This window comes from Coenobita brevimanus, chromosome 113 (assembly GCF_032717465.1).
Source record: "Coenobita brevimanus isolate Jiangsu-jjx chromosome 113, ASM3271746v2, whole genome shotgun sequence".
Lineage (NCBI taxonomy): Eukaryota > Metazoa > Arthropoda > Malacostraca > Decapoda > Coenobitidae > Coenobita > Coenobita brevimanus.
The window spans coordinates 692,551-764,639 of record NC_137066.1 but is presented as its reverse complement, the minus strand read 5'-3'; positions in this window follow the sequence as shown (position 1 = coordinate 764,639).

Sequence of the window (72,089 nt, the reverse complement as noted above, 5' to 3'; positions counted from 1 at the left end):
AAGAAAAAACAAGTTAATTATTGACTAAAGGTGCAACTAATAAATAATATCCAAAGCCTACGCTATTAAACATAGACTTTGCTGGATCCTCTTGAAATATGGTTATTAAAGTACAGTATTGATGAATGAATAATAAGTATATTTATTATATACGTTATATTTTGTTTGTGGCCACCCCAAACGGGATTGAGGCGTCTGGCAATAGATAGATAGAAGATATTTATAGAATGACGGGGAATCGTCCAGGGTGCGAATTGTCCTAATGGGGAATCGTCCATGTTTTGACGGTGAAATGTCAGATGGCGAATTGTCTCGGAACCAGTGGTGCTTGGTTGGCGGAAGCACGGGAAACTGTGTTGGCAGGGTGGGTATGCCACACAACTCGCAGGTGATCTGCCTGTGAGTGTGGGATTTCTCCACATTGCCAATTGTAAATGCGGGGGAGCTCAGTCAGAAAACAAATGATTGATACTAAAGAAGATCGATCATAAATGCAAAATATCGTAAAACGAAACATTGTAAAACGAGAGAGACCTGTACCATATTAGATGTTCACTACAATAATCCAGTGGTATAATATATATAACAATACTGTATTATACATTCACTACAATAATCCAATGGTATAATATATATAGTAATATTATACTGTATTATACATTCACTACAACAATCTAAATGATATACAGTATACAATAATACTGTACTGTACACTGATAAACATGTCTTTTATTTACCTTATTGTGGTGAACATACCTGAAGTGGTCAGGCAGTCCGCACTGCTTCTGGCTTTATCGCACTTTTTCCCATATATGAGAATTTAGTCCGGTGGCTCCTCCATTCCGATAAAAGCAAATTCCAGTTTATTGGAGTCCGTTATATTGAGGTTTTGCTGTACTGTTACACTGATATAAATGTACACTTTAAGCAGCAGAAAGACCTTACCAATTCAGTTCATAGTCGTCCAACTTGTTTCTGTATTTTTCTAACTACTTTCAGTTTGGTTAATTGCTTTTTATCGCTAACAAATTTCCTCCCTGTTATTGTCGTCACGTTCCATAACCCATACCGCATGAGCAACTGGTCAGCTCTGAAACTGTTTCCCTCTGTCTGTATTTCTTACTGCCTATGATCTCCAGCCTTTCAAACGCAGTGTGTCCAGACATCTCGAAATGAACACATCTTGAATTTGGCTCTCTTTTGTATTTTTGCTTTTTTCTTGGAAGGAACAATTTGCTGGCTTCTGGCCTTTGGTTCCTTCTTCCTTGCTTTAAAGAAAAAAAATCTTGCAACATTGAGAAGTTATTGCAAGCAGCTGAAGTAAAATGGAAGGTTAATAACGTATCTCACTAATTTTAGATATTTCGCTACTACGCCTACAACACTGATTTAGGAGCACTGGAGGTAGATGCCAGGGTTCACAAGCTTAGCCACTTTGCTCTGTCAGTAACCTTCTGGATTTCAGAGGTAGAGTGGCACCAACCTGACTCGATTCAACCAACTTTCAGGCTTTAGTGATTACTTTTGTGTGTGCCAGGGATTGTTGTATTAAGCCTATTTCATCATCATCATCAGCCATTAAAAGTCCACTGCTGAACAAAGGCCTCCCCCAAACCCTCTCCATGAATTCCTTAACTGAGCCAATCTTTGCCATGTTTTCCCTGCAAATTTCTCTACCTCATCTCTTCACTTCCTGTCTGGCCTTCTGCTACGCTTACAATCTCTTGGTGTTCAGTCTGTCAGCCTCTTGCCCAGTTACCCCCCACCCCCCAAAAAAATCCAAAATTAGCTGGTGTAGAGGGGTATCAGATCCCCCCCCCCCAGCGTTGAGGGTTTAGACGTACCTTCGATTATTTGGGCTAAACCGTACTTACGATTGTTTGGGTTAAGCTGTACCTGTGATTGTTTGGATTAAGCCGTACCTACGATTGCTTGGGTTAAGCCGTACCTATGATTGTTTGGGTTAAGCCGTACCTACGATTGCTTGGGTTAAGCCGTACCTATGATTGTTTGGGTTAAGCCGTACCTATGATTGTTTCCAGTGCAGTGGAGGAAACTCAGTGTAATCAAAGGTGGATTTCGTTTCCCAATTTCCCAACTGGAGCCTAGGGTAAATTAGGTTAAATTGTTAGGTACAGTTAAGGTAGGTTAGGTTAGGAGTAGTTAACCCCTTAACTGCGGGGCGTCACTTTCGTGACGCTTGGGAGCAAGGGATCATACCGCGGGGCGTCACTTTTGCGATTCTGTGTTATTTTGAATTCGCCCAGGCTTCCAAGTGGTAGCTTGTATCATCTATCAGTACTGCCAATGTCCAACACTAGTCAGCACTCCTAATCTCATCTGTACTCCCATTCATTGTTAACAATTTAGCTATTTCTCCCCGTTCTTGACTTCCCTCCCTACCTCCCCTCCATTACCCTATCCTCTCTCCTGCCCAGCCGTACTACGCTAAGTAAATCTTCACTGGAATTTTTCACTGATTTCATCCATTGAAATAAGCCCTATGCCCTATTCTTACACCAAATAATATATACAGTACAAAAAAGAAATAAGGTAAGTGAGAGTGCCATACACCCAGAATTAGCTAATTATCACCTGACAACACCTCACGTGCACTCGTTCACTAATTTTCGCTGTTTATTTCCCCTTGATATATGCCGTATAATCTATTCTCGTAATAAAAATATATATAAGAAAGGAAGGGAGAAGCCTAAGTGATATTTACATTCACCTGGAACTACCTAATTTATTATGTATTGTCTTGGTTTCCTGCCAATCATTTTATTGCTATATATTAGCAGGTCTAACAAGGCTGAAGTTGGCAGTCTTGCACTCACCCTAGCCAGGCGGCAGGAGGCCACCACTATCAGTATACTGTCGTCTTTCAAGGTGAAAGTATGTCGGATTCGCGCCTGTCAAAATCCGTTGCTTTTTAGCCCCATGCAAAGGGCCCTGTGACCTCTACCCCCTACTAAACCTCGTGTGGAAAGAGGTAAAGGGCTGATAAATGATAGAGAGTGACTACGATCTTTCTTGTGAGTAAAACAGTGCAAGTGGAATTGTAAATAATGTGTAAACAGCAAGTGAAAGCAATGAATGTAAATATAAGTGAACAGTGGAAAATAGTTTTATAAGTTACTTCAAGTGACAGTGCATAACACAGTGTAAATAAAATAGAAATGTAAATAATGCAAATAAAATAGAAAACGTAAATAGAAATGTAAATGAGTAGTATTATAAGAATACGAGTATATATTCAAGGAGTAATGAAAGTGAAAGTTTCACTCTAGCATGTATGAATAATATGAGTTATGAGAGTGAAGGTGAAAGTGACATTCACTCTCAATGCTAGTATACAGGACGAGAAAGTGAATGCTACGTATTTTACTGAAAGAAATTGAATGGCTACAGTGACAATAAACTACTGTTACTGAAGGAAACTTATGGATAAAGACTGTAGATATATATAAGTGTTATACAGTAATAGAAATATAAACTGTGAGTGTTTTTATGAATAATAAATGACACCACCAGCGGCGAACGATCAGAAGTGGGATGGTCATACGCCCTCGTAATTTTCATTGTTTTCAGTGGGTTTTTTTTTTTTTGGAATATGGATTCCAAACTACTTGAGAATCATAGAATAGTGTTTCTAGTGATAATATCGGGCTGTGGTAATCATATCACGAGTTGTCAGGAAGTGTAAAGTGGAGACTTAGTTACCCAACTTCAGAGGTCTCCACAAGTCCTACGGTACTCGACGAAGGCTTAACAAACACCCCAGGAGAAAGCTGAAGGTATGTGCCATAAGCATATCTAATTTTAATATTCTAGGACAAATAACTGATTTTTGGCAAATATTTTTAGAGAGTCTGTCAGAGCGCGAATATGCCTGCGAGAGCCGCAAGTCAAAGCAAAACAAGCCCGCGGTTTAAGGGTTAAACACTTAGGTTCTTACAGTCCCTAGTTAATGAATCAAACAAGAGTTGTCGCAGCAGAACAGCTAAAAACAACAGGGAAACAGATTTAACAAGAAATGTTTATTTACCAACCCAGAAGTAATCAGAAAAATGTAACAGACTACAGGTATACCCTAGTTTAATGATGCTATTGGTTAAGTAAAAACCCATGTCTAGGCGGGGTGTGGTATATCTGGGTAGATATAACATGTAAGGTAATGGGATGTATATTGAGCCTTGGGTTTTCCCCCCAGCCAAGTCCTAAACCCACCCAAATGAATCCAAAAACAAGTTTAAAGCCAATCTAAATGATGGCCTTACAGCTGTAAAAGAAGCTAACCTAAGCCTAACACCTGTAAATAATTCACTGAAACCAACAAATAAATCTGAAAATCGTCAAATATAAGTCTGGAAAAATCAAACTTAGTAAACTGTACCCCAAATTGACAATGTTCACACCTATGGCTAAAACATATTAAGTCTTAAAACCATTTATAATAACCTAAATACACAATTTTGGTCTAAAATATCATCAAAATTTAAAAAAATATTAGAACCTATCGTTAAACCTGGGTTTGGCCATCGTTAGGCAGGGTATTGTGGTACAGTAGAGTCTTCATACAACACAAGGTAGGTTATGCAGCACTTTGTGCAAAATCGATTTCACACTAAAACGTGACATATATTTACATGTAAAATTGGGGGTTAGGTTCTAGGAGCCTCATATTTTTCAGTAAAAATATATTTAAAAATAGGTTATTACAAATATGTCTGCCTTAAGACACCGAAGACAGTGTGTTTATGTACGACCTCACTGACTGGACACATCAGTGCATAGCTACTGCATTCTAACCTGACCTAACCGATTAGTTTTGGCCCCTAATACTCCCCATAAAAATTTTAATCCGTGGATCAGTGGGTTAGAGCGCTCCGCTCTGACCGTAGGGTTGGAGGATCAGATCCAACCAAGGGTCATTGGTAGACATCAGGAAGGGCATCCGGTCATAAAATAATACACACTCCAGTCCAAAAGCCCTCTACCCAGGGGCAACGCCTTTGCCCTTTGGGGATACCTGGTGTAAAACCAAATTATTATTATTTTTTTTTTTTTTGTAAGGATTGCCACTAAGCCTCTTGAAAGTCCTCATTACCAATCAAGCAAAAACTTGACCTGAACAACACGTGAATAATGGCCAGCCAGCATCACGCATATTTCGTCACGAATCATTTCTGCACTCGTAAAAAAAAAAAAAATGCAGTGTGAAACTTTTTGAAGCCATTAGTCATCAACAATAAAGGGAAAAAAACTATAAAGAAGTCATCAGCATGGAGTGATTGCGTATCTCACACATCATATCAGATACACACGCATGCAGTAATCGTGAAAAATAAACAAGTCAGCCAAGCAGTATAATTTGTATGACTATAATTCACAAGAACTGAACTCACATAATTAACTTATCTAACAACATGTAGTGTCTCCACGTAGTGTAAGAGTCGCATTTACTTGACCAATGACCGTCAGTTCATAACAAAGATCGAGCACAAAACCTTTTTTTTCTTCTTCTTCTTTTCACACTCGTTGAGGTAAAGGCGAATACATGAATTTTACTGCTCTCTCATCGTTAACTTTTTTTTTTCCAACAAAGAAAACTATCCACATCATAAACATCCCAACTCATTTTATCTGTCTGAGTGTTTGCAGTTAAGCTCCAACACCACATGCTACCTCGTCCAACAATTTTACATTTTCCTTTGGAATAAATGCTTTCCTTGTGTTCATAGCACTTTCAGGGTGCTTAGGCATGACTAAAGTTAGTTTGGAACCAAGTGCTCAGAGTTCTGAGAGGAAATGAGGAGCAAGGAAATAAGCAAATAAACGCTTCGCATCACAGCAACGGTTCACACAACACTGAGGCACGCAGCAGGGCTGAGCAGGCTGTGGCAGGTGGTATGGGAGTCACATGGGTTGGGTTGAAACCAATCAGTGACCAACAAATGCATAACACGCGAGTTGTATCTAGAAATCCAATACGAAATACCCATCTCCCACAGTTTCTCTTGCGCGATTGAGTGGTATTACTGTGTTGTTATGTAATTATGGGAGAAATTAAATGCTATTGTTATTGTAAGATCGTTGTTTCGTTTGGTCTTAAATCGCGACTCTACTGTATTTCCGCCCCATTGCTATGCCGAGGTATCGCATCTAGGGGTATCGTACATCGAGGTTTACCTATATCAGGAAGAACTGATTTGGTAAGGTGCCCCTACTGATTAAGATAAAGTGTATGTTTACCCCCGTCAATGGATGTGGGTTTAGAAATTTGGGTGCTCCCATGGCTGGTCTCAGGACTACTTTTTCAGAGTTCTTAAATCAATTTCTTTTTCTTAAAGATGTGAAAAGAATTGTGTGGCGCACATTCCCCATCCCCCACCACTTTAAACCCATTCTGTGATTTCTTATAATTTGTGAAAGAATAGAATTAGGGCACATGTCATGTTTCGTTTCGTTTCGTTTCGTTTCGTTTTTAAAGGCTCCAACATGCTTGCATGTGTCGGCCTTGGTCACCTAATGGCGGCTCTCCACGCTGCACGATCCATTGCAGCCTCCCTGTTCAGTCCCTTAACCCTAAGGTCACACTTAATGACCTCGTCCCATGTCTTTCTCGGTCTACCCCTCATAACCCCACCCCCAATATTAACACTTCTCACCTTCCTCACCCAATTATCATCCCCCATCCTCTCCACATGTCCAAAGCACCTGGTAGTGTGTAAACATATGGACGAAAACATCTGGGATGAAGTGAATGCCTGACTGCTTAGGATGGTAGAGTAGGGTCGTGTAAACATACCAGTGACCTTTGTTCCCTTACCATAATTGTTCGTAGCTTTTTACAGCTCTCCCTAACTCAGTATCACTAACACCGGTACAGTAAAGAGTTGTTCAAGGCCGGCAGGTATGAAGGAGTTAATGGAATACATTATTGTTTGTTTCAATACAGTACTCTCTTTTCACAGATACACAGAAGAATGAACAGAAGAATAAGCAGTAATTGTACACTTAAAATTAAGGAACAGAAATATAGGCAAACCCCGTTTTAACGATGCAATTGGTTTAGTAAAAACCCATTGCTAGGCAGGCAGGGTATGGTATCTCTGGGTAGATTTAACATGTAGAGTACAGTAATAGGATGTGTTTTTGAGCCTTGGGTTTCCCCCAACCAAGTCCTAAACCCACCCAAATAAGTCCAAAAACAAGTGTCCAGCCCACCTAACCCCCCAAAAAGCTTTAAAACAAGCTAAACTACACCTAAAAGCAGTTTATATCCCACCCAAACCCAAAAATAAAATCTGAAAATCATCAAATATATCTGGAAAAAATCAACTTAGTAAACTGTACCCCAAAATGACAGGGTTCACCCCACCTGTGGCTAAAACACATTAATATAAAAACAGTTTTAAATCAACTTAAACATTAAATTCAAGTCTACAGTAGCATCGAAACTGGTTTTAAAAAGTCTTACCCCATCATTAAACCAGAGTTTTCCCATCGTTAGGTGGGGTATGGTGGTATTTCTACCCCCATCGTTAAGCCGGGGTATTGTAAATCGGGGTATACCTATAGCTATGCTCAGTAGGTCCAAAATGTGTTGGGAAGAACGATATCGAGCATAGAATGTGGAACTGAACGCTGTATTACGACAACACAGATTAACTCGTGGATTGTGCAATTACCTTTTTTTATCCTATCCCATGGTGTGCAAAAAAAAAAAAAAAAAAAGGATTTTTTTTCTTTTGTTTTATTATAATCTTGAAGATAAATGTCCAAGACATCATCTGTTAAAAAAAAAAAAAAAGTGTGTAGTGCCGTGTGTAAGTTTACATACAGGAGTAGTGAAAGAAATTAAAAACAAAATCAATTTTTTGTTTGTTTGTTTTTATTATAATCTTGAAGATAAGCATCCAGGGCATCATTTGGAGAAAAGAAAAAAATCTCGATCTCCGTCTTTGTGTAGCGCCATGCGTTAGTTTGTGTAGGGGTGGAGTTGTTTACGGTGATGCATGGCCAGCACAGCCTAAGTTGTGGTTTGCAAACTGATGCTGCACAGCCTGAGCTGTGGCTCACAGTCCACGGGTTAAAGAATACTTTTTTCATGATTAGCAAACATTTTTGTTCCATGTCGTGACACATCCCATAAAATTGTGAAACCCATAAATTTTCATGTCAGCATACAGCCTAAAGACCTTACCAATTCATTTCATATTCCTCTGGTTTGTTTTATGTATTTTCCTGACTTTTGATTTTTTTTTTTTTTTTAAATGCAAGGAAGAAGGAACCAAAGGCCAGGAGCCCACAAACCATTCCCTCCAAGAGAAAAACAAAAATAATATAAAAGAGAGCCAAATTCAAGATCCATTCATTTTGAGATGCCTGGACACACTGCATTTGAAAGACTGGGGATCATAGGAAGTAGGAAATACAGACAGAGGGAGACAGTTCCAGAATTGACCTGATGCATAAGTGAAGGACTGGAAGTAACAGTTAACTCTTGCATTAGAGAGTTGGACAGAAAATGGATGAGAGTTTGTCGCTAGACGGGTGCTATGTACCTGTTGTAGAGGTGGAGGGATGCAGGTGGAGAGTTCAGAAGGTGGTAATATTTCCTCCCTAATTATCATCACGTTCCTGAGGGCGTACATATGATTGTTTCCGGCATGATGGAAGAAACTCATCGTACTCAAAGGTGGATTTCATTTCCCAGTTTCCCAACTGGAGCCGAGGTTAGGTCAGGTTAGGTTGTCAGTCACCTCACCAAACTCCACCCCATCTCCCTCATGATAGAGTTGTGAGCAGGAGGTGTGGGTGGGGGTAGACACGCATGTTTACCCATGGCTCATTCGCTAGCAACTGGATGCTTGCTGTTGAAACTGGAGCTATCGTACGGGTAATTTTATGTATTGCCATGCCACTGATTTGGCCACGTGGAGAGGATGGGGGATGATAATTGGGTGCAGAAAGTGAGAAACGTTAATATTAGGAGTGGGGTTGCGAGGGGTAGATCGAAAAAGACATGGGACGAGGTCATTAAGTATGACCTCAGGGTTAAGGGACTGAACATGCTGGCTGCCAGAGATCAAGCAGCATGGGGAGCCGCCATTAGGTGACCAAGGCTGACACATGCCTGTTGGAGCCTTAAAAAATGAAACGAAACGAACTGAACCAGCAATGATACACGAATGGGCAAGTTGATCTATATTTGGTGATGCCAGCAGGGGTGCTTAACCCCTAATGCGTGGCCAATGGACAGCCGAACCCCCCCCCGGGTGGCGGGGTTCGATCGCGGTCTGAATACCTGTAGGAAAATATTAGCCAAAAATCAGAGATTAACCCTAGAACATTATACTTGGTATGGCAGATAGTACTTACATTCAGCTTTCTCCAGAGACAGGTGTTGAGCCTTCGTGGACTACCCAAGGACTTGTGGAGACTTGCAAAGTTGGGTAACCAAATCTTCACTTTCACACCTCCAGCAACCCGGTTTCCCCTCTACCACAGCCTCATTCTGTCACAGTAAACTTTATACTACAACATACAGGTAGTTTGGAATCCGTATTTGTACAATAAGCACTGAAAATAAGGCTAAAATCAACGAAGCGTACGACCGACATGCAGCATGGCGGCAGTCTTCCGGTCACTCAACAAACATTTCCATTTTCACAGCTAAAAACATGTATACTACATTATTTTCAATCATATTACTTCCCAAAAGATCACCGCAGTGCGCTTTTTATTCTGCCTTACGCCCGTCACTTTATTCTCGTTCCTGTTGGCCGCTCGCACTGACTCGGAAGAGCTAGAACTCGCCATAATGTCACTTTGAAAGCCTGCGGTAAACTGACGCTAAACAGGGGCAAACCATGCGAAAAAAAAGCTAGTGTTACAACTGGGGAAACAAGCGTTTCCTATTAGCATACACTGCTTGTGAGAGGAGAGCGCAGATTTACAGTTCTGAGCAGTCAGAGCACTGCCATGTATCACAGCCAGGCTGGCCTGGCCGTGGTGGGGGGGGGGACGGGGGGAAAACGCGATACTTGGCAACAACGGAGGTCAGTAGTACAAAGGTAAAGTATGCTAATTGTAGCTAAAGGGTGATGGTACTGATAGACAGTACCAGCTGGAATATTCTTGCCCGCGTTTATTCAAAATTAACTCGAATTGCAAATGCAACGCTCCGCCGTTATGTCCTTTTTGGCGAGCGTCGCAAATGCTACGCCCCGCGTTTTAGGGGTTAATCAACACTAGTTTTACCATAAGATGCATTGCTATCACACAAGCAACATTGTGTGTGTGTGTGTTAAGGTTGGGCCGATAAGCAAGTTAGCCAATTACCAATTAATTTGTAGTCAGTAATCAGTCGATACCAGTTAAGCTGCTGATTTTTAAGAAATATTAATGTGCTTAACATTGATGAAATTATTGGTAGCACAAAGGTAAAGACATCACCCTAATGTTATTCTCAACTTTGTTTACTGCCCAACTGCCGTGTCCTGTATGGAGAGCAAATAGTTTGAGTCATTTTTCCACTCTTCTTTAGTCTAGTTTTGCTTTGTTGCAACATGTCGTTCTGTGTATGCTGGTTGTAATTTGTTAAGAGTTTGCCAATATTTCTTGTTCTTGTGGTCATCCTAGGTATGGTAGTGTACAAAAACTGTGTCAATCTCTCTGTCACACATGCAACAGTAAAAGTTCTGAAATGAAGAGTTTATTTTTTTTTCTAATTTTGTTAATCTTTATGAAGAACCATAACAAGATGAAAAACTTGTGTATTTTCATTATCTGTCTGTCTGTTCTGTAACACGATAAATGGTAAAAATAAACAAGAAGCACATAAAACTAATACAGATAATGTACAATAACTATTATACATTTGTATAGGAACTTTCTTGAACTGAATGCTTTGGAGAAGGTATCAGAGTTTTGGTAACATCACCATACTCACATACTGACATTAATACCTTATGCAGGTTTTGTATAACAGACAGACACTGAGGTGGTTTGGCCATGTGGAGATATTGGAGGGTGAGAGACTGACGAGGAGGGTGTATGTGAGTGAGGTGGAGGGGGGGAGAGGGAGGGGGAGGCTGAGGATGAGATGGAGAGATGGAGTGGAGAGGTTTATGAGAGGGGGGTGTGAGTTGGGAGCAGGGCAGTAAAATGGCAGGGGACAGGGTGACATGGAGGCGATTTGTTTGTGGCCACCCCGTTCGGGATTAAGGCGTCTGGCAATAGAATAGATAGATAGAACTAATTGGCCCTGATTAATCAGTCAAAAGCCCAATTACCAATCACCTACCGATTAATTAGCCCAACCCTAGTGTTTGTGTGTGTGTGTGTGTGTGTGTGTGTGTGTGTGTGTTTGTGTGCACGTGCTTGATAGTACTATCACAAAATTAGTACATGTAACACCTTCCCGTACCCCAGGCCAGCAGAGTAGCACCTCACCAGGGACCTTCCACAGCACTTCTTCATGACTAGCAGGGGGACAGGAGGTGGTTTGGTGTAGGTGTGGCTTCTGGGTGGACGACACAGATGCATTTCTCCACCAGGGCACCCAGCATCTCCCCATGAAGGATTTATTATAACCCTGCTGTGTTGGTAATTATGAAAATTTTGAGAGAGAGAGAATTTTGAGTATATAGAGGGCCTGTTTATCTATCTGTATTTATTATCTTTTTTTATCTTTTTGGATGTTATCTTTATTTTTTTAATGTATCATCTTAATAGATGTGAAAACAGAGAGAGAGAGACTTGAGTAGATATAGAACCTGTTAATATATCTTTTTTAGAGGTGGTTTGGCCATGTGGAGAGGATGGAGGGTGAAAGACTGATGAAGAGAGTGTACGTGAGTGAGGTGGAGGGGGGAAGAGGGAGGGGGGGGGGCCGAGGATGAGATGGAGGGATGGGGTGGAGAGGTATATGAGAGAGGGGGGTGTGAGTTGGGAGCAGGGCAGTGAAATGGCGGGGGACAGGGCGACTTGGAGGCGGTTTGTTTGTGGCCACCCCAAACGGGATTGAGGCGTCTGGCAATAGATAGATAGAGATCTTTTTATCCATTATCTTTATTTTTTTAATCTGTTATCTTTACTAAATATATGAAGTGTGAGTAGATGAGAGCCTGTTTATCTTTATTAGTTTGTTGTTGTTATCTATTTTTATCAATTATCTGTTGTCTTTTATATATAAATCTTTATTAAATATGAACATTTTGAAAGAATTTTGAGTAGATATCTATCTATCTATATACCTAGGCAGGGAGGTAGCTGAGACAGGACGACACAGTCCCAATTTACTCATCCGTTTAACATTCATTCGCATCTTAGCCCCAAAGAGGAGAAGGGACAGGTCCTCACCGCACCACACCGCATGAGGGTCAACTGCGCAGTGAAATCAGTTTCATCCACAGCAGAGCTGGTTTACCCCTGCCACATCATAATGGACCCATCCCCTTACCTGCATCTGACCTGATCAGCTGATCAGACCAAATGTGGGAGAATATCCCCTCAGGGCTGCGTCATCATTGATTCATTTGCAATTTCTCTCCATTTATTTTTGTCACGCACAGCCACTCTTCCTTGCTCAACAGACATCCCTCTCGCATCCAATGCTTTCTTCACACTGTCCATCCATCCTATTCATGGTCTTCCTCTCAGCCTTACACCTCTCACATCAGGCCTAGTAATCCTTTTCACCAGTTGCTTATTATTCATTCTCTCCATATGCCCAAACCAATGCAACACCCTCTGCTCAACTCAGTCAGCCATCTCCTGAACAACTCCAGTTCTCCTTCGCACTTCATCATTTCTCACTCAATCCATATGCCTCCACACATACTCCTCAGACACCTCATCTCCATTACATTCAGACTTTTCCTCACTGCTACACCCATATTCCAAGTTTCAGCCCATATAATGCAGTCAGTACCACAACACCCTCATACAGCCTTTTCTTTACACCCGTTCTAAGTGAACGACATTAAACACTTTTTTCATTCTTCCCAGCACCTTTCCTACTTCATTCATTCTGAACTTCACTTCTGCATCTATTCTTCCAACCACAGCAACAAGTGACCCTAAATACTTAAAACACTCTACCTCCTCAAGCAACTCATCATTCAAAACTATGTTCATCCTCCTACCATCTACCGACCTTGTACACTTCATCACTTTACTCTTATTCTCATTTACTTTCAATTTCCTCTTTTCACACACCCTCCCAAACTCCTCTACCAACTGTCTCAATCTCTCCTCTGAATCAGCCACCAGTGCAGTATCATCTGCAAACAGCAGCTACTTCGGATTCCACTCTCTTCCATCAACATTCACCAGACTCAGACCTCCACCTAACATTCTTGCATTCACCTCCCTTACAACACCATCCATATAAATATTAACCCGCCCCGTCCCGGCCACTTTTCGACCACTGGTACCTCCCAATCCCGGGCAATTTTCGACCTTTTTTTTTTTTGCTAAAACTTTCGCTTTTGGTGAGAAACATCGAAAATTCATAGAGAAATCGCTCACCTGAGGTTTAAAATACTCATTACAGGTAGGAGAGCCTCCTTACTTTACTGGGTTTTCTATCAGGCTGGCACCAAAGAAAACGAGTTCTATGGGAGGATAACTATTTCACACCACTCATAAATGGTATTTATTTATTTACTGTTACGAATTTATATGTAGTACAAAAGTATATTGGTTTTCAAGCAGTAATATAGGCATTATAAGCATTGTTTCACTCACTAATACCTGACCTTTTTTGCCACATTACCTGATCATCATTTCTAACTGTTTCTTCCTCTAATGCTATGTAAAGTTTGTCCTCCACATTGTCATTGATTGGGGAATCACTCTGGCCCTGAATTTCGTACCGTGGCATGACATGGCTATACTGGCCAGGTCACTGATAACAGGTGAATTGCTGAGAAAAGGGCATGCAGGGGGGGGGAGGAGGTCATGCTGGGTAAGGCATTGTCTCTGCCTGGCATCTTGTTGAGGCAGGTGTCCCGTGTATACGTACCAAAAATGACTCGCGAAAATTGAAAATTGTGGAAATTATGAACCTTGCAATTGCAGGACGTTGAAGTACGTCCTCGGGATTAGCTGTGACAAAACGTGAGGACGTGGAAGTACGTCCTCGGGACGGCGCGGGTTAAACAACCAAGGCGACATCACACATCCCTGCTGCAGCCCCAGTTTCATGGGAAACCAGTCACTCACAGTATTTCGCACTCTTGCACATGCTCTGCTATTTGCATAAAAACTTTTCACTCCTTTTAGTAACCTACCATCAAGTCCATACAAGCTTGACACAGTCCACAAAGCCTCCCTATCAGTTCTATCATACTATCTATCTATCTATCTATCTATTGCCAGACGCCTCAATCCCGTTTGGGGTGGCCACAAACAAATCGCCTCCAAGTCGCCCTGTCCCCCGCCATTTCACTGCCCTGCTCCCAACTCACACCCCCCTCTCTCATATACCTCTCCACCCCATCCCTCCATCTCATCCTCGGCCTCCCCCTCCCTCTTCTCCCCTCCACCTCACTCACATACACTCTCTTCGTCAGTCTTTCACCCTCCATCCTCTCCACATGGCCAAACCACCTCAGTGTGTTCCTCATAACGCTTCCTATCACATCATACGCTTTCTCTAAATTCTTGAACGCCCAGAACACATCCTTACCTTTCGCTAAATACTTTTCACACACTTGTCTCACAGCAAACACCTGATCCACGCATCCCCTCCATCTCCTAAAGCCACACAGCTCATCACCAATCACTTCCTCTGTACCCTCTCTAACTGTCTTAACCCTTTAACCGCGGGTATTGTTTTGGTCTGACTGTCCTCTCCCGCGGGGGTTTCAGCCAAATGTAAACAAACGTTTAAACCTTAATAACTCTGCACAGAATAAAGCTAGAGAAAAAAATAAGGTACCATTAGAAAGTACTAACCTTCAGCTTTCCATTGATGTAGGTTTCATGACTTTGTTGACTTTCACAGGACGGGCAGAGCCGTTAGAAGTGAGGGGTGTAAAATCACTATTTTACGCCCCACACACCAGTACCAAATGCCAACCACTCTCTGATAATAGTAATATAAACATATATGAACACTGCACATACGATAAACACCCACTCTGTGTTCACTGAGGTAGGTAAAAGGCACTTCACTGCGGCGTCACCCGCTCACTGACGTTTCAGGCGATCTTTTCATTATTTCTAACTTCTAATATTATTTTACATATAATCTGGGCAATATACATTATATTTACACTGCACTTATTACTATATTGCGTCACTGTCGCATCACAGAATTACAAAAGTGCCGCAGATTCTCTTATTACAATATCACTTATTATACTGGCCAATATTTACATTTTTTTCTAGGCAAAATATCCCTTATTACTACATTATCCTTTATACAGTTATTGGTAAAGCACGTCCCTGTCGCATCACTGTATATCACTGTCACTTTCAGTAACTCTGCACAGAATAAATCTAGAGCGAAAAATAAGGTACCATTAGAAAGTACTAACCTTCGGCTTTGCAACGATGTAGGTTTCATGATTTCGTTGACTATCACTGGATGGGCAGTGCCATTAGAAGTGAGCGATCTAAAATCACTATTTTTCGCACACACACCATTACCTTCGCTCATACACCATTACCAAATGCCAACCTCATTCTGATGATAATACTATAAACATATATGAACACTGCACATACGATAAACACCCACTCTGTGTTCACTGAGGCAGGTAAAAGGCACTGTAATTGCCCGCACTTCACTGCCATATCAGCGGTGTTGTAATCACTATTTTTCGCTCACACACCATTACCAAATGCCAACCTCATTCTGATAATAATACTGTAAACATATATGAACACTGCACATACGATAAACACCCACTCTGTGTTCACTGAGGCAGGTAAAAGGCACTGTAATTGCCTGCACTTCACTTCCACATCAGCAGTGTTGTCACTCACACAGCTGGACAGATACTGATGCGTGTTTGGTCCAGGGTGGGGTGTGGGGGCCCAGGGGGTGGGAGGTGGGGCCCCAGGGGGGGGAGGAGGGAGGTGGGGGTCGGCTGGAGTGAAAGAACTTGATAGCTACTCTCCCTTGAAACAATTGGCACACGGAAAAAACGCGGGGTATTCAAAATATCCACAAACATTCGAGAATGACACCCGCGGTTTGGTCCAGTTTTTGTAATGTCATTCTGGAATGACACCCGCGGTTAAAGGGTTAACACTCTACCATACACCTTACCTACAGCACTGAACAGACTTATACCCCTAAAGCTAGTACATTCATACTTAGTACCCTTACCTTTGTACAACGGGACCACACAAGCACTTGCCAAGTCAGTTGGCACCATACTTTTCTCAAAACACACATTCAACAATCTTACTAACCAGTCAACAATAGTCACTCCACCATCTTTCAGACATTCCACAGCACATCGATCTATACCTGCAGCTTTCCCTGTTTTCATCTCCTTTACTGCCTCTTGCACTTCCTTTGTCATGACCAAAGAATCATTCAACTGTCCCAACACATTTATTCCTTGCACCCTTCCTTTTGCCACAGTCTCAGCCTCCCTTTTCTCCTCTGCATATAACAATCTTTCAGAATACTCCGCCCATTTATTCCTTACTGCATCCATCTCAGTTAACATCTTTCCATCCTCTGCTTTTACTCGTTCTTCCATCCCAGACTCTCCCTTTCGGACCCTTTTCACCTCCTTCCAAAACATTTTCTTATATTCTTTTGAAAATTCTCAGTCAACTGCCTACCCCACCTCTCATCTGTTGCCACTTTAGCATCACGCACAGCCCTTCTCGCCCTATTCCTATTTTCCTTATACCTCCCATGTCACCTCATCCTTCCTCAGCAGCCACACTTCATATGCACCTCTTCTCAGTCACAGCCATATTTCCTCGCACCACCATTCACTTCCTTTACTTACCCCACCACCCACTCGTCTCACACCACACACCTCTCCTGCATGCCCCACCACAGCACTCTTAAACAACTACCATTCCTCCTCCACACTTCCATTCTCCTGATCTTTCACTGCGTTCCACTCATCTTTCAGTTTCTCCTGATACTCAATCATTTTCTCTCCTTTATCGAACTCACTTTTCCAAACCTCCCTGCCACACCTAGCTCTCATCAATCTCTTATCTACTCTTAACTTTCCCTCCATCAAGTAGTGATCAGACATACCTCCATCCTCCCCTGTCAAACCTCTCACATCCAACAATCTTCCTGTTACATTCCTGGACACAACCACATAATCCATCAATGCTCCGTCAACAACCCTTCCAACCTCCTCTCTCACCCATGTATACATATATCTTTCTTGTCAAAGTATTTCCAGTCACCATCTCTTGCTCAATGCATATCCCTATCATTCATTCCCCATTTTCATTTCTTCCAGGCACACCATGGATACCAACCACACCTTCAGCTGCTACATTTCCCACTCTAGCATGCTGATCTCCCATCATTACCACATTCACATTCGCTCCAAATCTCTGCAGACACTCATCAACATCATTCCAGAAATACTCCATCTCTTCTTCATCCCTTTCACTACCAGGCTCACATGCATTCACAAATACCCACAACTCACGTTCAGTTTTGCTTTCACCCACATCTATCTTGATGACACTTCCTTCCATTCAGTCATACGCTGCTGTACTTCCGGGCTCACTAACAAGGCCACACCCTCTCTTGCCCTTCCTCTGTCAACCCCTGAGAATCTTCCATTCACACTTCCAAACTTATACTCACCTTTCCATTTCATCTTTGTTTCGCTCAAAGCTAACACATCCAACTTTCTTCTCACAAACATTCTCCCAATCTCCTCCCTTTTAGCCTCAATTGTACTACATCCATGCACAGTTATAGACCCTATCTTCAGGGTACGGGGATAACTCAATCCCCCATCCCTTTCTCTGGCCTGTCTCTATTTTTGAACTAAAAAACAGAGGAGGGGGTCCCTAGTCCCCTCACCCTGCCCCTTTTAGTTCCCTTGTACAACACTCAGGGAATACAGAGGCAGAATTCTTCCTAACACATCCTGGCCGCAGAGTAGTGGTACCACCCCATAGTGCGGATAGAGCCTTTTTATCTACAGTAAACCCTCTATAATTCAGATTAATTGAGGGGAACCCGATGTTGAATTATCCAAAAATCCGAATTACTGGAGCTTATGCTTGCCTCTATCCCCAGATCACACCCACGCTTACTAAAACATGGCTTTTTCACCAAAAACATTGAACAGTACAGTATATTATTACTTTATACTCAAAGAGTGCACAATACAATAAATAAAATAATGTCAAACCTTTGATAATGAAGTCTTGCAACACAGTAGTAGAGTATACTGTAGTACACGTAAATGTACTGAAGGTACTGTACAGTTCTTAAAAATTACATTTATTAATACACTTATCACTACAAAAACCATTCATATCCACTCATCACTGGAACCCTTTTCGGATTTGTCTTGCTTAATTTAAATTTCTGTCCGAATTAAAATTAGTTGTCTGGGATCAAAAAAGATCCGAATTAACTGATTTCTGAATTATTCGGGTTCGAATTGGAGAGGGTTTACTGTATTATCATTATTTTTTTATCTATTATCTTTATTAAATATGAAAATTTTGAGAGAGAGAATTTTGAGTAGACATAGAGCCTGTTTGTCTATGTTTTGTTAGTTTTATTTATTTATTTTTTTTTTTTTTTATTAAACATGAAAATTTTGAGAGAGAGAATTTTGAGTAAACAAGAGAGCCTTTCTATATATTTATCAATTGTTTATTTTTTATTTTTATTTATTTATTTATTTATTTATTTTATTTTTTGCTGCTGTAATGTAGATATGAAAATTTTAAGTACAGTAAAACCTCGATACCTGGACCTTGCAGAAGAATTTCCGTTAAGTTGAACTCTGACCAAGGGGATATCTCAAAAAGAAATGGAGACCGATGAAGAGGCAACCAATCAGCAGGGCAGAGCTCAAGAGACCGGCAGCTTGGCCGGTCTGTCTGGTGGTGCGCGGTTTGAATTGTTGAAATGGCGGGGATAACCATGTCGAATAGCGAGATTTATAAATGTCAAAACAATGAATTGTCGAATAACGATCGGTCGAAAAACGAGGGTTTGGTGTATGAGAATTTAGTCCAGTCAGCTCCTCAGTTCTGATAGAAGTGAATTCCGGTCAAGTGAAGTCTGTTATATCAAGGCTTGACTGTACTTCTTTTTCAATGCTTTATTTTCTTACTCAGCACCCTGCATCATATATGGATTGTGCCTTCAGTATACACATAAGGGATTTAATATGCTTTGAAGAATGGTAATTGTTTTGAAATTTTACAGTTTGAATAGCGCCCAGCCAAGTATGAACCTCAGTGTGTCTTTGGATGTCAGAGGGGGAAGATGTGCTGCTCTCGTCCTCCACTTCTGGCCATCATTCAGAGAGAGAGAATATATATTCTGGATCATCCCCCCTTTACATCAGTCAGTGTGTCTTCGGACTTCAGAGGGGGAGGATGTGCTGCTCTCATCCACTCCTGACCAGTCTCCTTAGAGAGAAAGAGAGGATGAGGCTAAATTGTCCTGTTGTTTAATCATTGTGTCGTCAATCTCATCTCGTTCCAAGTAAGCATCGTTTCTTTCGTTCTTTCTTTCTTTGTTATTTTGACGATGGAGATGGGACTGCTGAGGAATGTATATGTAGTACAGAGAGTGGATATGAAATAATGTGATTCATGAAAGATGTGGAGTGAGGAAGTCTGTGGACACCAGAAGCAAGAGTATACTGAGATGGTACGGTCATGTGGAGAGAATGGGTAACAATAGAGTGGTGAAAAGGTATATCTGAGTGAATTCGAAGGAGGGAGGAGGCAAGGTAGGTCAAGGACAAGGTGGAGGGATATGGTGGATGAGTTTGTGAGGAAGAGAGGTTTGGAAGTCGGTGAGGCTAGAGAACTGACAGGAGATCGAGCTGGCTGGATGAATGTTGTGTAGGGAAGTATGTGATCAGGGATTGGCACCCCTTTTTAATGTGACAGTGTCTGGATTGACTCTATTTGATACGTTTGTGAAGCTGCAGAGCTTGGTACATGTTTTTGGCATATCACATGGAGCCAGGATTCCGGAAACTGGAATGGTGAGTGAATGGAAGCGTGGCCCATTGGATTGGGCAAATTTGGGCTGTCAGAACATTGCTACTCCTCACCCTGCCCTAGGGTGGGAAAGGAGGTCTGAATGATGATGATTATCATCATTATTATTATTTTATTCACATGTTTTAATTGTTTTGCTTTTTAGTTAATAAGGGATTGAACAGGGAGACTGCCAGAGATCAAGCAGCATGGAGAGTCACCATTAGGTGACCAAGGCTGACACATGCATGTTGGAGCCTCTGTAAATGATCAGATTAGTAACTGCTGCTCCTACTACTATTATTGCTACAATTACTACTGCCACTTACTACTACTACTAATATTATTATTATTATTGTTATTATTATTATTACTACTGTAATCCCTCATTCATCCAGACATAATAGAGCCAAAGGCATGTCCGGTCAGTGGGAACATCCGGATAATGAACACTATTCCCCAACCATACCCAGACTCTACCTATACCCACCTCCAACCTATACCTAACTTATATGTACAGTACCTATGCATAATTAAACAGTGTTTTCTGGTCATTCAGGCATATTTAGACATCAAAACACACATAGGAATATCCAAAGTAATGCTAAACACTAAGAAAATCATGCAGAAAAAACACTGAAAATCAAAAAAACACCCTACTGTAAACTGGGGTGAATTCGGACCCTTTTTTTTTTTTTTTTTTTTTTTTTTTTTGGTAATCTAGTTTTTACTTAAATCCAAGGTCTTAAGTATTGTATGTGGGGCTGGTCCACTAGGGTATTGCCTCACAGCAGTAAAAAATTTAAACTGTTTCATATATGATTATAGCAAATATAGTAATGTGTGTCTGTTTTTGTACTCAAACTTGGGTGAATTCGGACACACTATAAATTTGTACATAAATAGAAGATGAATGCAGTTGACTATCCTGGGTTCTCAGTTTAGTTTTGGTCGTATGTGGGGCCATTTCAAATGTTTTGGGGCTTTTCAAAAAATGTTCTTCCAGTACAAAAGTAATGTCACTCCCTGACAAATTAAACTAATGACTATAATGAGATATGTCACTCCCTGACAAATTAAACTAATGACTATAATGAGATATGTCACTCCCTGACAAATTAAACTAATGACTATAATGAGATATGAACACAATGCAATTTAATTTTTTCTTTGGTGTAAATAAAACATATTAGAACACATAGAGATAATATAAATCTAGCTACAAACCTTAGTACTGTATATATCATTTCTGACTAATAATTTCTCCTTTTGGAAGACTAATGAAAAATTAGTTAAAGATGATACAGTACAATCCCAGTTAACCAGGAGGCTTTGGGAATTAACCTTCCCAGTTACAGATTTTTCCCGTATTTCTGATATCCAAATCAAGTCTATACGAAGGCTGTAATTCTCACATCAGTAAATACAATTCAGGTACTCACCACTCACATCAAGGGCCACACTAAGAGATTCCACCTGAAAAATTGCCTTGTAAACACACACCATGATCATTAAAGCACGTGCATGCAATACCTAGCAGTACTGCAAATGCACAACTCTTCTGTTAACTACCAAATTATTCGGTGTATGTACTGTACTCATAGAAATGAAAAAATAAAGAAAACCTTGAACATTTATTGAACTGATGTTATGTTACGACTGCACTGTAGAATTATCACAACACCTGTGCCCCCACATGAGCATTGTTTACGGTCCCGGCCCCGACTGAACGCCACCATTCCACCCCTCACCCACCAGTCAGCTGTATTGCACCATTTTGTTAACTACTGAAGTATTTGTTGTATGTTCTGTAACCATAAAAATGGAAAAATAAAGAAAAAAAACCTTGAACATTTATTGGTGAACTGATGTTAAGACTGCAGTGTAGAATTATCACAACACCTGTGTCCCCACATGAGCATTGTTTATGGTCCCGTCCCCGACTGTTCTTCCCCACCTGACCGCCACCATTCCACCCCTCACCTGCCTATCAGCTGTTTTGCACAAAATAAAATAAATTATGTACAAAGTGCAAGCATATTATTATTATTTTTTTTTCTTCCAACAAAGTAAACATTCATTCCTATTTACCCCCCCCCCCAACTCTGCCAGTGCATATGCATTGTAAGATGAATTAATGTGGTGCAAGTTAGAGTCGGTTGGTTAGGAAAAAAAACGCACTGGCATTTGCTGTTTGCTGATTTGCTCTCCTGAGGCGTCTGGTTTACGAATTCCATGCTTGTCTTTGAGACGGTTTAACCATTCAGTACTGAAATCACGCTCGACTTCTATATTCATTTTACTGTGAAACTCTCTTGCTTTTTCTTGTATAAGAGGACCAGAAATAACGTGCTGCCATAGATCTTGCTAAGCAAATCCACTCGTACGATGAAGAGTATGCCACTTCTTCAGTGGACTTACTTGTTTCGCTTTTCATTAAAAATTCATTGAGCTTGGATGCTTGGGTCTCAGTATCATAAATCATTGAACATACAGTCACTACTCAGTATACGATAATTCGCTACAACGATAACAGCAAAGTTCCAACCCAAAATCCGATTTGCAATGAATTTTCCGCTATAATGATATTGCCCTCGGAAAATTTTGCATGAAGCGCCAGGCACACGCAAGGCGACAGTCGCTTGTCTCTGGCAGGATGGCAGCCCCAGCGTGCAGAGCATTGTTTTGGTTCAGTTGTGGTCCCGCCATCCCTTCACAGCCCTGTCTTTTCCACTCGTTCATGTGTGTCCCTCTGCTTTCATCACCTCTCAGCCAAGCATCGTGCTACAGTATACATCGTGTAGCACCAGGCCAACGTTGCGCAAGTGTGATTGTTGTGTTGTTGCAACGATTTACTGTACGTGAGTAACACCGCCTGTATTGGTGTGATAGTGTTTGTTTTGGTCTTGGAGACAACTTGGACCGACACAGGAAGTGATTAAGATGGGTTGTCATTTTTGCTTCAGTCTTGGGTAGGTGACTTTGGGAAGTTGAGTTGATGTAACTCCCCTTTTATAATGTGTTTCAATCTCCCATCCCATCCATCCATCGCCAGACGCCATGTATCCCAATCTCCCAATTTATGATAAAATCGTTATACGTTAAGGTATGACCTGACGTTACCCCATCGTATGCTGAGTAGTGAGTGTATCCGGATTTATTTGTCCATAACTGGACATCAAAGTTCTGGCTTCAGCGGCTGGCCTATAAAGTAAAAAATGTCTGTTGGGTGTCATGCTGGCCTCTTAGTATGTGTGTGGGTGGTAGATCATAACCCACAGGCAGAGCAAACTAGGCTGTCCAGCTCTCTACTGTTTGGTCAAAATTCCACTGCCACTTGGATTAGTCAGAAACTCCTGGCCACACATGGCCATCTGCCCCCTTATAGAATGGTCAGTTGCATCACCGTCCAGGTTACTCGGCCACTCCATTAGGCCATGGCGTATGGGGCCCCATGTTGCGACATTTGTGTGGGCAAGTGAAAAGGACCCCATTGCTGGTAGGTCAATGTGCTGCTTTTTACTTGCATGTTCATATCCATGGGTAGGTAGAGACTTGGCAATTCTGTACACTCTCCAGCAGTACCACACCTCAGTTCCCACCCTTGTCTCTCTGTGTGTGGACGTCCTTGGCTGAGGTTAACCAATGGCAGCTTCCGTTGTTGTGTTTGTGGTGGTGCTGTACCTTCTGCCAGCCTTAATTCTCCTCTGTGGTGTTCTCGTGTGTGTGATGACAGCCCCACCACCGCCCGTGTACCAGACACCACAAATCAGGCCTGGCACATTCGTAGGAGTTGGGTAACTGCAATGTCCATAAGGTGTCCTCTCTGTGTTTGGGGTAGCTGGCTTGGCGATGAATCAATCTTTGTCACTTGCTGATATTTTCCCTCTCCCCTCATTTACTAATAGCACACTGATGTATTAGAATATCTTCAGCACTTAAGTAAAGCCTTGTTTAGCAAAGTAAACATTTCACTGTTTAAACAAAATGATACAGTTACGTACAAGTGTTTACACAACACAGTTCTGAGTGCTAGAGAAGTACATATTTTCATCCCCTCTCGCTGGCTGTAACTGATGGCTCAAAGCTCACAGTGGGGCGTGGGAATGAAGCTGGTGATGCAGTGGAAGGTTCTGTCCTTCTATGCTAATGCCATAAGAGGCAAGCTGTGTGGTGCTATGTTGCTATGTGAATCTTTAGATATTCCACAAGTAAGTCTAATGTAAGGTATATATACACTGCAGGTAGATAAGATAATGAGATAATTAATGTTGGTAATATTTATATGAAAAGCAAAAATATGGATACTACTGGTATAACCGAGAAATGCAAGAGGAGGGTTTTGAGTCTGGAGAAGAAGCATGAGATGCTGGGCAAGGATGATGTGGGCCAGTTTGACACATTATGTGTGAATGTGACTTGCTTCATTCAACCTTGTTTGATATAAAAAATCACAGGACAAACCGACTCAGTACGACCAGTACTACGGCGATACCACCAGGAAAGGCAACCGAAAGGTGATGTCCCAGCCCCACCACGCCAGCATCAACCAGTTGACATTGTTGTGGTTCCGTCAGCAATGGGTGCTGGCGTGCTTGTATGTGGGACCGAGGTGAAGGCTGCAGCTGAAAAGTTTGCACGCTTACACAACGTGCATAACTTCAAGGCATCCAAGGGTTGGCTCTTCCGGTTCAAACTTCGACATGGACTTACTTTCCATTAGGCACATGGTGAGGCTTTGGAGGCGGCAGTGGTGAATATTGAACTGTGTTGCCAGAAAGTGCAGCGCCTGATCAAGGAGGGCCTTGCTCTGGGTCAGGTGTAAAGTTCTAAATAAACTGGCCAGTTCTTCCGCTGTGCCCACCAATACCCTGGCAGAAGAGATGAAGACTGTGCTTGGTTGGAAGTTGTCTAAACAACATGTCTTGGTGTTGTGCCATGTTGATGCTAACAGGATGCACCACCTCAAACCTGTTACTGTTGGGTGTTCAAAACAGCCATATTGTTTCTGTGGGTTGATGGATAGTGGGCCTGTTGTGTGGTAACCATCAAACCCTTGGAAAGTGGTTGGTCTTGTCTCCTTCTGGGATGCGAGGCCATGTACGACTTTGAAGGATTCGACGTGGACAATTTCCACCTTTGGTTACAAAACACAGGCGAGGATGTGGACGTTGATGATGTGAGGGATTGGTTGGACGGCGGCGGTGGAGACCCACGTTATTAGATGTTGTCTGATGTGGAGGTCGCTGCTGCTGTCTCTGCGTGGTCGGCAGAGGAAAGCGATGAGGACAAGGACCCTGACTCTGGCCACCCCACCACTCCCTCACTCCCCCATCTTGGTGCGCAGCCGTTCAGCATTAAGCAGGTGCTGGAGTATGCTCAGCACCCTCATTGCAACAGGGAGTTGGTGCCACTCCAGCTGGCCATGGATCTGCTGCAGTCAGGGATGCTGTCATCTGCTGACAAAATCTTTGCACCTATCATAAGATGAAGATTGACTCCATCTTCAAGCCAGCTGCCAACCCCTTCTCCCTACACAGTACTTCACTCTTGGATCCACAACCGAGCACATTGACAGCCGTTGAGTGAGCCTGCAGCTGTCTTCAGAGAGTCCTGGGGTGGGTAGGGCTCCATCACCTGGCTGCATGTCCCTGCACATTGGCTGGCTTCAGCAGGTGGGAGAGGAGGAGGAGGAGATGTTCTTTGACCTGTGTTAGGTGTCAGTGTTAGCCAGTAGACCACCTGGCATACCTGTACACCTGCTGCAGCCTGCCCAGTCACCACACCTGTCTGCTGTTCACTGGGTAGAAAGTACTGTGTGTTTTTTTATCATTGTTATTGTTTATGCAGTGCTTTCCTAGTGTCTAGGATTATATTGCATATTGCAGTGTGCATTGTGATGTTTAAAAACAGCTGAAAGATGGCAGAACACTGCCCAAATTAGATGGGGTACTGTACATATAGGGTGGGTATGGATAGTAGGTAGGGTATGGGTACAGTAGAGGATATTGATCTATATCCAGACATTGCCCATATCCGGTCATGCCTTTGGCTCTTGTATGTTGGATAATCAAGGGCTTACTGTACCATTATTACTACTACTACTACTAGTACTACCAATTATTATTAGTATTTTTTATTACTATTAGTTTTATTATTACTGCTAATACTACCACTACTACCACCACAACAACTGAATGTTGCTGCTCCTCACCCCTCCCTAGTGTGGGAAAGGAGGCACAGATGATGATGGTTACTACTACTACTACTAGTGCTACCACCACCACTGGTACTACTACTACTGCTACTACTAATACCATCACTACCACTACTGCCACTATTACTACTACTACCACCACCACTAGTACCACTATTACTACTACTACTACTACTACTACCGCCACCACCACCACTACTACTACTACCACCACCCTTTTACTGACCAGTAATTTATTACTGGTATTTTTCATTCCATTTCCAGGTAATGACTCTACATCCTTGCCATAGCACTTCTTCATGACTATTTTTTTATGTTTATTTGGGCATGTGTTGGGGAAGGAGGATGACAGCTGGGTGTGGAGTGTGAGAGGCTGCCAGAGATCAGGCAGCGTGGAGTATAACAGCGGGGTGTGGAGTGTGAGAGGCTGCCAGAGATCAAGCAGCATGGAGAGCCACCAAGAGGTGACCACTTAAATTCATGACTACATTTTTTCTGTTTCTGAGAGACAACGTACACACTCCTAGTCAGTCTCTCATCCTCCATCCTCTCCACATGGCCAAACCATCTCAATGCAATATTCTAGTGCTAATCTAATGTTACAGCTTGATGGATAAATAGGCAAGTAGAAGGCATCAAGATATAGAAACAAGCAAACGAAGCCGATCTTTAACAAGGGACTGACCTCCTGAGCCTCTACTGACCACCCCACTGCCATCTTGCATCTGAAAGGGTGTGGTCTTGAGGTAATGTGATAAGTGGTTTATTATTATTATTATTATTATTTATTTATTTTGCTGTTTTATTAGTATTGTCATTATCATTATTTATTTATATTTTTGAGTGTAGTGTTAGTGTTAGTATTATTAGTATAAGATGTTATTATTGTTATTAGTGTTAGTGTATTTATTAGTGTTATTAGTACAATGTTGTTGTTATTATTATTTTTATTATTATTTTTATTTTGTATCATCATCATCATCATTATTATTACCTGTGCATCAAATAATAATATACTTTACATTATTATTGCTATTATTATTACATATTATTGTCATCATCATCATCCAGACCTTTCCCACCCTAGGGCAGGGTGATGAGTAACAATGTTCAGACAGCCCAGATTTTCCCAATCAAGTGGGTCACGCTCCCATTCACTCATCATTCATGCCCCCGGAATCCTGGCGCTATCGGATATGCCAAAAACATTCACCACGTTCTGTAGCTTCATATAAACATCGTCAGCCTCTCGCTTTCCATCCTCTCCACGTGGCCAAACCACCTCAGTGTGTTTCTCCTAACACTTCCTCTCACATCAGTATCCACACCACAATGCTCCTTCACTTCCTCATTTGTCAGTCTGTCTCTCCATGTAACTCCACATCCACACCACAATGCTCCTTCACTTCCTCATTTGTCAGTCTGTCTCTCCTTGTAACTCCACACCACAACGCTCCTTCACTTCCTTATTTGTCAGTCTGTTTCTCCACGTAACCCCATGTGCTCCTTTCAAATAACTCATTTCCACAGCTCTCACTCTTGACCTGTGTCCCTCCAACAAGGTCCAAGCTTCACTTCCATACGTTAGAGTCAGTATCACAATACTGTCATGTAGTAACTTTTTCACTTCCATGCTCACTTCCCTGTTTCTTACCATTGCTTTCAAAGAACCAGCAACCTGTCTTCCTTTCAAGCACTTCACCCTCTAAATTTCCATCCTTTTTCATCACACTACCCAAGTACTTAAACGCACTGAAATTTTCCACGTCATCCTCTTCCAGCCTCACTGTACATTCACTGACTTCACTTCTCTCAAAGACCATAACTTTACTCTTCCCTACATTCAACTTTAGATTCCGTTTCTTACACAGTCTCCCAAACTCATTCACCAAACCTTGCAGTTCCCCTTCCTCTTCACTTAACAACACAGTATCATCTGCAAACAACAGCTCAGGGAGTTTCCAAACACTGCCCTCTCTCGTTAGGACTGCACCATCATCCACTGCCCTTTTTCACAATCGTTAAATCAAAATTGTGTATAATTTTTATTGATTATATAAGCAGTTTTTCTGTCTGTTTGCATACCAGAATTTTTGGGTAGTTTATCTTTGTCTGTCCATCTGTCTGTGTCTATCTGTCTATTTTGTGACCCTACCTAACCTTATTCTTCGGTAGGAAAAGAGGTCTGGATGATGATGGTAATGGAGATGATAGTATAGTTGTGGCATATGAGTCAAAAGTTGTCATTATTGTACTCAGGCAACCTACTTGTTGACAGTTCGTCCAGTTTCATGCTGTATTATACGCAAATCATATTATCATCATCAACATCTGGATCTCCTTTCCCAGGTGGGAAAGGAGATCCAATCCAACGGGCCAAGCTTCCATTCACTCATCATTCAAGTCCCCGGAATCCTGGCTTTATCTGATACGCCAAAAACATTCACCAATTTCTGTAGCTTCACATAAATGAATCCAATAGAGTCAATCTGGATGCTGTCACATTAAAAGGGATGCCAAATCCCTGATCATGCACCTCCATTCACTGAGTAACACGTGTTTGTTGTAATACGGTCAGCATACTGCAACAGGTCACATCAACAACCGGCAAAACTCGAGCTCACTCAGAAAGTCAGCTGGTCTGGCGATGAAATTTGAAAGTTGCTTGCGGTCACGTCACCCGCCGAATTCACCACGATTGTGTGGCTTACATCCGGGTATCGTCCTGGGCACACTCAAGGCCGTAGGGTTCAGTGAAAATTTATTGGTTTCGCAATTTTATCGTAGGTACGGCTTAAGGAATGTGATGGTAATGAGGGTTCTGAGGGAGGAAATCTTAACGTCAAATAATCAGGAAAATACAGAAAACAAACTAGATCTTAAAACCATGAGAACAGTCAGCAAAATACAGAGGACAAACTAGATCCTAAAACCATCAGAATAGTCAGGAAAAAACAGAAGACAAATTACTGTAGATCTTAAAACCATCAGAATAGTCAGGAAAAAACAGAAGACAAATTACTGTAGATCTTAAAACCATCAGAATAGTCAGGAAAATACAGAAGACAAATTACTGTAGATCTTAAAACCATCAGAATAGCCAGGAAAATACAGAAAACCATCAAAATAGGCAGCAAAATACAGAAGACAAACTAGATCGTAAAACCATCAAAACAGTCAGGAAAATACAGAAGACAAACTAGAGGACTATGAATTGGTTTGGTCTGGTCCTTAGGCTGTATGCTGATGTGAAAATTCATGGGTTTCACAATTTAAGGGGACAAAGTGGAATGAAAATGTTTGCTAATCAGAAAAAATTACTCTTTCATCTGTGTACTTGTAAGTTAGCATTCAGTTCCACATTCTTCATTCGAGATCGCTCTTCCCAACACATTTCCTACCGATTGAGCATGCCGTTATTGGTTCTTTCTCGTGCCTCACCGACCTCTACCTTACACTCATATGGGTTTTGCAGTTTTAGGGAACAGAATGAAACAAAAATGTTTACTAATCAGAGAGGAAAAAAATGCTTTCATACGTGCGTTCTCATAAGCGTCCCTGATCGTTTTGTCCGTAAGTCAATTTGGCCGTATTGTCCAAACTGACAAACAGCCGAATCACTTAACGTCCTAAATAACATACAGCCTAAATTGAATACAGATGACTTTGCTGAAGTTAGGTAAGATTAGGTTAGGTTGGTACAGTTTTATGTAATTTTCTCACTCGTAAGCCCAAGCATCTCATGACCTAGAGCTTCTGGGGGCGTACATGTCTTGTGGCCGAAACTCCAAACGACCTAAAGTTGTAACAACCTAATGGAATCACTGCTGAATATAATACGGCCTCATTCTCCCTGATTCCTCCAGAGTTAGTGTTCATTTCCAAATTTTTCATTCGATTTCGCTATCAGTCTTTCTCACGTCTTGCCAACTTTACCCCACACTCATATGGGCTTTGCAGTTTTAAGGAATGAAATGGAACAAAAATGTTTGCTAATCAGAAAAAAATTACCTTTCATCCATATGTTCTTGTAAGTTAGCATGCAGTTCCACATTCTTCATTCAGTTTTGCACTATCAGTCCTTTCTTGGGTCACTCCAAGTTCTACCCACTCTGTGCAGCAAGATTGCGTGTGTGTAAGAGAGAGAGAGAGAGATAGTAAAGGAGTTAGAGGATGGAAAGAGGCAGGTGGAAATTATACCCAAATTTGAGATAGTAAAGGAGGTAGAGGAGGGAAAGAGGCAGGTAGAATTGGCAAAAAGGCATGGAAGGACAAGGAGCAGATAAAGAAGATCGTACTGTTTGTGGAAACCCTAGTGATACGAACGTGGTGGCAGTGAATGTTCGTAATGTTCTCGTGAGGCTGACTGAGAAGCGTATCGGGCATTATGTGGAGCGTCAGAGAAAGAACAACCATATGGTGTCTGTCGGAAATATGCTGGGAAGCGCAAAATCAAACAAAGAGTGTAAAACTGAATGCTAACTTACGAAACCACGTTGACAAAGAAGTAATTTTTTTATGGCTGGCAAACATTTTTATTCCATTTTTTCCCCCCAAACTGCGAAACCCATAAATTTTCGCCTAAGAGTACGGCTTTATGTCCCATCCGAAGGCCACATGATGCAAGAGAAGGCGAATCTTTTAAGACAACAACAACATTGGGGTTGGGGAGCGGGGAGAGAGTGCTGGAGAGCTGCGCATCAACAACACAAGGGTGCCCAGTCCAAATTTTGTTTTTATTAATGCTATTATTATTACCAGTAATGTTTATAATTATAATAGTTACAATAGAGGTTTGGAAGTTTGTGAGGCTAGGGAACTGACAAGAAATCGAGCTGGCTGGATGAATGTTGTGAGAATTGCATGATCAGGGATTTGGCACCCCTTTTTAACGTGACAGCCTCCGGATTGACTCTCAGATGTGTTCATGTGAAGCTACAGAATGTGGTGAATGATTCTGGCGTATCGGATAAAGCCAGGATTCCGGGGACTTCAATAGTGAGTGAATGGAAGCATGGCTCATTGGATTGGGCAAATTTGGGCTGTCTGGACATTGCAACTCCTCACCATGCCCTAGGGTGGGAAAGGAGGGCTGGATGATGATGATGATGATATCTCTCAGTGTTTTACCTGATAGTGGGTATAAGCAGGGGGTAATTTATGTGGGTTAGGGTGGTAAGGGGGGGTAAGAGTGTTTTGGAAAGTCGCCAATGCAAACTGTACCGTCATACATGTAAACATATTGAGCAACGCAGGTTTGAGTAGCACGATCTTTGTCCAGGCCCTATTGTCCACGGTACTCGACAGTTCATTGTACACGAATATTATTATACACGGAGATTATTTTACGCGAATGTTATTATACACGTTTATTATTATACACAAATATTATTATACATGAACATTATTATACAAGAACATTATTATACTCGAATATTATTATACATGAATATTATTACAGTATACACGAATATTATTATAAATGAATATTGTTATACACGAATATTATCATACATGAATATTATTATACACGAATATTATTGTACACAAATATTATTATACACAAAGATTATTACAGTATACATGAATATTATACATGAACATTATTATACACTAGTGTTATTAATCACACGCATACATACGTGAAATGAAACGCGCTGTTGACGGATAGGTTGCCAGGGCTCAGTAGCAACACCATCAGACTCAGGTGCCAATGCGATGATGATGATGATGATTTTTCACTGGTAATGCCATATTATGTGCATTTTTCAATATTTATTTATTATTATTATTATTATTATTATTATTATTATTGTCTTATTATTATTGTAGTATGCAGAGTATGTACAGTATATTATAATGTATGTAGAATGTATGTTTGTATTGCAGTATGTAGGATGATGTATATATTTTTATTAGTTTATCGTATGTATTTATTTTTATGTAGTGCCATTTTATTATTTTGTGTAGTATAAAGTAGGATTTTTATTTCTAGTATGCAGAATAGATAGAGTTTTTATTGCAGTATATTGTTTGCTGTATTTGTTATTATTATTATTATTATAGTATAGAGTATGATTTTTATTTCTAGTATGCAGAATAGATAGACTTTATTGCTGTATGTAGTAGTCTTTATTTAATATTAATAAAGTATTGTGTTGTGTTTTATTTCTAGTATAAACAGCAGTTATTATTATTATTTATAGTATAGGATTTTTATTTTTTTAGTATGCATTGTGTATAGCCATGCCTTGGATATTGGATTTGTGGATTGATTTGACTAATAATCAAGGAGACTCATTTTAACAAAGATCCCTAACTCCTTTTTGCACACTTCTTAGCCAGAATGGAGGGTTGATATGACTAGTAACCAAGGAGACTCATTCCTAAACAAAGATCCATATCCCCTTTTTTACTCACTTCCTAACCAAAATGGAGGGTTAGTTTGACTAGAAACCAAGGAGACTCATTCATACTCCTTGCAGCTCAATTGATGGCCAGGTGTAGAGAGATTGGATATATTTGACTAGTAACCAAGGAGACTCATTCCTAAACAAAGATCTATAATTCCTTTTTGCTCACTTCTTAGCCAAAATGGAGGGTTGATTTGACTAGTAACCAAGGAGATTGATTCTTACTCCACACCACACCATTCAGTTTAGAACAAGGGCTGGCTCTATGCATTTTTTTTTATTTTCTAGTATATAGATATATTTTTATTGCAGTATGAAGTATGATTATTTTTGTTAATGTAGTGTGTATTGTATGTTATTTTTTGTAGTATGAAGTGTTAGTTACTATTACTATTATTTTATTATTATTATCATTATTATTACTATTACTCTTATTATACATACATTATTTGCAGTACTAGTATGATCATTATTATTATTATTATTATTATTATTAGAGATGTACCGATGTATTGGAATTGGTGGTATCGGCCCATTTTTAGCGTATTGGAATCGGTATCACTGATTTTCAGCCGATACTAGCAATACTTAAAAGGAATTTAGTGCGTAGCATATCACTCACTGGAAGTTATTTTATTGAATAGAATTTGGATGTTTATTGGGATGAAAAATAAATTAATGGTAATACCCAGTAATTTAGTATCATTATTTCGAGGGAGGGGGAGGCCGAAGATGAGATGAAGGGATGGGGTGGAGAGGTATATGAGAGAGAGGGGTGTGAATTGGGAGCAGGGCAGTGAAATGGCGGGGGACAGGGTGACGTGGAGGCGATTGTTTGTGGCCACCCCATATAGGATTGAGGCGTCTGGCGATAGATAGATAGATATTATTTTGAGTACATGGGTGCGAAGTGGTTTAATGACAAACTTGAAAAGAAGAATGTCTCACTAGTATGGGCAACGGCCTAACAGATTGGTCTCCAGTACACTGGTATTGGTAGTAATATCAATATCAGTCCAGTTTTGTGGTATCGGTATCGGTCAGAATTTTGGTATCAGTACATCTCTAATTATTATTATTATTATTATTATTGTCATCATTATTACTATTATTATGCAGTATTTTTTGTAGGATGTAGTTGTATATTATCATTATTATTGCTATTTTTATTATCATTATTATTATGCATGTATTTTTTGCAGGATGTATGATTATTATTATTATCATTCTCATGCATATATTATTTGTAGTATATATTATTATTATTACTGTATTGTGCATATTTTAAATATAGTATGAACAGCAATATTTCCGAATTTGGGGAAAGATTTTTAGTTAATATATGGACCTTAGTGAGAGAGGCCAGCGACATGAAAGTTATAATGATCGTCAAGAAGAGGTGACTAGTTCGGGAAAAGTTTGACGACGTACCTGATACCAATCGACACCTAACAACCTAATTAGAGAGGCTAACAATGTATGAGAATTACATTGATTGTTAAGAGGTGACTAATTAAGGAAAAGGCTAATGACGTACCTGATAACGCCGCGCAGTGAACTACTTGACCTAATTAGAGAGGCTAACGACATGCCAGATAATTAATGTATTGACCCTAATTAGAGGGGTTAATGATGTATGGGAATTATAATGATCATTAAGAGGAAACTAATTAGGGGAAGCTTTAATGACGTACCTGATGAGGGGTTAATGATGTATGGGAATTATAATGATCATTAAGAGGAAACTAATTAGGGGAAGCTTTAATGACGTACCTGATACTTAACATTGCCCAATGATCTACTTGAACTTGACCTAATTATACCTAATGGTTATTAAGAGAAATGTAATGACCTTGAGTTAATGATGATTCGTGTAGTAATTAGGGGACAGGCTAATGACCTCCCTGATATTTATTGCCGCCTAACAACCTACTCGGCTGGTTCATTGGATATCTTGTGGAACTTCGTGTGTGTGTGTGTATGTATTTACCTATTTGTAGTATACAGGAATTGAGGTAAGCTTGTGTTGTCCTGTCTCCATATCTTGTATTGATTATCTCATTGCTCATTTTATATGTCCAGTGCGGTCTTTTTCACTCATTCCCATTTCTAATACATGACACTTCTTGGCATTAACTTATGGATTGTGCAGTTACCTTCCCCTCCCATCCCACCCTGTGGTGTGCAAAAAATGAAGGGACCTTTTTTTTTTTTTTTTTTTTTATATATATATATATATAAATCAATCAATTAGTCATTTCCTGTGGCACCCCACGGGATGCATAGGGCCTCGATGACCTTTCTCCACCAATATTTGTCTCTTGCCATCTCCCTCAGGGCCCACCAACATTCCTCTACCGCTTCTCTTTTCATTGTCCTCAACCAGGTTTCCCTCGGGCTACCTCTGCCTCTTTTATTATGAACTTGAAGATAAACATCCAGGGCATCATCTGGTGAAAAATAAAAAATAATAATAAATCTCTCTGTCTTTGCGTAGGGCCCTCTTTTTCTTTCCATCTTTGCGTAGCGCCATGCATAAGTGGAGTAGGGCTGGAGTAGTTAGTGGTGAGGCACGGCCAGCACAGCCTGAGCTGTGGCTTGCAATGTGACACTACCCAGCCTGAGCCATGGCTCGCACTCTGCGGGTTAAAATCAATTTTCCCAGTCTGGCTCCAGCTGTGGAGTTTGTCCAAGTCCTCTTGCAGTTTTTTACAACTATCAGTACCTTTAATATGTTTCTTGACTTTAGCATCATCTGCGAACTTACTCATATAACTATTTAAACCCCTCTGGCAAACAATTTACATATATCTGAAACATTATTGGGGCTAAGACAGAGCCCTGGGGTACTCCACTAGTCACGTTTCTCCATTGTGACACTTTGTCTCTTATAACGTCTCATCTGCCTTCCTATCAAATAATCTCCCATCCACCTTAATAGTTTCCCATGCACCCCTCCAAAGGTCTTCAACTTCCTCAGCAGTCTCCTATAGGGCACCCTGTCAAATGCTTTCTTGAGATCAAGATAGACACAATCTGCCCATCCCTCTCTCTCTCTAGTATGACGTCTGTTGCCCTGCTGTAGAAACTTAATAGGTTGGTAATGCAAGATCTTCCTTCCCTAAAACCAAATTGTCTTGGTGTTATCACTTCATTTTCTTCTAAATACTTTATCCATCTTTTTCTAATAATTTTCTCACAGATTTTACAAACAATATTAGTAGGTGATACAGGTCTGTAATTGAGTGGATCTTCCCCGTCTCCTCCCTTGAAGATTGGCACAATACTTGCCCTTTTCCAATCTTTAGGTAACGGCCCATTTTCCAGTGAGGTCTGGACGATGACATAGAGAGGCCACACTAACTGGTCTGCACATTCATTCAGGATCCATCCAGCCTCACCATCTGATCCCATTGCTTTCCTTACATCCAAATCCCTCATCAGTTGTAGCACCTCATTCACGTCAACTGTAATTTCTGCCATTCCCGTCATCCTGGGTTCCATTTCAGGTTCCCTTAATTCGTCTTCCAACACTTAGACTGACAGCAGCTTGTTGTTCAATATTTCGCACAATTCTTCGTCTATTTCGTAAGTTTCATCACCATCCCTTAGTCATATTATACTGTCCTTAACTTTCATTTTACCATTTACCAACCTATAAAATAGTTTCTGCTCTTTTTTACATTTAGTTACAATATCTTTTTCATATTTCCTTTCTTCCTCTCTCTGCACCCTTACATGTTCATTTCTTACTTTCTTATACTCCTCCCAAGCCCTTTCACTATACCTTCTTGTCACTTTATTCCATGTTTTTTTTCCTTGCCACGCGTGCCATTCTACATCTGTTGTTAAACCATTCTTTCTTCCTTTCCACTGCTGTGGAGAATTTTGGGACATATATTCTAACTCCTGTTTTATATGCTTCTATCAAAAATTCACATTTCTCATCAACATATGAGGTTGTATTCATTTTACTCCAGTCTGCATTTTAGAAAAAAGTTTTTCAGGGAAGCAAAGTCTGCCTTCCTATAATTGTATCTATTTTCTTTGTGTTTTTTCATCCCTTTCTCCTTCCCTTACTCCCGCCACTTCCATCTCAATAACCAGATGATCACTTTTACCAGAGGGACATTGGTAGGTAGTCGAGCCTTCATGGTTCATTGTCATCTCTAATTCTTGTATTTTCATTAATTGGGTTAACATGTTTTCCATCACCAAATCCATTAATTTATTTCCCCATGATTCCTCATTGTTCCCGGCATCCATACTTTCCCAATCAGCTTCACCATTAAAATCTCCCATTATTATTATTATTCTATTTCTTCATTCAGTTAACATCTTTTCTTTACTAATGGATTCTCGTATTAACGGCTCATAATCTTTTGTCCATGCCCTAGTTTTGGGGGGCATATAAAATACTATTACATCTATTTTTTCTCCATAACAGTCCTCCACTTCAGTTCCCCAAAGTTCAGCCATTGTATTTTCAATTTCTGTATTTTTTGCTCTTAGGTCATTACAGGTTAAAATCATTATGCCTCCCCCAAACTTGCTTTCTCTATCCTCCCTCCAGATACTATAATTTTTCCATCCAAATAATTTTGTATCAACATCTCAGGCTATATTTGTCTCCACCAAGCAAACAGTTTCAGATTCTTTTCATTTATATAGTCTCCAGTTTCCCCTTTCTTAGATATTAACCCATCCACATTACTATACATGATACTTACATTTACTGCCCCTGATTTATCTTTACTCATTCTTCACTTTTTCGTATTCATATCCAGCCATCTTGTTTCCTTCACTTCTAGTTCCTCACATACCACTTCCTTACTTTCATATCCATCACTCTCCAAAAAAAAATTTTACATTCTTCGTCTGTCCTGTCATTGTTTTCCTTGTTCCTTCAAAGATTTTAAAACTTCTCTTTCTTCTTCATTCAGATCTTTTCTTACTATAATATTTTCCATCCCTGCCTCTCTACTTAGTTTCCAGGTCACTTTAAGTATATTGTTTACACACTTTCTGACAACAACTAAACTCTCATTGGTCTTGCTTCTCCTTTCTTATATGGCCCTATCATCCTTACTTCCTCAATTTCTTTTTCTCACTTGTTTCCTTCAGGGTTGATCTTGCCCAGTATTTTTCTCCTTTGATTCGAGTCTCTCTCAAGTCTCACAGATCTGACCTTTTCTTCCTCCTCCCATTCCAAATATTACCACACATCTATTCCTTTCCACTGTTTCTCTCACTGTTTTCTCGTCTTCATCATCATCCAGACCTTCTTTCTCACCCAAGGGCAGGATGAGGAGTAACAGTGTCCAGACAGCCCAATTTTGCCCAGTCCGGTGGGCCACGCTTCCATTCACTCATCATTCAAGCCCCCAGAATCCTGGCTGTATCAGATACGCCAACAACATGCACCACGTTCTGTAGCTTCACATAAACGTATCCAAGAGTCAATCCGGACGTGCCACGTTAAAAAGGGGTGCCAAATCCTTGATCGTGCGCTTCTCCTCTCAACATTCATGCAGCCATCTTGATCTTCTGTCAGTTCCCTAGCCTCACCGACTTCCAAACCTCTCTTCGTCACACACTCATCCACCATATCTCTCCACCTTCTTGGCCTACCTCGCCTCCTCCCTCCTTCAAATTCACTCAGATATACCTTCTTCACCACTCTGTTGTTATCCATTCTTTCCACATGACCATACCATCTTGGTACACACGCTTCGTTTCTGCTGTCCACCGACTTCTTCACTCCACACCTTTCACGAATCACATTATTTTGTATCCTATCCACCCTCTGTACTCCACATACATTCCTCAGCAGTCCCATCTCCACTGCTCTTACTCTTGACTTTTCATTTTCATGCCACACCATAGTCTCGTATCCATATGTTAAAGTTGGCACTAACTCTCCTTCATGTAAGCCTCATGCAGCTGCAACACTCAAGCCTCTGTTTCTTATCAAGGCCTTCATTGCACCAGCTACTTTACATCCTTGTGTCACTCTACTTTCAACTTCTGTTGCACATTTTCCTCTCTTTTCTATCACTGTACCCAGGTATTTGAACTCTCACACCAATTCCAGTCTCTCTGCATTCACTGTAACATCACACTGGGAGTCACCTTCTCTCTCAATAACCATCACTTTACTATTTTCTACATTTACTCTTGAGGCACGACGCTCACAGACATCAGCAAAACTCAGCACTAGCCTACCAAGTTCCTGTCCGATACTTGCAAGCAGTACTGCATAGTCAGCATACAACAGATTTGAGATATTCCATCCGTCACCATTCATTACCAACGCCATCCCTCTCTCCATTACTTATGTTTTTATTTCTCTCATCACCTCATCCATATATATATGTTGAACAACCACGGGGACATCACACAACCTTGTCACACACCCACACTAATCGTGAACCATTCACTTAGATGCCCATTAAGCCTTACACATGCTTCACTACCATCATAAAAACTCTTGACAGCACCTAGCAGCTTACCATCTACACTGTACATGTGCAGAACTTTCCACAATCCCTCTCTGTCTACTTTGTCGTATGCTTTTTCCAGATCCATGAATGCCATAAACACCTTATAGTCCTTCTCACAAGCCTTCTCTGCTATCTGTCTCACTGCAGATATTTGATCCACACATCCTTTGCTACTCCTAAAGCCACCTTGTTCATCACTCACTAGGGCATCTGATATCTACCTTACTTTATGATAATTCTTCCATATGCCTTCCCTACCACACTCAGTAAACTTATGTCACGATAATTTTTGCACTCACTCCGCTCACCTTTATTTTTGTACAGGGGTGCAATCTTTCTCTTTCTTCATCATTTTTTTCACTACATTTTCTTCCATTTTTTCTTGTTCATTTCCCTTTCTTCCTGAATGATTTCCCTTAAGCAGACCAATTCTTTCTGTTCTTCCACGTGTGCCCACTTAGCCTTTTGCTCTTCTGACACACTGCTCACCTTCTTCATTTTGTTACTGCTTTCTTCTAATTTTCTTCTTAATTCGATATTTTCTCATTTCAAATTCTAAATCTCCTGGTTCGTCTCATTGGTCTGTATCAGACTCTGTAGTGCTTTTGGTATTTTCAGGCATGTTTCTTGATATTAGATCCTCCACTTTCTTTTCTGGTTCACTAAATCTCATAATCACTGTTTTAACTAAATCCATCACACTCATTTCACTGTCAAATCTTGGAAATTCAGGTCCCTCGATGTTTACATTGTTGGACATGTTTGATGGTTGGTTACAGTACTAAACAGCTGTTACCAAGATTCCTGTAAACATGTATACTTACTGACAATAGCTCTTTACATTTTTGGTAGACTGTATTTTAAACTTAAGACTATAGGAGACAGGACAAACATAATTCCTGAAAACTACTTAAGGTTTGCAGAGGTGGTTGAGGCACATCCGTTTGCTCTGGCTGGTCCGGTGTGTGTGTGTGTGTGTTAGAGAGGGAGGGGGCGGAAGGGAACAGAAGGAAGAAAGGCATGAAATAATAAGGAAGGAGATTTGTGTGTGTGTGAGAGAGAGAGAGAGCGCGCGGGGGAGGGGGAGACCAAAGGAAGGAAATTGTGTGTGTGTGTGTGTGTGTTAATCACCTGAAATATGCAAAATAAATCTCTCATGAGGAAGTTTTAGGGAGCCTGCAGGGGCACATAGAAAAAACCTGTGAAAAAATGTAAGAAAAAAATAATGAAATTTTTTTCCTTTTTGACAATTTAAAATGAAAATAAAAATGTGTATTGAATAATATATATATATATGTATATATTTTTTTTTTTAAGAAAATGGCGAATAAAAACTGAAAAAAAGGCAAAAGTATATAATAACAGTATAAAAAAATATATATATTGGATAACAAAAAATAATGAAGGAAAATATATTATGGAAAGAAAGTATCAGTAAAAGTACAATTTGATTTTTTTTTTTTTTTTTTTTTTTTTTATTTATTTTTTTTTTTTGAAAGTGTAAATAATGAAAAAAAATATAATGGAAAAAATTGAATGAAAAAATGAAAAACTGACATTAGTATATATAACAAAGTGGGAGAAAAATGTAACAGAAAATGGAGAAGGTTTTGAAAATTTGACAAAATAAAATGTATTGAAAATTGTGAAAAAGTTTAATATGAAAAATGAAAAAATTTTAGAGAGAAACATATTGGAAAAAAAAAAATATTGGAAAAAGTAACAAAATGGAAAAGTTTTTGAAAATATAAAAGAAATGGATAAAAATTTGAATGTAAAATATAATAAACGTACAAGATGGTCCCAGAAGAACACTGGCATAGGAAGTGTTATTATTATTATTGGTATTATTACTATTATGATTGTTATTGCTACTACTATTATCATTATTATTATTATTATTATTATTAGCTTATTGCACAGCATCAGAAAGAGACAATACTACAGCTCTACATCCATTCTGTAGCACTTCTTCGTGACTAGCATCATATTCTAATGTTAATTGTTACAACTCAGCACTTAATATGGAGAGATGGCAATTTTAGGCCAGCTTAGAGTGAAAAGATTGTAGTAGAGGTGAATGTTATATGAGTGTGAAATATATAAACACCACACACACACACACACACACACACACACAATGAACATTATTGTATGCATCCCACGTATTAGGAAGAGAGGGAGTAGGTTGATTACATTCGAGAGTCAGGGAAAGAGCAACTATTTTGTGGTCGGGACAGCTGGTAAGCAGTTAGTGAGGGATGTTAAAGCTATAGGGAGTGAGGAGTGGGTGGGTGGGTGTATATTATTGTGGTTAAGGAGTGAGGAGTGGGTGTGTGGGTGGGTGTTTTGGTGGTAAAGGAGCGGGTGGGTGAAGTTGAAGACATGTGTGCCCAGGAGGAAAATATGGAAGGTGAAAAACCCCTCATTAAACGATGCCTTCTTTATCGAGACGAGTAGAGTGGTGGCTGAACAGGGAGACATGGACGGAAGTGTTAGTGATCAGTACAGAGCCGTCAAGAACAATCTGCTGAGTTACTGATTCAGTGAGTGGATGGACAAGAGGTCCCCCAGGACATAAAGTAACTTGATGGTGGGACAAGGGTGTAGAAGCTGTAGTTAAGGAGAAGAGAAGACTTTTCCGGGAATGGACGAAGGGTGGTAACAAAGAGGAATACTTGATTGCCAAATGTAGAGCTAGAAAAGAGATATACAGGGCAAACTATGAGTCCATAATAACGTAAAATGGGTGTAAAGGAAGAACGTGGTATTCAAGGTGGCAAATCAGGTGAAGTGGGAGAACAGGGATATTATAGGTGAGCAGTGTGTGTGAAGAATGATGAAGGAAGGTCAATGGTGAACAGTGGGGATATTAAAGATGCCTGGGGAGAGCATTATAGCTGGTTGTTGAATGAGGAATTTGACTGGGACAGGGAAAGTTTGGAGCCTGCATACCCAGTGTTTGGCCCTTGGCCTTTGATTGACGCTGCTACTGTGAGTGAGACAATAGACAGGATGCAGGTACTGTGAGTGAAGTCGTAGGCAGGATGCAGGTACTGTGAGCAGGGCAGGATGCAGGTGGGGAAGGCAGCAGGTGTGTCTGGGTTGACTGCTGATATGTTGAAGGCTTCAGGAGATACAGGGGTGAGGTTAGTCACTGACCTGAGAAATATCATTATATATGAGCGTGTTGTCCCAAATGGTTAGCTGACGAGTGTAATTGTAAATGTGTACAGTCGCCCCGAGAAGTGATGGCTAAGTTTCAGATTGCTGCAGACACTCTGCACTGCCATGTGTTCTATGAAAACTTATTGAGTTCAAGGTAAAAAATTCTGTACTTCATCATGTCGTTTCAAAAAGAAAAGAAAAAAAGTATATCATGCTAGGAATTATGAGAAATAATAACATGAGCCAGTGTTATATTAGAAGCTGACCGTTAACGTATGTTTTCCCGATTTGAATATGTAATGTACTGTAGAGTCGCGATTTAAGACAGAAACAGTGATCTTACAATAACACGGGCATTTAATTTCTCCCATGATGACTTAACAGCACGGTAATTCCACTCAATTGTGCGAGGGAAACTGTGTGGGAAGTGGGTGTGTTTAGATATTGGATTTCCAGATGACTGCATTTGTTTACAACTCTTGTGTTATGCTTTTGTCGGTCACTGATTGGCCTCCTCGACCCGACCCGACCCGACCCACGTGACCCATGTCCCATACCACCTGCCACTGCCTGCCTTAGTGTTGTGTGGTTCAGTGGATGGTTGCTGTGATGAGAAGCATTTATTTGCTTATTTCTTTAGAACTCTGAGCACTTGGTTCCAAACTAACTCTAGTTATGCCTAAGAACCCTGAAAGTGCTATGAACACAAGGAAAGCATTTATTCCAAAGGAAAATGTAAAATTGTTGGGCAAAGTGACGTGTGGTGTAGGAGTTTAAATGCAAACGACCGGACAAATGAAATGAGTCGGATGTATTTACAATGTGGATAGTTTCTTTGTTGGAAAGAAAAGTTACTGATGAAAGATCAGTAAAATTCATGTTTTCACCTTTAGTGCAATGAGTTAAAAAAAAAAAAAGTTTTTGTGCCTGGTCTTTGTTATGAACTGACAGTCTTTGGTTGAGAAAATTTGGCTATGTGAAGACACTACGTGTTGACGTAAATATTTAGGTAAGATGATTGTGTGAGTTCAGTTTTTGTGAATTATCAAGCAGTCAATCAGTTATTTCCTGTGGCACCCCATGGGATGCATAGGGCCTCAGTGAACTGTATCCACAAATTTTTGTCTCTTACCATCTCCTCCAGGTCCCACCAACACTCCTCTCCTGCTTCTCTTTTCATTGTCCTCAACCAGGTTTTCCTCAGCCTACCTCTGCCTCTTTTTCCTGTAGCAGTCCACTCTGGCACATCCTGTATTAAACTGCCTTCTTTTCTATATATGTGCCCCAGCCACTTCCAGCAAGACAGTCTCACATATTCATCAACTGGTTCCACTCTCGTAATATCCTTACTCTTTCATTTGTAACTCCGTCTTGCCACTTTACCCCAAATCCTTCTCATATTTTATTCTCAAATCCTAATACTTTGATCTGTTGCGATTGTACTGTCCCATGACTCATGCCCGTAAATTAAAATTGGTCTAACCATGTACTTGTAAATTTTCACTTTAGTATGTACCGAAAGCATATTATTATTCCAAACAGATTTCAACATTCCAACAGCTCGCCAAGCCTGTCTAATCCTTTCTTCAATTTCGTTGTTTAATGATCCATTAGATGATACAATCGTTCCCAAATATTTAAAATTTTCTACATTCTTCACCACATTATTCCCAATTATACAATCGATTTGGTTCTCCACGTTCATATTAATAATTTCAGTCTTTCCTCAATTTATTACCCATCCAACTTTTTCTCCTTCCTCCACCAGACAATCAAGCACCCTCTGCATCTCGTAAATACTTCCGTAAATCAGTACATCATCAGTATCATAGTCCAAATCCATCCATCATCCAATCCTACATTGCCCCATGAGGAGCATAGGAGCTCAGGGCTAGGCAGTTGGTCCCGACATTTAAGATGAGAGTGACCAGCCTCACTCATCCGTGAGTGGCATTACATGAGCAATCAACCCCAACCATCCCTTGGATATAAACCTTCACCGGCTCAATCCGATTGGAGCGCAATAATTACCCACTGAATCACCAGGCGCCTAAATTTGGTTATATGGTTACCACCCAGCGTAGTAAATGGTTTCCTGGTGTACAGGAAATTCTTTCCAGTTAATTCCTGCACCTGTTTTCCTTACAACCATTCTCATAATCCATAACCAAAACAAACAGCCAAGGTGAAAGAACTCCTCCTTGAATCACTCCTGACCTAACTTCAACTGGATCACACAAAGAACCACCCACCATTACCTTAAAAAATGTACCTTCATGCAGGCTTATAATAATATGTACAAACTTTTCTGGTATACCATAGAATTTCATTATTTTCAACATAGCTCCACCTGAAACACTATCAAATGCCTTTTCAAAATCCACAAAACACATATTAAGGGGCATTTTCATCTCATTAGCTTGTTGCATTAGATGCCTTACAATAAAAATTTGATCGTTACAACCTCGACCCTTTCTAAATCCCGCTTGTTCTTCTCTTAAAATTTTGTCAATTACTGGCTCTATTCTGTTCAATGGGATTTTGGAAGACTTTTGCAACTACAGGTGTCAAAGTTATCCCCCTTCAGTTGCCACACACACTTAAATCTTCCTTTTTTGGTATTTTTATAATCACTCCATTTTTCCACTTCTATAATTCTACCATAATCCCAAGACACATTAAAAAGTTTCTGAAGCGCATTCATCAACTCATCATTTTCCACTTTAATCATTTCAGGAAATATTCCATCCTCTCCTGGGACCATAAAATTCTTTAACTCCTTTATAGATTTTGCTACCTCTTCCAAGGTTATATCCCCTGTTTCTGTCTGCAAATCTCTCTTGGCTGGCAAAATGTCCTCTTCAGCTGGGATTGGTCTGTTTAGAACAGAATCAAAATCTCTTTCCACCTTCCTTTTTTATCCAAATCTTCAGTCATCAGGTTACCATTTCTGTCTTGTACAGGTATTTCCTTCCTTCTCTTTTCAGTCCCAGTTTACTCCTTTATGGCCTGATACTCTGCTCTTGTGCTCTGACCTTCATTTTTTCTTAATTTCTGTCTCTGTTGCCTGTTCACCATATAGCCTCCTCTTATCACATGTAACAAGTCTTTATTTCAGAATGTAAACTCCAGTACTTTGCTCTAAGTACTTCAACTACCCGGCCATCAACATATTGTTCTTCACTTCTTAACTTCGCCTCTTTCCTTTTCTGAATTGCATTCCATGTTTCATCTGACATCCACTTTTTCCTTCTCGCTTTTCCCTTTTTCTTAATAGTAACCTTAGCACTCTCATGCAAAACCTCTTTTACCTCTCTCCACATTTGAGGAATATCATTGTCTTCAGATTCCATCAAAGTCTGCAGGACTAGAAACCTGTTCCTACATTCCCACCGAAACTTGTCCTTCGTGTTCTCATCACTTCTCAGCTCACCAAAATCATAATTATTACCTCCTGTACAATTACCATTAACATTTTTCTTAAGTTTTATTTTAATCTTTGACACAACAAGTTGATGATCACAACCTATATCTGCCCCCCTCCTTATGCAAACATCTTGCAAATAACTCCTGTGCCTTCTGCCAATTGCAGTATGGTCAGTCTGGTTACAATATTTACAACAGGGTGAAATCTAAGTAGTTTTATGTATTTTTCTATGCTCATACTGTCAAACAAATTATACTGCTTGACTGACGTGTATTATTCACAATTACTGCATTCATATGTATCTGAGAAGGGAGAAGTGCCAATCACTCCATGCTGACAACTTCAGTATAGTTTTTTTTTTTTTTTTTTTTTTTTTTTTTTTTTACTAATGACTATCTAAAATACATATACATATACATACACAGCATATAAAATAGTGTGCTGAAAGTGACTCCTGGTGAAATCTGCGTGATGCTGGGCGGCCATTATTGACGTGTTGATTAGGTCAGAAGTTTTTGTTTGATTGGTAATGAGGACTTTCAAGAGGCTTAGTGGCAATCCAAGACAAAAAATATGGGCCTCGTAGAACCTAACCCCCTATTTTACATGTAAATATACGTCACATTCTAACGTAAAATTGATTTTGCAAGAGGTTCTGCATAACCTATCGTGTGTTGTATGGAGACTGTACTATATTACTCTGCACATGGTGCACAGAATTATCCCCGTGCTCATGTTTACGTCCCAGGATTTCAAAAACTGATTAGTTTTTAAGGCCAACCTAGGAAAATTCTCGTGAATGCAGTACGCTACTTGCGTTTCAAATGCTATGGTGATGATACAGGAACAATGAAGATGCTGCAACAATTAAATTATTCTTAGTAAGGCTACCCTACCCAAAGCTGCAGCAAGACCTTTTCTGCCTCTTATTCCTTGCCACCCCCTAGCATATACTAAATGTAATTAACTACTCTATTACCTGTTGTTGCAAAAGTACTAGGTATGACAGATTATACATTTTTCTCTTATACTAGGCAGTAAAGTGGACTAAAACATGGACTTACAAACTCATGCAGTGCAAAAGCACATACTTGTTCTATCTTTTAAATCTGGAATATCTTTTGTTTTAAATAAACTGCTGTGTCCTGTCAACTGAAAATTCTGATTTGGAAGTTTTGAACTCACTGATATGTTTATTGCATTCTCTTGCCAGTTGTTCAGGCACTGAGGATACTCGACTATAACATAAGTTTGCATTCTACAATGACCAGCTCGCAGCAAATTTGTGAGGTTCTTTTATATTTCATTCACTGGTAGTTCTCAGGCTTATACAGTACTAAGTTTTCCATAGATTTTCTTAATGGAAAAATGTCCAAATGCAGTGTAACAGCTGCATGTCTGTGAGTGGAAGCAGTCTTCATTCGTGTTTGTTGATTGAGCCGTTTTAAATTGACTACTTTACGCCGCTTTCCCGCTGTCTGTCGTCATCCATGGAGACAATAAAACGGAAATAAATGACTTAACTCTTCGCTAGTGTCTAACGGTAAATATTTAATAAATCAAAATGACAGATTTTCTTTGTTTACTGAAGGCCTTTTCTTTTCAGTCCTACGTTACCAAAAATAATTGCTTACTACCACAGTGGAATTAAACTCCGCAACTTATTCCTGATTGTCCTTGAGCAATAGTTCTGAAATTTCGATTAGTTCCGTTTAGGTTTTCCTATTGTCGTAACTACCAAACTGTTTCCTACAATTTTGAAATTCATAAGTACTTTGCCATTTATTTATTGTTTTCTGTTACAATTTTACGCAATAGGTGTCTTCTTGCAAAGATATAAGAGGAGTATTATCCATTATCACTGACCGAAACCTTCTGGATACTCCGCATTCACTTCTTTGGCCGACTGTACAAGGGGAAGGGTGATTCCCTGGAAAGAGGAAACTATATAGGTATAAAGCTTTTAGATCAGATAATGATGGTAATGGAAAGTTCTGGAAGGTATGATTAGAGAAAGAGTAAATATTAATGAGATGCAGATAGGGTTTATGCCAGGCAAAGGGACCACTGATGCCATATTCATTGTTCAACAGCTTCAGGAAAAATGTATAGGAAAGAAAAGGGATCTGTACTTTGTTTTCATTGATTTGGAGAAGGCCTTTGACAGAGTCCCTAGAGAGGTAGTGAAGTGGGCAATGAGAAAGCTTGGGATGGAGGACTGGCTGGTTAGGATGGTTATGGCCATGTATGTGGGTAGATATGTACGTAAGGTTATAACTTTTTTACAACAGTATGTTCCTGTACCTCAAGTTGATGAACTTGCTTAAAAACAAAGAAAAAACCCTTATTCCTCTCAGTTTTAGAAAAAGGTCACCCCGAAATAAAAAAGAAATCAATTTTTGCAAGTGTATATTTATATGTAATAAAAAAAACAAAAGAGCTTATACAAATTCATTAATACTTAAAATCACTGTTCATTACCTAGAATAAATCAGAGTTGCGGTTTGGTTTTGTTTCTGCAGGCAGCTTAAAGTTCCTGCATCACTTTGATTGCACATTCTGCACACTGATTACTTCTTGATATCTTGAGTAAGGATGGCTCCTGCTTCCAGTGATTCCGCAATGGGTTTAGTGCTTTTTTGTAAGGTTTCAGTATTTCTAAGTTCTTGAAGTCATTTTCATTGTATATCTGATTAGTAAACCAGTACTCTGCCTATTCGTACGAAATGAATCTGCATATCTTCTCCAAAGTTTTCCTTGTTGTAGGTATAAGAATGAATGCAAGGATAGCAAGCATTGCTCTTGAATTCCACCTCACTTTACTGATATTTGGAGTTTTGTGTAAGTTAATCAAAGGAAAATGCCATTTTTCTTCAAAGAATCTGAACACTCGTATTAAATGGTACAAAAACTTCGTATTATGTCAGTCCTGACTTATTGAGGATTTCTTCTGTTCCATTAACAAATAGTGGTTTTAGTTTTTCATAATTCTTTATTAGTTGAGACACAAATGGATATTCGATATTTGGAGAATTGGTGTTAGCGCCAAGTTCTTTGTTCATCACCAAACGGACAATCCTGTCCAGAATGTGATGCTGACGCCCTTTAAATTGTGATTTGTTGAAACTTATCCGGGAACACTTGTTGTAATATGACAACTCCACTCTTTTTTCCCAGTGTTAATGCTAGTTGTATCAGCAATAATCACTTTTATTGCATACCATAATTTGTATTCATCAGTAACTTTTGCAATTCCTTCAGCAATAGTTTCAGCCTTGCCATTTTCCAGACGCAATGCATCCAGTTTTATTTCGGTTCTTTCATTTTTGTACTACCTGGTACTCATTTTCATCAATCCGCTTTCCATCGAAATGTAAAGACCATGTTTTCAACTGCAACTTTTCAGTCATTTCCTCCTCCAGTGTAGCAGCCTCTTTGTATATTGAGTTGTAAATTGCTGCTTGACTTGGAGCTGGAATGTCAGTACCATCATGTGACAATTGTTTGCCTATTTTAGCAACTTTATTTGTCGATACTCCAGCGTATGTCACCAAGTTAGTTGCAACTTTACTTCTGATGTGTTTTCTGGTTGGTGAATGATTAGTTTCATCTTCATCCTTATAATTGCTGCCATCAGTTTCAGTGCAACTACTACTAGATGAAAGATCATAAGATGTTGATGGTAATATAGGTTCATCAGGCAGTTTTCCTCTTTTTTTTTGAAGGGTGAATGGTTTCCTTACCTTCAATTTGACCTGTTGAGTACCCCACTTCTCTTATGCTTTGCACTTGTAGGTGGTAGGGTTGTTTATCGTCAGTCAATAACCATTGACCATTTTTATGATGTCATAAAGTTTATTTAGGGCATCATATTCCCTTGTACAGTTGCCCCAAGAAGTGATGGCAGAGTTTCAGATTACTTCAGACGCTTTGCACTCCCATGCGTTGCGTGAACTCTTTTTGAATTCAAAGTAAAAAATTCTGTACTTCATCACGTCATATCGAAGAGAAAAGAAGAAGAAGGGAAAAAAGTAGTGTATCACGCTAAGTATTATGAGAATTGAGTAGTGTGAGGAAATGATATATTTAGAAGCAAACCTTTAACATATGTTTTCCCGATTTGAATGTGTAATGTATTACTCTGCGCATGGTGCACAATATATGCCCATGCTCATGTTTACGTCCCAGGATTTCAAAAACTGATTAGTTTTTAAGGCCAACCTAGGAAAATTCTCGTGAATGCAGTACGCTACTTGCGTTTCAAATGCTATGGTGATGATACAGGAACAATGAAGATGCTGCAACAATTAAATTATTCTTAGTAAGGCTACCCTACCCAAAGCTGCAGCAAGACCTTTTCTGCCTCTTATTCCTTGCCACCCCCTAGCATATAATAAATGTAATTAACTACTCTATTACCTGTTGTTGCAAAAGTACTAGGTATGACAGATTATACATTTTTCTCTTATACTAGGCAGTAAAGTGGACTAAAACATGGACTTACAAACTCATGCAATGCAAAAGCACATACTTGTTCTATCTTTTAAATCTGGAATATCTTTCGTTTTAAATAAACTGCTGTGTCCTGTCAACTGAAAATTCTGATTTGGAAGTTTTGAACTCACTGATATGTTTATTGCATTTTGTTACCCTTGCCAGTCGTTTGGGCACCGAGGATACTAGACTAACAACAGAAGTTTCCCTTCTTCATGGAGCGCCGACTCTCGGCAAATTTGTGAGGTTCTTTTATATTCATTCACTGGTAGTTCTCAGGCTTATACAGTACTAAGTTTTCCACCGATTTTCTTAATGGAAAAATGTTCAAATGCAGTGTAACAGCTGCATGTCTGTGAGTAAAAGCCGTTTTCATTCGTGTTTGTTGATTGAGCCGTTTTAAATAGCCTACTAACTTTACGCCACTTTCCTGCTTTCTGTCGTCGTCCATGGAGACAATAAAACCGGAAATAAATGACTTTTAACTATTCGCTAGTGTCTAACGGTAAATATCTTAAAAATAAAAATGACAGATTTTCTTTGTTTACTGAAGGCCTTTTCTTTTCAGTCTTACGCTGCCAAAAATAATTGCTTACTACCACAGTGGAATTAAACTCCCCAACTTATTCCTGATTGTCCTTGAGCGATAGTTCTGAAATTTTGATTAGTTCCTTTTAGGATTTTTTATTATCATAACTTGCAACCCGTTTCCTATTAATTTGAAATTCATAAGTACTTTGCCTTTTATTTATTGTTTTCTGTTACAATTTTATGTAATAGGTGTCTTCTTGCAAAGATATAAGAGGAGTATTATCCATTATTCCTGACCGAAACCTTCTGGATACTCCACCATCACTTTTTAGGCCGATTGTACAAAGGGAAAGGGGAAAAAGAAGTATGTGGTAATCATAGAGGCATTTGCCTTCTTAGTGTAATAGGAAAAGTATATGGTAAGATACTTATTGACAGAGTTAGGGAAATAACACAGGAATTAGGGAAATAACAGAGGAGGTAGTTGGAGAAGAACAGAGAGGCTTTAGGAAGGGAAGAGGTTGTGTAGATCAGATATTCATTCTTAGATCTTTAGTGGAAAAGTTTCTAGAGAAGGGAAAGAAGTTGTATGTGGCCTTCATGGATTTGGAGAAAGCATATGACGGTAGATAGACAAGGATTTTGGAAAGTATTAAGAATACATAGAGTAAATGGGAAGTTGCTGAATGCTGTGAAGTGTATGTATGAGGGTGCTAAGGCTGCAGTGCGTGTGGATAGTGAACTGAGTGAATTTTTCTATTTGAAGGTTGGGTTGAAACAAGGATGTGTCATGTCTCCATGGTTGTTTAATCTGTACATGGAAGGGGTTATAAGAGAGATACAAGGTAGGGCAGTGGATGTTGGAGTGGCCCTAGTGAGAGAGGGTAGTGTTTGGAAACTCCCTGTACTGTTGTTTGCAGATGATACTGTGTTGTTAAGTGAAGACGAAGAGGAGCTGCAAGGCTTGGTGGATGAGTTTGGAAGTGTGTGTAAGAAATGGAATCTAAAGGTGAATGTAGGGAAGAGTAAAGTTATGATCTTCGAGAGAAGTGAAGTCAGTGAATGTACAGTAGTGTTGGATGATGAGGAAATGGAAAATGTGAGTATGTTTAGGTCTAGTACTTGGGTAGTGTGATGAGTAAGGATGGAGGTTTGGAGGGTGAAGTGCTTGAAAGGGTACAGCAGGGAAGAAAGGTTGCTGGTTCCTTGAAAGCAGTGATATGAAGCAGGGAAGTGAGCATGGAAGTGAAAAAGTTACTACATGACAGTATTGTGATACCAACTGTAACGTATGGAAGTGATGCTTGGACGTTGTTGGAAGGACACAAGTCACAAGTGAGAGCAGTGGAAATGAGTTTTTTAAGAGGAGCCTGTGGAGTCACATGGAGAGACAGACTGACAAATGAGGATGTAAATGAGTATTGTGGTGTAGATGTGGATGTGATAGGAAGCGTTAGGAGAAAGAAATTGAGGTGGTTTGGTCATGTGGAGAGGATGGAGAGTGAGAGACTGATGAGGAGAGTGTATGAGAGTGAGGTGGAGGGGGAGTGAGGGAGGGGGAGGCCAAGGATGAAATGGAGGAATGGAGTGGAGAGGTATATGAGAGAGGGGGGTGTGAGTTGGGAGCAGGGCAGTGAAATAGTGGGGGACAGGGTGACGTGGAGGCAATTTGTGGCCATCCCGTGTGGGATTAAGGCGTCTGGCAATAGATAGATATTTTCCTCTCTGGACACATTCATCGTAAGATTTTAGGACCTTGTCAAGCTTTGCTTGTATTGCTTGATCTGACACATGTGGAAAGTTCCATTTATTCTCCCATTATTTTGTAACTTCTTTCGAAATTTCGACTTCATTCTTTTCGTAATTTGATTTTTGCTCCACGAAACTGGCAACGTCCAACAACTTGCATTTGGTTTGGCATTCTGCAGTTTTCTTCTAATGAAGATTCTTCTAAAGGCACAATTCCTTTTCTTCTATGTGACTGCTGTAACCACACCAAATTATTGGTCCAGACATCCTTGTTCTTCTGTATGATAGTATCACTTTTGTGCGACATCATGCTTGTATGAAAACAAAAATATTTAATACATAACTAACACACTAAGCAATTATTTTGCTGACTGTTCACCTGCAAACTGCGAAGATAACTGTTAGATGCTGAAAACTGCGTCCCATTTTACACCAGGTAATATTTAGATTATTCTAGAGTGTTCTAAACAATTTTAAACCGTACTAGGACATGACAAACTGTGCTAGAAAGTTCTAAACAGTTCTGAAATCTTCTGTGCAAGTCTATAAAGGATGGAGAGGATGGAGAATGAAAGACTGACTAAGAGGGTGTATGTAGGCGAGGTGGAGGGAGGGAGAGGGAGGGGTAGACCGAGGATGAGGTGGAGGGATGGAGTTGAGAGGTATATGAGGGAGGGGGGGGTGAGTTGGGGGGAGGGGAGTCAAATGGTGGGTGACAGAGTGACTTGGAGGCGTTTTGTCTGCGGCCACCCTTTGCGGGATTAGGGCGTCGGGCTATAGATAGATAGATAGAAGTCTATAAAGGTATAACAAATCTATGTATAGATTAAGAAAGTAATAAAACTTGTGTGTGGTAATGTTAAATATATGGTAATCCAATTTTTTTTTTTTTTTTTTGTTTTTTTTTTTTTTTTTTTTGTGGGTGATCTTTTTTTAAACTGAAAGGAATAAGGTCTTTTTTCTTTGTTTTTAAACAAAAGTTCATCAGTTTATGGTACAGGCTACCTTTTATTTGAAAAAAAAAAAAGAAAGTTATAATTCTACATATGTGGGAACATATGTATGTACAGGTATGTGGGTAGATATGTATGTATGTGGGTAGATGCATGTGTATGTGGGTAGATATGTATGTATGTGGGTAGATGCATGTGTATGTGGGTAGATATGTATGCTTGTGCCAAGGTAAGGGTGAATGGAGATTTGAGTGACGAGTTTTCCATGAATGTCAGTGTGCATCAGGGGTCAGTCTTGAGCCCCTTGTTGTTTATCATGGTACTTGAAGCCCTCTCACATGACTTCAGAAATGGACTCCTGTGGGAGGTGTTGTATGCTGATGATTTGGTATTGATTGCAGAGAATGAAAGAGAGGTGGAGGAAAGATTTAGGAAGTGGAGAGATGGTATGGGAGGTGGAGGGAAGATTTAGGAAGTGGAGAGATGGTATAGGAGGCAGAGGGAAGATTTAGGGAATGGAGAGATGGTATGGGAGGTGGAGGAAAGATTTCAGAAGTGGAGAGATGGTATGGGAGGCAGAGGAAAGATTTAGGGAACTGGAGAGATGGTATGGGAGGTGGAGGAAAGATTTCAGAAGTGGAGAGATGGTATGGGAGGCAGAGGAAAGATTTAGGGAACTGGAGAGATGGTATGGGAGGTGGAGGAAAGATTTCAGAAGTGGAGAGATGGTATGGGAGGCAGAGGAAAGATTTAGGGAACTGGAGAGATGGTATGGGAGGTGGAGGAAAGATTTCAGAAGTGGAGAGATGGTATGGGAGGCAGAGGAAAGATTTAGGGAACTGGAGAGATGGTAAGGGGCACAAGGGCTTACGAGTAAATGCAGATAAGACAAAGGTGATGGCATCTAGGGCTGGTTTGTGATGAGGAGGGATAGACCGAGATGGTTTGTGATGAGGAGGGGTAGACTGAGATGGTTTGGGGATGTGGAGAGGATGGAGCATGACAACTGGGTGTGGAGGGTGAGAGGCTGCCAGAGATCAAGCAGCATGGTGGATGACAATTGGGTGTAGAGCATAAGTGTGACTGTCGAGGGTGGGATTGTGAGAGGCAGACGAAAAAAGACTTGGGATGAGGTTATAGCATGTGACCTCAGGGATAAGGCACTGAATAGGGAGGCTGCCAGAGATCAAGCAGAGTGGAAAGCCGCCATTAGGTGACCAAGACCGACGCATGCATGTTGGTGCCTTTATAAATGATACAAAACTGTATAATATGAACAGGGTGGTGTTGGATGATTTAATTGACATGAAAGAAGGCAATAAAGTGTAATAAGAAGAATACATCACTGAGGAGAACGTGTTAGGGAGCTTCCTTAGTTGACGAAAATACCAAAAAAATTCCCCCCCCCCCTCCCTCTCTTCTCTCTCTCTCTCTCCACTAAAATATGATGCTAGTCACGAAGAAGTGCTATGGAAAGGATGGAGAGTTGTAGTATTATCTCCTATTGAGTCATGTGGAATTAGCTGAAAAAAATGATGAAAATTTGGGGAGAGGACAGCCATATCCCCCCAAAAAATTGCTAGTTTAAAAAATATACATGAATACAAAAGAAAGCCATTTTGAAAACCTCTTTTAAAAATTCACCAGTAATGTAAATAGTTATAATGAAAATTTGGGGAGAGGACAGCCATACCACGTGAGAAATTACACCAAAAATGTGCCAGTTTACAGGATTAGAAATAAAGCGTTTGAGTTTAAATATATAAATAGTAAGAAAATAATTTAAATATAATAAAAAATGTCATGGTAATATGGTGTTTATTTATCTATTTATTTATTTGAAGAGATTTTTTGGATTTTTTTTTTTTTATTTATTTTTTGTTGGTAAATGTAATATGGTGAAATTTATTGATTAATATTTTTGTGATAATAAAATAATTTGTTTTTGTTTTTATCATCCTGCATCACCCCTTCCTCACCACCCTTTCCCGCCCTTCCTCACCACCCTTTCCCGCCCTTCCTCACCACCCTTTCCCGCCCTTCCTCACCACCCTTTCCCGCCCTTCCTCACCACCCTTTCCCGCCCTTCCTCACCACCCTTTCCCACCCTTCCTCACCACCCTTTCCCACCCTTCCTCACCACCCTTTCCCACCCTTCCTCACCACCCTTTCCCGCCCTTCCTCACCACCCTTTCCCACCCTTCCTCACCACCCTTTCCCACCCTTCCTCACCATCTTCCCCCACCCTGCCTCACCCTTCCTCCCCATCCTTCCTTGCCCTTCCACACCACCCTTCCTCACCACCCTTCCCCGCCCTACCTCACCACCTTCCCCGCCCTACCTCACCACCTTCCCCCACCCTACTTCACCACCTTTCCCCACCCTACCTCACCACCTTTCCCCACCCTACCTCACCACCTTCCTCCACCCTGCCTCACCACCTTTCCCCACCCTGTCTCACCACCCTCCCCCACCCTGCCTCACCACCCTTCCCCATCCTTCCTTGCCCTTCCACACCACCCTACCTCACCACCCTTCCCCACCACCCTTCCCCACCATGCCTCACCCTACCTCACTACCCATTCCCCACCCTTCCTCATCCTTCCTCTCCACCGTTCCCCACCGTGCCTCACCCTACCTCACTACCCATTCCTCACCCTACCTCTCCACCCTGCTTCACCCTTCCTCCCCACCCTGCCTCACCACCCTTCCCCACCCTGCCTCACCCTTCCCTGTCCTACCTCACCACCCTTCTTTACTCTTGGTCACCAGTTCACCTTTATTTTTCTTCAGAACAACCTTTCCCATCACATCTTCCATGTCCATCTCATATCCCATCTCTCCCACACCTTCCCCCAGCTTTAAGTCTACCCCAAGGTTGTCCTCAATACCTCTCTTTTCGTCATCGCCGTTAACGATATTGTCTTTCCTTCCTTTTTTCCTCTGTTTCCGTCTCTCAATGTGTCGATGATTTTGCCATGTGCCCTGCAGGTTTGGATCTCCCTCGTCTTCAGTCTCTCACTCAGTCGACCATTACAGCAGCCTCCACTTGGGCCACCACTCATGGTCTTCGCTTCTTTCCCTCCAAGTCTTATGCAGTGTCATTTACCCATTCCTGTACCATAGCTCGACCACCTCATTACCTGTACGACGCCCCTCTCCCCTAGTGGCCTCTTGCAACCTTTCTTGGTCTTGTCTTTGACTCTTGGTTAAACTGGAATGCATGTGTTTCTTCCCTTTGTTGTTCCACTCTTCCTCGTCTTCACTTACGAACTCTCTCCCATCTTTTGTGGCCGCTGATCGCACCACACTTCATCTTCACTCTGTCTTCATTCTTTCTCAACTCGATTAACGGGTGTCAAGTCTGTTCATCTGCCTCTGCCCATACTCTTTTGAGACTTGACTCCATCATGCTGGTCTGCGTTTAACTGTAGGTGCATTTCAGTCAACTCCAGCCACTCTGCTTCGTCTGCTTCAGTTTCCTTGTAGTAAATTGCTCCGTCCTCCTCCCTCTCTCTCTCATTCTTTTCAGTCAGCCTCTCATCTCCTCCTCCTTTTCTCCGTCCATGTCCCTGCTCTTCTTGAGTTTGTTAGTTTCACCTTTTCACCTATTCCTCCCTTTCGTCCTGTTTCTTTCCACTGTTGGCTTTTGCCTCCTCCAGTGGTCTCTTCTTTTCCCCCTTGTTCTTGCTGTCTTGTTTTTCCTATCGCACTCCACTCCCTTTTTCTTGAACACACGTCTTCTTACTCTTCTGCAACTCCCTATCTTTACCGATTGTTCCACATCCCTTCACGGTGTTGGTTTTGCTGCTCTCTCTCCTGATTCTTCTTTTTCCTGTTGCCTTCCTTGTGTTGCAGGTGTTCTCACAGTGGAACTTTATGCTGTTCTTTATTGTCTCTGTTTCATTCCATGTCCTCCTCCTCTGTTATCTTCTCTGACTCTCACAGTGCTCTTTCTTCTCTATGGGCTTCTTCCTCTCATCCCCATGTGACCGAAATTCAGGAGTGGGTCTTCTGTTTTCCTGTGCGTAAGAAGTGGATTCAGTTTTGCGAATGTGCAGACTCGCTGGCTCGTTCTGCTGCTCTGTCTCATGTCTTCTTGACCCATTCGTGTTCTTGATTGATTTCCTGTTCTTACTCGCCTCTTCCATGACCTGTGGCAGAGTTTCTGGTACTCCCGGGTCACCAACAAGCTTCATCTCATTAAACCTTCTGTGCTTCCTTGGTCTATTTCCACTCACCCCAGTCATCTTTGGGAGACTGTCCTTGCTTGTCTTTGCTTGGGGTCACACCGCCCAACACTATAACTTAATGAGCGTTGACGTCCAACTACTTCGTTCACACTGTACCTTTCTCTTGGTTATCTGACGTCTTCTTCTCAACTGCCCGTTCTTTCTCCGCGTCCGTCGCTGTGGTTTTCCCTTCCTGTAGTGCCCCGCCCCTCGTTGATTACCAATTTTCATGGTTAACTCTAATGTTTTCTCATTCTGACATTATTGGTTTGCTTTCCACTCTGTGTGTTTTGCCTCTGATTTGTCCTTCCCCCTTTGCTGTCCTAGTGCCATTCATTCACCACACCTCCGTCCATTTCCCACTTTACCTCACCCCTGTCCCACTCTGCCTTATCCTGCCTCACCCTTCTCCTATATCCATGCCTCACCCTTCCTGACCCTTTCAACTTGCCCTTCCTCCCCTTCTGCATTCTGCCATCACCCCATCCCCACTCTACCCTACCCTGCCTAACCCTACTTCTCCACCCTTCCCCACCCTACCTCTTCCTACCTCACACTCCTTTACCTTGCCTCACAACTCCAGCCTCTCACCTTGCCTCACCTCACCCTTCCTCACCCCTTCCCTACCTTTCCTCACCACACCACACCCTGCCTTACCACTTCCCTGCCTTTCCTCACCACACCACACCCTGCCTCACCCCTTCCATGCCTTTCTTTACCACACCACACCCTACCTCATCCCTTCCCTGCCTTTCCTCACCACACCACACCACACCCTCCTTTCCTCACACCACACCACACCCTCCTTTCCTCACACCACACCACACCCTCCTTTCCTCACACCACACCACACCCTGCCTCACCCCTTCCCTGCCTTTCCTTAACACACCACACCCTGCCTCACTCCTTCCCTGCCTTTCCTTACCACACCACACCCTGCCTTACCACTTCAATGCCTTTTCTCACCTCACCACACCACACCCTGCCTTTCCTTACCACAACACACCCTGCCTCCCCTTACCACAACACACCCTGCCTCCCCTTTCCTCATCACACAAACACACACACACACACACACACACACACACACTCTCTCTCTCTCTCTCTCTCTCTCTCTCTCTCTCTCTCTCTATCAACATCATTATTATTATTATTATTATTATTAGATTGTGTTATCTTTTCCTTCAATTCTTTAATACATTTAATTATTCATTTCACTTCACCCTGCCCGACCACCACCCCTACCTACCTACCTACCCTGCCCCACCACCACTCCTACCTACCTACCCTGCCCCACCACCACCCCTACCTACCTACCCTGCCCCACCACCACCCTTACCTACCTACCCTGCCCCACCACCACCCTTACCTACCTACCCTGCCCCACCACCACCCTTACCTACCTACCCTGCCCCACCACCACCCCAACCTACCTACCTACCTACCCTGCCCCACCACCACCCTTACCTACCTACCCTGCCCCACCACCACCCCAACCTACCTACCTACCTACCCTGCTGCACCACCACCCCAACCTACCTACCTACCTACCTACCCTGCCCCACCACCACTCCTACCTACCCTGCCCCACCACCACCCTTACCTACCTACCCTGCCCCACCACCACCCCTACCTACCTACCTACCCTGCCCCACCACCACCCCTACCTACCAACCTACTTACCCTGCCCCACCACCACCCTTACCTACCTACCCCACCCCACCACCACCCCTACCTACCTATCCTGCCCCACCACCCCTGCCTACCTATCTACCTACCCTGCCTACCTACCTACCTACCCTGCCCCACCACCCCTGCCTACCTATCTACCTACCCTGCCTCACCACCCCTGCCTCACCACCCCTGCCTACCTACCTACCTACCCTGCCCCACCATCCTTACATACCTACCTACTTTGCCCCACCACCCTTATCTACCTCTCCACCCTGCCCCACGACTCCTTCCTACCTGCCCTGCCCCACCACCCCTACCTACCTTCCTACCCTGCCCCACCACGCCTACCTACCTACCTACCTACCCTGCCCCACCACGCCTACCTACCAACCTACCCTGCCCCACCATGGCTACCTACCTACCTACCCTGCTCCACCGCGCCTACCTACCTACCCTGCCCCACCACCCTACCTAGCTGTCCTGCCCCACCACCCTACCTAGCTGTCCTGCCCCACCACCCTACCTAGCTGTCCTGCCCCACCACCCTACCTAGCTGTCCTGCCCCACCACCCTACCTAGCTGTCCTGCCCCACCACCCTACCTAGCTGTCCTGCCCCACCACCCTACCTACCTGTCCTGCCTCACCACCCCTGCCTTCCTACCTACCCTGCCTCACCACCCCTGCCTTCCTACCTACCCTGCCTCACCACCCCTGCCTTCCTACCTACCCTGCCTCACCACCCCTGCCTTCCTACCTACCCTGCCCCACCACCCCTGCCTACCTACCTGCCCTGCCCCACCACCCCTGCCTACCTACCTACCTACCCTGCCCCACCACCCCTACCTACCTACCCACCTACCCTGCCCCACCACCCCTACCTACCTATCCACCTCCCCTGCCCCACCACCCCTACCTACCTACCCTGCCTTACCACCCCTTCCTACCTACCTAACTACCTTGCCTCACCACCCCTACCTACCTACCCACCTACCCTGCCCCACCACCCCTACCTACCTACCCACCTACCCTGCCCCACCACCCCTACCTACCTACCCTGCCCCACCACCCCTACCTACCTACCCTGCCCCACCACCCCTACCTACCTACCCTGCCCCACCACCCCTACCTACCTACCCTGCCCCACCACCGCTATCTACCTACCCTGCCCCACCACCGCTATCTGCCTACCCTGCCCCACCACCGCTATCTGCCTACCCTGCCCCACCACCGCTATCTGCCTACCCTGCCCCACCACCGCTATCTGCCTACCCTGCCCCACCACCGCTATCTGCCTACCCTGCCCCACCACCGCTATCTGCCTACCCTGCCCCACCACCGCTACCTGCCTACCCACCCTGCCTCACCACCGCTACCTGCCTACCCACCCTGCCTCACCACCCCTACCTGCCTACCTACCTTGCACCACCGCTCCTACCTGTCTACCTACCCTGCACCACCACTGCTACCAACCTACCCTGCTTCATCCATACCTACCTACTCTGCCTCACCACCGATACCTACTTACCTTGACATCCACCTACCTACATATCTACTTGCCGTTTGAAAAATATAATATACGAAATGAACTTTGAAAATTTTGATATGGTTTTTTCTTTGACCTTCTTCGTGTCTTTTTTTTTTTTTTTTTTTTTTTTTTGTATAAGAAAGGAGAATTGATGAATAGGAATATATATGATTTTTTTTAATAAGAAAGGAGAATTGATGAACAGGAATATATATGATGAAGGAAGTATATTGAAAGCAAATGTCTCTCTCTCTCTCTCTCTCTCTCTCTCAGTGTGTTGTCATACTGTCACTCACTGTCATGCATCTTGTCCTTGAGTGTCATGCCATCATTGTTGTCATATTCATCTTGTCATAGTGTCATTTGTCATGTCATTGTCATGCATGTTGTCAGTGTCGTGCCATCAGCATGTGTTGTCATGTCATTGTCATGCATGTTGTCAGTGTCGTGCCATCAGCATGTGTTGTCATGTCATTGTCATGCATGTTGTCAGTGTCGTGCCATCAGCATGTGTTGTCATGTCATTGTCATGCATGTTGTCAGTGTCGTGCCATCAGCATGTGTTGTCATGTCATTGTCATATCATTGTCACGCGTGTAATCATGTCATGCCATCAGGGTGTTGCATTTGTCATCCGCTGTTGCCCTAGTGTCATTTATCATGCCATTGTTGGGTGTTGTCACGTCGTCATGTCACTTAGTCAAACGTGTTGTCATTGCGAGTGTTGTGCCATCGGTGTGTGTTGCCATTTGTCATCCACTGTTGTCATAGTGTTATTTTTCATGTCATTGTGTCGTGTTGTCATAGTGTTAGGTCATTTTGTCATGCGTGTCATCATTGTGTTTTGCCATCAGGGTGTTGTTATATGTCATACTGTTGTCTTCGTATTGTCATAGTGTTGTGTGGTCATTGTGTCATGCCATCAGGGTGCTTCATTTGTCACGTACTGTTGTCATCATGTCATTGTCATGCGTGTTATTGTGTCATGCCATCAGGGTTTTGTCATTCGTCATCCGCTGTTGTCGTAGTGTCTTTTGTCACAGGTTTGCCATATACTGTCATGCATGTTGTCATCATTGTGTCATGCCATCAGTGCGTGTGGTCATTTGTCATCTATTCTTGTCATAGTGTCATGTGTCAGTGTCATCAGTGTGTGTTGTCATACTATTGTCATCTCATTGTCATAGTGTTGTCATATATTGTCATGCATGTTGTCATAGTGTCATGCCATCAGTGTGTTGTCATTTGTCATCTACTTGTCAGTGTCATTTGTCATGTCATAGCATCATGCGTGTTGTCATGCCATCAGTGTCGTCATTTGTCCTCTGTTGTCATTGTGTCATGTCATGTCATGTCATTATGTATGTTGTCATATTGTCATGTCACTTGTACTATTGTTGTATTCTTGTCATAGTGTTGTCATGTCATAGTGTAATGTGTTTAGTGTCATATTGTAATATTTAATATATGTTTTACTGTAACTTGTTATATTACCATTGTTATATTTGACATATATGTTTGCCATACTCATTATTCTCTTTTATGTGCATTGTATATTCAGTTCTATCACTTTCATACTCACTGGTTATATTAGTACTGTATATTACATATTATATGTGTGTATATAATGTAGAACGTATTATACAGTATGTCATTTATACATGTCTTGCGTATGGTACAGCGTATTAATATGTATACGTTATATACAGTATTTATATATAATAGAACCAAGTAATACTAATAGTTTGGTAAAGTATACACAAAATACAGTGTGTAATTTTATTATGTAAAGATTATACAGTGCACGTATACATAAGAAATATTGAATACATAAGAAATATTGAATACATATAACTTGTATAAAATCTATGTGTAGTAACGGAAGGCTTTGAAGTGCGGCTCATGTGATGGCAGTGACATCCTGTAGAAAGAAAAGAAACGTATTAGTACAAAGACATAGTAAATCAATGTACATAGTGTAATAAATGTGTCAAACTGGACATACTTTAATACCCTTTGATAGGGGGTACAAAAACTAAGTTCAAAGTATTGTTTTAACTCCATGGAATTAATACCAAATAGAATGGTTTTATGTCCATAGACTTTAATAGAAATAAAAGGATGGTTTTACATCCATAGGCTTTAACATAAAATGCTAGGGTGTACAGTTGCCCATTAGTCATGTCCGGGTAGTGGAAAGAGGTGAGGAATCCCATAGACTTATCATCGTGAGTTGCCAGTGGTATCTTTAAAAATCCCAATTTTTAAAGATAGGTTTCACACCAACCATCTATACTATATTACCATCGCCGCGCCGCGCCCTTCGGTTCGCACACATCACCGACCGCCGGAGCAGATTCTTGGGGGCACGACGCCGCGTACTCCGGATAGCCGCGTCCTCCGGTCGAGCGGAGCAGATTCTTGGGGGCACGACGCCGCGTACTCCGGATAGCCGCGTCCTCCGGTCGAGCGGAGCAGATTCTTGGGGGCACGACGCCGCGTACTCCGGATAGCCGCGTCCTCCGGTCGAGCGGAGCAGATTCTTGGGGGCACGACGCCGCGTACTCCGGATAGCCGCAGCCTCCGGTCGAGCGGAGCAGATTCTTGGGGGCACGACGCCACGTCCTCCGGTCGAGCGGAGCAGATTACTCAGGCCTCGACCCCACGTACTCAGCCCTTGCGAGAAAAAAAAAAAAAAAAAAGGCCACAGGACACCGCCATTTCCTACGGGAGGCCGGCTAAAAAAAAAAAAAGGGGGGGGGGGGACAAGCAACCAAAAAAAAAAAAAAAAAAAAAAAAAAACCTGGGAGTCCCGCCAAAAAGAAAAAGCCACAACACCACATCCTCCTAGGGGGCCCAGCAAAAAAAAAAAAAAAAACGCCACGTCCTCGTGAGGACCGGCAAAAAAAAAAAAACAAATGGGCGCACAATGCCACGTCCTCCAGATGCCAGGGGAAAAAAAAAAAAAGGGTGGGTGGGGGCCAAACACCACGTACTCTGGCTGGATCCTCTTCAAGCACCAAACTATAGCATGCACCAAAAAAAAAAAAAAAAAACATTGGTTACCCATACAATTTAATTTAGAAAACGGACGTTACCCATACAGTACAACAGATTATTTATCCCTTACATTTATCATAGAAACTGGGTCACACCAATAAGGCCTAGTAATTCAGCTAGTTACCCCTCAAACAATACCAATCACATACGCCACCACTTAACAACAAAAAACGAGTGGTCATAGAACTTACAGCAGTTACCCCTTCAAATCCACTGTAATCATAGAAAACCGATAATTAACACCTATAACTCAACCATATCTCTTCTCCATCCATTGCCATCATCGTCACAAGCAGGACTTCAACAAAATATAGGCATCTACATACAAACAACGTCTAAACATATCTAAATGCCACATGTTTGTCCCTATGCCTATAACGTCACCTACATGCCTCAGTCCTCCAATTACGTCTAGAATTGTCAAAAAGGCCTAAAGTACGTCTAAAAATACATCAGTACGTTTAAAATCACGTCAGTACGTCTAAAATTGTCACGCACAGCTCAAGATGGCCTCCAAAAATTATCGAATACGTCTAAAAATACGTCAGTACGTCTAAAAAAACGTTTACGTCAAAAATTACGTCACGCACAGATCAAGATGGCCCCCAAAATCCTCAGGTACGTCTAAAATTACGTCATACAGCTCAGATGGCCTCCAAAAAATCCACAAGTACGTCAAAAAATACGTCATTACGTCTAAATTTGTCACGCACAACTCAGATGGCCTCCTTAAATCCTCAGGTACGTCTAAAATTACGTCACTGCTTTTAAAAATACGTCACGCACAGGTCAGATGGCGACCAGAAATCCTCAGGTACATCTAAATATACGTCAGTACGTCTAAAAATACGTCTACGTCAAATTGTCACGCACAGCTCAGATGGCCTCCAAAAATCCTCAGGTACGTCTAAAATACGTCATTACGTCTAGAATTAGGTCACGCACAACTCATGGCCTCCAGAAATTATCGGATACGTCTAAAAATACGTCATTACGTCTAAAAATACGTCATTACGTCTAAAAAATGTCAGTACCTCTAAAATTGTCACGCACAGCTGAAGATGGCCCCCCAAAATCCTCAGGTACGTCTAAAATTACGTCATACAGCTCAGATGGCCTCCAAAAAATCCTCAAGTACGTCTAAAAATACGTCATTACGTCTAGAATTAGGTCAATGCAGATGGCCTCTAGAAATCATCAGATACGTCTAAAAATACGTCAGTATGTCTAAAATTACGTCACACAGCTCAGATGGTCCCCCAAAATCCTCAGGTACGTCTAAAAATACGTCACACAGCTCATGGCCTCCAAAAAATCCTCAAGTACGTCTAAAAATACGTCTACGTCTACATTTACGTCTCGCACAACTCAGATGGCCACCATAAATCCTCAGGTACGTCTAAAATTACGTCACTACGTTTAAAAATACGTCATGCACAGGTCAGATGGCGTCCAGGAATCCTCTGGTACATCTAAATATACGTCAGCACGTCAAAAAATTCGTCACTACGTCTAAAATTACGTCATGCACAACTCAGATGGCCTCCAGAAATCATCACATACGTCTCAAATTACGTCACGCACAACTCATGGCTTCCAGAAACCCTCAGGTTTGTAAAAAAAAAAAAAAAAAAAAAAAACGTCTAAAATACGTCAGTACGTCTTAAATTACGTCACGCACAGCTCAGATGGCCCCCCTAAAATCCTCAGATACGTCTAAAAATACGTCAGTACGTCTAAAATTACGTCACGCACAGCTCAGATGGCCCCCCAAAATCCTCAGGTACGTCTAAAATACGTCAGTACGTCTAAAATTACGTCACAGCTCAGATGGCCTCCAGAAATCCTCAAGTACGTCTTAAAAATACGTCACTACGTCTATAATTACGTCACGCACAACTCAGATGGCCTCCAGAAATCTTCAGGTACGTCTAAAATTACGTCATGCACAGCTCAGATGGCCCCCAAATCCTCAGGTATGTCTAAAATACGTCAGTACGTCTAAAATTACGTCACAGCTCAGATGGCCTCCAGAAATCCCAAAGTACGTCAAAGAATAAGTCAGTACGTCTTAAATTACGTCACAGCTCAGATGGCCTCCAGAAATCCTAAAGTACGTCTAAAAATACGTCAGTACGTCTATAATTACGTCACGCACAACAAATGGCCTCCAGAAATCCTCTGGTACGTCTAAAATTACGTCACTACGTCTAAAATACGTCAGTATGTCTAAAAATACGTCACGCACAGCTCAGATGGACCCCTAAAATCCTCAGGTACGTCTAAAAATACGTCAGTACGTCTAAAATTACGTCACGCACAGCTCAGATGGACCCCCAAAATCCTCTGGTACGTCTAAAATACGTCAGTACGTCTAAAATTACGTCACAGCTCAGATGGCCTCCAGAAATCCTCAAGTACGTCTAAAAATACGTCTATAATTACGTCACGCACAACTCAGATGGCCTCCAGAAATCCTCTGGTACGTCTAAAATTACGTCACTACGTCTAAAAATACGTCAGTGCGTCGAATTACATCACGCACAACTCGGCATCCAGAAATCCTCAGGTACGTCAAAAAATGTCACACACAGGTCAGATGGCCTCCAGAAATCCTCAGGTACGTCTAAAAATACGCCAGTACGTCTAAAAAAGGTCATTACGTCTAGAATTACGTCACGCACAACTCAGATGGCCTCCAGAAATCAGATAAGTCTAAAAATACGTCAGTACGTCTAAAATTACGTCACAGCTCAGATGGCCTCCAGAAATCCTCATGTACGTCTAAAAAATACGTCACTACGTCTACAATTACATCACGCACAAGTCAGATGGCCTCCAGAAATCCTCAGGTACGTCTAAAAATACGTCAGTACGGCTAAAATTACGTCATCTCAGATGGCCTCCAGAAATCAAGTACGTCTAAAAATACGTCACTACGTCTATAATTACGTCACGCACAACTCAGATGGCCTCCAGAAATCCTCTGGTACGTCTATAATTACGTCACTACGTCTAGAAATACGTCAGTACGTCTAAAAATACGTCACGCACAGCTCAGATGGACCCCTAAAATCCTCAGGTACGTCTAAAAATACGTCAGTACGTCTAAAATTACGTCACGCACAGCTCAGATGGCCCCCAAAATCCTCTGGTACGTCTAAAATACGTCAGTACGTCTATAATTACGTCACGCACACCTCAGATGGCCTCCAGAAATCCTCGTACGTCTAAAATTACGTCAGTACGTCTAAAAATACGTCAGTGCATCGAATTACGTCACGCACAACTCGGCATCCAGAAATCCTCAGGTACGTCTACAAATACGTCACACACAGGTCAGATGGCCTCCAGAAATCCTCAGGTACGTCTAAAAATGTCAGTACGTCTAAAAATACGTCATTACGTCTAGAATTGTCACGCACAACTCAGATGGCCTCCAGAAATCATCAGATACGTCTACGTCTAATTACGTCACGCACAACTCGGCCTCCTGAAATCCTCAGGTACGTCTAAAAATACGTCAGTACGTCACGCACAACTCATATGGCCTCCAGAAATCCTCAGGTACGTCTAAAAGTACGTCACTATGTCTACAATTAAGTCACGCACAACTCAGATGGCCTCCAGAAATCCTCAAGTACGTCTAAAAATACGTCATTACGTCAGGCACAACTCAGATGGCCTCCAGAAATCAAATACGTCAGTACGTCTAAAATTACGTCACGCAACTTATATGGCCTCCAGAAAGGAGGTACGTCTAATAATACGTCAGTACGTCTAAAACGTCACACACTACTAAAATGGCCTCCAGAAATCATGAGGTACGTCTACAAATGTCAGCAAGTCTGATATTACGTCACACAGTTCAGATGGCCTTCAGAAATCCTCAGGTACATCTAAAATTACATCACACAGCTCAGATGGCCTTCAGAAATCCTCAGGTACGTCTAAAAATACGTCATTACGTCTATGATTGTCACGCACAACTCAGATGGCCTCCAGAAATTCTCAGGTACGTCTAAAAATACGTCATTACGTCAAAAATACGTCAGTACGTCTAAAATTACGTCACGCACAGCTCAGACCACAAAATCCTCAGGTACGTGTAAAATACGTCACTACGTCTAAAAGTACATCAGTACGTCTAAAATTAAGTCACAGCTCAGATGGCCTCCAAAAATCAAGTACGTCAAAAAATACGTCACTACGTCTATAATTACGTCACAACTCAGATGGCCTCCAGAAATCCTCTTGTACGTCTAGAATTACGTCAGTACGTCTAAACATACGTCAGTACGTCTAGAATTACGTCACGCACAACTCAAATGGCCTCCAGAAATCCTCAGGTACGTCTAAAAATACGTCAGTACGTCTAAAAATGTCACGCACAGGTCAGATGGCCTCCAGAAATCCTCAGGTACGTCTAAAAATACGTCAGTACGTCTAAAAATACGTCTACGTCTAGAATTACGTCACGCACAACTCGAATGGCTTCCAGAAATCCTCAGGTACGTCAAAAATGTCACTACGTCTAAAAATACGTCACGCACAGGTCAGATGGCCTCCAGAAATTCTCAGGTACGTCTAAAAATACGTCTACGTCTGAAAATGCGTCACTACGTCTAAAATTACGTCGTACAACTCATGGCCTCCAAAAATCCTCAGGTACGTCTAAAAATACGTCAGTACGTCTAAAATTACGTCACGCACAACTCAAATGGCCTCTAGAAATCCTCAGGTACGTCTAAAAATGTCAGTACGTCTTAAAATTCGTCTGGTGCAACTCATATCGCATCCAAAAATCCTCAGGTACTTCTAAAAATACGTCAGTACGTCAAAAATTACGTCACAGCTCAGATGGCCTCCAGAAATCCTCAGGTATGTCTAAAAATACGTCACACAGCTCGGCCTCTAGAAATCCTTAGGTACGTCTAAAAATTTCATTACGTCTAAATTACGTCACACACAGCTCAGATGGCCTCCAGAAATCCTCAGGTACGTCTAACATTACGTCACGCACAACTCAGATGGCCTCCAGAAATTCTCAGGTACGTCTGAAACTACGTCAGTACGTCTAAAAATACGCCAGTACGTCTAGAATTACGTCACGCACAACTCAAATGGCCCCCAGAAATCCTCAGGTACGTCTAGAAATACGTCAGTACGTTTCAGAGAAGTTACCAGCTCCCTAACTCCTAAAAAAAACTGGTAATTGTAGAAAAAGCAGGTATCCTTTACGTTCCTATAATAGAAAACGGAGCTGTTACCCTAAAATGCCTGGTAATAATAGAAAACGAAGCAGTTACCCCTAAAATACTGGTTACCTCAAAATTACCTTTAAAATTACTTGTTACCCTAATATTACCTTTAAGAATACCAGTCACCAATGTGCCTCACTCTCCCCCAGACTGCCTCAGTTACGTCAAAAAAGGCCATACTTGCGTAAACAATGCGTCCAACATTACGTCAAAAATTGTCACTTGCATCTAATATATATATATATATATATATATATATATATATATATATATATATATATATATATATGCCTCTTACGTCTAGAAGAACGTCAGTTACGTCTCAGAAGATGCTAAAAATGCCTCAGTTATGTCTACGTCAAGAAACGTTAGGTACGTTTGAAAATGTCAGGTGCGCTTAGAAACGTCAGTTAAATACGTGTAAAAATGCGTCAGTACTTCAAAAAATACGTCAGACACGACTAGAGTGGCCTACAAGAATCCTCAGGTACGTTAAAAAATACGTCAGTACGCCTAAAAATACGTAAATACGTTTAAAATTACGTCAAGCGCTTTTGAAACTCCCTCAAAAATTCGTCAGGTATGTCTAGAAATACGTCTAAAAATTCGTCAGGTACGACAGTGCCTCCAGAGACTGTCAGGTACATCTAAAAATACGTCAGTACGTCTAAAAATGCGTCAAATGTTAGTACGTCTTATATTACGTCAAGTACGACTAAAAGTGTCTCCAAAAACTATCAGGTACGTCTAAAACACTCTGGTACGTCTAAGAATACGTCAGGTACTTGCATCTGTTAATATATATAAAAATGCCTCGTACGTCTAGAAGGTCAGCTACTCAAAAATACCCCCAAATGCCTCAGGTGCGTTTAAAGATACGTCAGTGCGTCTAAAATTACGTCAGGTACAACTCAAATGGCCTCCAAAATTCCTCAGGTACGTCTAAAATGTCTAAGTACGTCAGGCACCACTGAAAGTGCCTCAAAAAACCGCCAGGTACGTCTAAAAATACGTCTAACAATACGTCAAGTACGTCTAAAAATACGCCAGGTACTTCTAAAATTACGTCATGCGCTACTAAAACGCTCTCCAGAAATCATTAGGTACGTCTAAAATTGTCAGGCACGACGAAAACAGCCTACAAAAATCATCAGGTACGTCTAAAAATACGTCAATACGTCTAAAATTACGTCAGTATGCCTTAAAATACGTCAGGCACGACTGAAAGTGCCTCCAAAAACAGCTAGGTACGTCTAAAAATACGTCAGGTATGACAAAGCACCTCCAAAAACCGTCAGGTACGTCTAAAATACGTCAGGTACGTCTAAAAAACGTCAGGCACGTCTAAAAATGCGTCAAATGTTTGTACGTCTTATAATACGTCAGCTACGACTAAAAGTCTCCAAAAAGTCAGGTACGTCTAAAAAAAAAATGTACGTCTAAGAATACGTCAGGTACGTGGTGGTGGTGGTGGTATTGTGATGGTGGTGGTGGTGGTGGTAATGTGGTGGTGGTGATAGTAGTGGTGTGGTATTGTGATGGTGGTGGTATGGTAGTGGTGTGGTATGGTGGTGGTGGTGCTGGTGATAGATGTGGTGGTGATGGTAGTGGTGTCATACTTGCGTCGAAAATTACGTCAATAATGTCACTTGCATAAAAAATAATATATATATATATATATATATATATATATATATATATATATTATATATATATATATAGATATATATATATATATATATATATATATACAGTAGGTAGATAGATATAGATCTATATCTACATCTATTAATCTATCTATCTATCTACGTAAATATATATATATACATATATATATAATAGGTATATGTATAGATTATATATATATAGGTAGATCGATCGATATAAATGCGTTACGTTTAAAATACGTCAAAAACGTCAGGTGCGTTTAAAAATACGTCGGTACGTCAAAAAATGAGTCAGTACGTCTAAAATTACGTCAGGCGCTACTAAAACGCCTTTCAGAAATCATTAGATACGTCTAAAAATACGTCAGTACGTCTAAAATTACGTCACGCACGACGAGATAGGCCTACGAAAATCATCAGGTACGTCTAAAAATACGTCATTGTCTTAAAATACGACTGGAAGTGCCTCCAAAAACAGTTAGGCACGTCTAAAAATACGTCAAGTACGTCTAGAAAACGTCAGGTACGTCAAAAAATGCGTCAGAAATGTTAGTACGTCTTAAAATACGTCAGGTACGACTAAAAGTGACTCCAAAAACTGTCAGGTACGTCTAAAAAAAAAACTGGTACGTCTATGAATACGTCAGGTACGTGCTGGTGGTGATGGTAGTGGTGGTGTGGTCGTGGTGGTGGTGTGGTCGTGGTGGTGGTATGGTAGTGGTCGTGGTGGTACGGTGGTGGTGGTGGATGTGTTGGTGTGGTGGTGGTGGTAGTCGTTGTGTGATGGTTGTGGTACGGTGGTGATGGTGGTGGTTGTGGTGTGGTGGTGGTGGTGATGGTGGTGTGGTGATGGTGGTATGGTGGTGGTGGTGGTACGTACGGTGGTGGATGTGTTGGTGTGGTGTGATGGTGGTATGGTGGTGGTGGTAGTGATGCTGGTGGTGGTATGGTGGTTGTGGTGTGGTGGTGGTGTGGTGAAGGTGGTACGGTGGTGGTGTGGTGAAGGTGGTAC